Genomic DNA, 71,129 nt, shown 5'->3' on the forward strand with positions numbered 1-71,129 from the left:
AGACGATTGAAAATACAAAAAACAACCCCGTACAATTTCAAAAAGGACTTAGAATCAGGAACAAACCCAAGCCCCCCCCCCCCCCGCCCCTAGCTGATTAGAAATTTCACGGAAAAGAAGGTTTTTGCATGCTGCAAAACTCAACAATGTGAGTATCAAATGTTATTAGTTTGGCGCCGAATTTAACCATTTGACGGTGTTGAAAGCTCCAGGGTTTCTTCTTCTCTCCCTCTGCTGAGATGGCAGGACTTGTTTTGCTGCATTACCACAGGTCCACCATAGCTGTCTTAGAGAGACTTGCTGGTGAAGTATCTATATGCATGAGTCCTCAACACAAGCTCGCCTCTTCGCAATACGGAATCAAGTTTCGTTTTGATTATTATTCCGACATCCTGGAGATTCTGATAGGGGAAGGGATTTCATATTTTTTCAAAACCATCCTGGCTCTGACCAGATCAGACAGTCTTTCAGATTGACTTCTGCAAACTCAATAACTCCTTGGATTAGTTGTGATGAACATGTGTGGTTGGTGCGGATTGGGCATTTATATTGCCCTTGCAAGTGCATCCTGAAGCACCATCCCATATACTAATCATGTTCTAATCATGTTAAACTGTCAAAATCCGCACCAAGTCTTCTCCTTTTAAAATAGTTTGCTGACCTTTTCTCTAACCGAGCTTGCTATAATCCTAATAATATATGCCAACTCTTGGGAGTTCCTAGGATCAAGTCCTTCAGAATGTCATGAAATAGCTGGCAATTTTGTAAAGAACTCCTTCTGCAAATAGATGGGTAGTCTCTAAATGTACATCTTTTTGACCAAACACAGGTATCATCTACTTTCTCGCACATGGTGATCCCATGCAAATATTTACCAACATCATCAGAAAATCTAGTGCTCGAAAGCAGTTCAAAATCAAGTTGTTCTTGTGTCTCTGTTTTATCACTTTACAGAACCAAAAGGAGGTTTGTCCACAATACAAAGATTGAAGTGATATGTCCTCCACAAACTGTAAAGTTGTACCATCTTGAATCATTGTGTAAAGTAGCTGGAAGAATGTGATCTGGTTTTGTCCTAGAATTGAGTTGTCTTTGGAGGGCAATATAGTTTCATGAAAGATTTATTAGTTTTGACACCAAGAACAAACTCCGTGGATGGTGCTCGACCCAAGATTTATTGGTAAGCCGTAACCTCAATAAAAGTGAAAGTGGATACAACCAGAAAGGAATTTAGCTAAGATGTGCCTCAAAAAGCGTGATTATGATGATCTTCTAAATCCATCATAGTCATTTGACCCAAGGGGGTGCGAGTTTATCTTGATCAGCGAAAGCGTTGTTATACGAACCTCCCCGTGGCAGCGACAGTGAGAGAAAAGACAACAAACTAAACCAAGGAAGATGTCACTTGGTACTCAAAGGTGAAAATCCTGATCCTGAGAAAATCCTTAGAAATTGCTCCTCTCCTCCTCCCAATAAATAGGAGGCTCTTCCATTTATGTCGACACCCTGACGGTATCGAAAGTCACACGGGAATTGTCGTTTCTCGGTGACTAAGGCTTTCGAGCCAAGTGCTTCCGGTCCAGTCCGTGGTGAGGAGAAGGACAACATCTTTGAGAGCATAAATGATCACATTCATCACCGGCACACATAAAAACAACATGTTAAATCACCGACATGTGCCGAAGAAACACATACGTTCCGGGTATGCCCGCCCAAAGCGTGGGCTTTGTAACTAGTTCGATTTACTCCGATGCTCAGCTCCATGCAATGTCTTTGTTTTACTCATGAAATGGTATGCCATGCTGAATCATTGGATTCATTCATCCTCTGATGGAGCGGCTCCGGCAAGAACAAAAGTGGTCGGAGAATTTGAGAATAGTGACAATTGCAAGAACATGCACCGAAAGGCATTAGAGAAAAAAAGAAGGATCGGTTTCGATTGTACTTTTATCTCTTCGTGTTTTTTTTTGGCATTTTATTGGTCATATTTTACTCCATTATTTGTCACTTTTGGGTCCAATCATGTCATGATTTTCTTTGCCTTTCTCGTGTGCCGCCTGGTCCACGGATTTTGAAAATGAAAAGAGAACCAATCTACACATGCACTTTCCCCTTGCAACAACTCAATTCTCAATCACAATTAACATGGAGATTAAGCCAAAGCTAGCGATAATAGTTCGTTCGAACAAACGAGGCAATTATATGATACACATGTCACCCATTCAATAATTCGATAATTTGATTTCCATTTTCTCTTTGCACGAGAGAGGGGGGCACGGTCGCATCCCCTTTCCGGTGACCCTTTGCCGATACGCGTCCCCTACGATAGCGAGAGTGGCAGGCCTTCGTATGGCCGTTAGAGCGAGGGATTGCTTGCCTTCGCCCAGAACCCCCTCGTGCAGGGGCAAGCAGTCTCTCACCAACTCTCAGCGCTCGCCGACGAAGAGGGGCAGTATCACATGGGCACAACTTTTTTTTTTTTTGTACTTTTTGCTCTATTTGTTTCGTAAAAATTTGACGTTTCTGAAAAATGATTTCCAAAAAATAATTTTCCAGAAATATGACAATAATTTCCATTTTTTGGCTAAAGTATAAAAATGAATTGGAAATTATATTAGATGGTTTGGAAAGAAAAACCTTCTTTTATTTTCATAAATAGATATGCACTATGTGAGCACTGATTACTTGGGCACAAGCAGCTAAAGAATTAGGCACGGGCACCGGAGTCGCTGGCCCGGCCTCTATGGACTCGAGCTCGGCCTTGACGGACCCAATGTCGGGCACTGGAGAGTTGAGCCCCGGTTCATGGAGACCAGACCTGGGTCCATAAAAGTTGAGCTCGAGACCCTGGTGCCTATGCTCAGGTCACTACAGCCCGAGCCCACATTCATTGAGGCAGGGCCTAGGACCCTGATGCTTGTGCCTGAGTCCAATGAGGCCGGGCCTAGGACCTCAATGCTCTTGGTGCCCGGGCACAGGTAAATTGAGGGCAAGCAACTTTTTTACTTTATTTTGTTTTTTTTTTTTTTTGGTAAGGTAAGAAAACTTGTTTGTAGCTACTTTTTCGTAAGAAGTGGTAATCCTAATTTATTTTGAACTGTAAAGGAACTGAAAAATTTGTGGATTTGAGGCTATTGGACATCTCTTTAATGTATGGACAGAATGCAATAGTCGTTAACGAGTTTTTAGGATCGATTTGCGATAAGGTAAAGTCTTGTAACTGCTTCATGCCAATATTTTGACCTTTCATATATGTGGGTTACCTACCCTTAACGATCAAAGCGAATCGAGACTCTGACCAACCGATTCCTCTTGTGTTAATTCTATAATAGATTCCTCCAAATTCAAGCTCAAACGAGCCAATGAGAATTCAAGTTTTGAAGTCCTGTGGGTTCTTTACTGAAGCATACTGGTATTAGATAGGAATCAGGGCATTGTTTGAGTTCATCATCCTCTTTAACTTTGGGTTTTCTGTGGCTCTCGCTCTGCTTAACCGTATGTGTCTTCTGTTTTCCTTCTTATTGAGGTTTCTGTAAACAAGAGCTTGTCTACTCAAGCTTCATTTGATGATGCAGCCTTTGGCAATCCCCGACAGTAAAATCAGATGATCCTGAGGACAATGAGGACCTTAATAGAATGGGTGGATCAATTCAATTGCAATCTCATTGCTCTAGTCACAAAAATAGATCAGGTGCAAAATCTTGACAGGTAGTTTCTTTTGATTGTCCATCATTTTGCGACGGTTAAGACCTCATCTGGGTGAACAAAAGGCTTTATTCCTACAAGGACTCGTGTCACTTCTTTGTCTATCTTTTCTTTTGGGTCTTGCAGGGGGGTCATCCAGGTGTACACCTACGCTGCCTGAGATAGCCATTGCCGCCAATTGGAAAAAAAGGAATGGTGCTCTCACTTGAGCAGTACTCAATTAATTTGGATGAACAGTTGACATGCCACAGGTTGCTGTCTTAAGCTATGAAAAGTCTGAAGATAGTACTTTCTTGATATATCATCACAGTAGATCATAAGTGTTAAACCTCGAATGTTCATCCGAAGTATAATTAAGGCTCCGTTCGTTTGGCGGAAAATATTCTCTTTTGGAAAATATTTTTCGGAAATCATTTTCTGGAAAATATTTTCCCGGAACATAATTTTTCGGTATTCGGCGACTAATATGAAAAAGTTTCGGAAAATATTTTTCGCCGGCGAAGACGGGGCGGGCGGCGGCGGTGTCCGCGGCGGCGTCCGGCGTCCGGGCGACCGGCGGCCGGCGGCCAAGCGGCAACGACGGCGTCGCCCGCCGCCGGCCGCGCACGCGGCAGCGTCCGGCGTCCGCGGGCGGAGGCGGCCGGCGACCGACGCGCAACGCCGGCGTCCGGCGGCGGCGGACGGCGGCGCCAACGTCCGGCGTCCGACGCGGCGGCCGGCGACCTTAGTGAAGAAGAAGAAGAAGCTCCGGAAAATGATTTCCGTTTTTAAGAAGCGGAAGTCATTTTCCGTAGACTGTGCTATTTTGTGAGGGGAAGGAAAATATTTTCCCACGGAAAACGTTTTCCGCCCCGAACACCGGAAAATCCGAAAAATATTTTCCGGGAGAATATTTTCCGCCAAACGAACGGAACCTAAGTGTTTGTTGTTATCTTGGCAAGAAATGGAGAAACAAAGTATTCTCGAGGATAAATCGGTGCTATTGAAAGGTGTAAGTTGTGCTTTTAGGCCAGGTGTTCTCACGGCTCTTATGGGCGTTAGCAGTACTGGTGAAACTACTCTGATGGATGTCTTGGCTGAGAGAAAGACCGGAGGATACATCAAGGGGAATATAACAGTTAAAGAAATAATGAAGCTGAAGATAGGATTGAGTAATTTGTGTATATTTTGATGTATTATAATGAAGGTTACCTTTATGAGATGGATACCTAAGGCAATCGAATTAATTTTAAGCTCAATCAAGGGACAATAATATCATAATTGTCTCCAGCATAGTATGTATCCTATAGAAAATCTTGAGAATCTCTAATATAATATCGTTAACATTCTCCCTTAAATTCAAGTTTAGAGAAGTTAACTGGAGTTTGAATTAATGTCTCCAATGACGCTGCGTGGCATCGGACTTTGGATCCGAGGCGGGGAGGTGTGTGAGGCGATATATACCAGATCTGGCTCATCTGAAAGCGGCAAGTCTAGTGGTGATGTTGGCTTCTCGAGATGAGAAGTGAAAAGTTGAGAATTGAAGGCATTGGAGCTGAAGAGCATGCGTCCTTTTACGGTCAACTTTGTTGTGCGACCAATACAACTGGAGTGGCTACAACAAGCGTAATAAGCTAGGCTTCGTGGCATCGAAAAATACCTCAGTATAAAATAAAAGCTTGACTAGGCAATGCATCGCCGCCGACGTTGTAATACGACCACAGTGGCACACGAGCGACTGGGTGCACTTAGGTTTCTTTAGGAATAGTGGCTATGATATCAAGTTACGAAATAATGAAACGGGAGATAGGATTGAGGAATTTGTATATATTTTGATGTATTACAATGAAGAGTACATCAATATATTTATAGGCTTTATGAGATGCATATCTAATGCAATCAAATCAAGATATACACAATTAATGGAGATATACGTGCAATCCTGAGAGATACATATAATCGAAAGTAATATCTTAATTGTCTCCGACAACAAAGGTACTATCATGTAGAAAATCTTAAGAATTTATAACAACAACAATCTCTGGCCATTAATCAGAAGAACCAAGATACATTTCCCCGGATTTCCACATACTGTGCACAAAACAACATACATTCGCCTCACGTTACTGTGCACGGGTCGTTTCTTTACTCGGAATGGCTGCATTTGCCTCCTGGAGTGGACGACCAAACCAAGAAGGTTTGCATCTACCACCACAATCTGTTTCTACCGGGATTGCCTTCTTTAACTCAAATCAAATTGTGGAAGCGCTTGCTGCTTGACTGGTTGTGAAATCTAATTGAGGATCAATCTAATTCAAATCATTTCTAATAATTTTTTTTTTTTGAGGAAGTCATGGAGCTTGTGGAGCTAAATTAGGGGTGTGCAAAACAGATCGCCCAAATCAGGAACCGTCCGGACCAGACCAAACCGGCTTGTTGGGTCCGGTTCCCGGGAGTGTCGGTTCGGTTCCCAATTCCTAAAAGCGGAACTGGTATCCGGGCAGTCCGGTTCTCGGTTCCAAGGAGGAACTGGACCGACCAAACCAAACTGACCACATATATCTTTGGTATTTTTTTATTTCTTCAAAAAAGTTAGTAAAATGTGTACTAAACCCTAAGTGAACTTCATTTGCATAAATTCATGAATGTGAATTGAATTAAACCATAAGTGAACTTCTTTGACAAAAATTAGTAAAATGTAAATTAAATCGTAAGTGACCTGTTCCATGGGATTGGATCGGAACCAAATCGGACTGGGAACCGATCACTTCTAAGCTAAATGGCCTTGTTCAATTTGGCTGGTATGATGGTATATCCACTAAGCAACGCAAAAGGCTAACCATTGTGGTTGAATTAGTCGCAAACCTCTCCATCATTTTCATGAGCAAACCAACCTGAGGGCTTGATACAAAAGCTTCTGCTTTTGTCATGAAAACAGTTAGGAATACAGTGGACACAGGGAGATCGGTCGTATCCACAATTCACCATTAAGGCTTGGCCTGGGACCTCGAGAGCGTTCCACGCTCGGGCTCCATGGACCAAAATTGAAGTTCGAAGACCAAATTGAATATACGAAGAAGAATACAGCCATTACTTTTGATCTTCTCTCTTTTCCTTTTAAACATGCTCGATAATTTATCGAGATAAAGCCACAAAAAACCTCAAATTATACCCATTGTGACACATTACCCTGCACTTTTATTGTGACATCAAGTATACCTATTGTGACATAATTACCCTAAATTTTTTCTTGTGACATAAAACATCCCAAAACTTGTACGTATGGGACACATTTATCCTTCGTTAAGGCTCCGTTGGATGATTTTTCAGTCAAAATAATATCTTTTTTTTTTCACTTAAGCCACGTGGGCATCATATCAACACCGTTTGCTTTCCGGCGTCCGTGTAGGAAAATTTTTAACGGTCCTTATTAACAGAACTTTGACGGAAAGTAAATGTGCTGCGTGGATACAAGTCTGGAATTTTTGCTGCCACGAATGCGTCACATTGAACATAGTTATATAAGCAAATTTCACTTGGGTTTTAGTTTTTGGTTTTCTTTCTTGTTTAAAAAAGGGGATAATAACACAAATGGTCCATGAATTTCGACCCAATGTGCAATGCTGTACCTAAATCTTTAATTTGTTCAATGCAGTCCCTGACCTTTAGCCCAATGTGCGATGTGATCCCCGAACTTTTAATTTGTTCAATGTGGTCCATAGACTTTTGGTACTTATTCAATGTAATCCCTGACCTGTACGAAAACGTTCAATGTAATCCTTCCATTAATTCAAGATCGAGGACAATATTGAATATCTTCACATAATTCAAGGACTAACTTGAACATGTACCAAAAGTTCATGGATTACATTGAATAAATTAAATGTTCAGGGATCACATCGTATATTAGGCTAAAGGTCAGGAACCGTATTGCACGTCGAATGGAAGTTCATGGACTCCTTGTGCCATTTTACCTTTCAAAAAACAAAAAAGAAAAACGAAATCCTCGTAGCGTTTTGGCGCGGGAAGGGAAAGAACCACCTCCGGAGGAGTAAAAGGAGTTGGTGGGGTGGGGGCCCGGACCGATCCAGGAGAAGGCGCGTGGGTCCCCCGGAAAACCAAAAGAGACACTCCGTCGCTGCTATCGTTTTCGTCGCGACTAATAAAAAGATCGTATCGATGGATGGGGGGGGGTGGGGGCACCACCGTCCAAAGGCGACGACCGACATCGCTCTCAATTAAATCTGCATGGGGGTGACCCACGACTTCACGTGCCGCAATAATAACTCGCCCATCCGGTCCACATCCTTTGAACCCCTTCAATTAAGCTTTACTTTCACTTTGGCTTTTTTCTAATTCGTTTTTTGACCCCCCCACCCTTTTAGCATCAGATTAGTAAGTTTCTTTAGCTCGATCTGTGACCTGGTGCTAATTTTCGAATTTCGAATATTGTTTGAGAGCGAGGACTGGTACGTCGTTGATCTTGGAAATTCAAGATTCTCAATAGTAATCTCGATAGGGGTTACATGAATCTTCACTCGAGAGATAATTGTGGCAGTTTTTTGGGGGCTATGTAGGACTTTACATACATGAGTAGGGACCTCAAGTTTATAAGCAAGATAGGGAACGCACTGCCAAGTTTGAAAAGCCGGGCTTCATGTGATTTTCGTCAGATCCAAAGATATCGATGGTCCAAGAGGTGAAATTAGTTATATGATTGCGTTTCGTGGTGGCCAGAACTGTGGATGGTGCTTTCTTTCGACTGCTAATTGGGTTTCTTCGGCTTCCGTGTGCTCCATGGAGGGAATCGAGCTTCTGGGAATCACATCGACGTTCTTTTTAATGGAAGGTAGAATTTCTTGGAGGACCTAAAAGATAGTTGCCCGCATGGTCAAATCTATCATTTGGTAAAGTTAGATACGAAAATGCTCATGAATACATTGTGATCTCTTTGATCATGGGGATTGATCAATCAAACAGAATGTTCACAAAATTATGAACAATCACGAAACGCCAACAAACCACATTTATCAAGCGATGAAACTTTGTTACGCTATTTGGTTTAAAATTGAAAATTTGGGATGAATCTATTAAGCCGATAAGGTCGCCTCAAGTTATGTGGAAGCTGTTGTTCGATCAATAAGACATTATTCAACGTATTTCACAAGGATGGCTTGCTCTATTAAAGAGCTGTAATTGCGTCGAACGGATACACGACACAACCATACATGAAACATTTCTAATGTTTAAGATCACAAATCAACAATAAACCCACTAAACCGAAATTTCACATGCGAATAAGAGTGACTTTTACTATCGACATAATTCGACGTTTAACTTTCGTTTAATATTTAACAAGCGGAATTTCTACAAAATGCATTTTTTAGGAGAAACTTAAGGAGGCTATTGGAAATCGTTGCAAACTTTTTCCTAACTTTTTTAAACATAAAATATTTGTGCGTGATCCGACAAGGGTATCAACAAGAGCCATTGCAAACTTTTTCTTGGACTTTTCAAACCTCGTTAACATGTCCATCTCAGGTCGGTGAGACCGGAAAGGCAATTGACCACCGGCTGGACCGGTTTCCTCCCCGCCGTCGAGGTCAAAGTCCCGGCTGTAATGGGCTGGGCGCTGCTCAACTGCTCCTCCCTCTCTCTGCTGTCCTTGTTGCATTACAAAACAATTTGAAATTCAACAGTTCAGTTCTCATCAATCAGTCTGTAATCTAATAATTTATACGATGGTCCTCGCTCCGCACGACGCGCTTATTTTCCAATTTCATCTGAGCAACATATTCACATGAAGCGCTCAAGGTGGGTTAAATGGGTGGGTATGTACGGGTTTTTACAAATTGGGTTAACTATAAATGTTTGTTTAGTAATATAGATCGCATTGAATATGGGCTGGGTCGAATATGTGTTTTAGTAATATGATCGTGCTGGGCTAGGCGCTGCCAACTGCTCCTCCTCCATGCTGTCCCTGTTGCATTGTAAAACAAGTTGAAATTCAACAGTTCGGTTCTCATCAATCAGTCTATAATCTAATAATTTATATAATGGTCCACTCCTCAATGACACAACGCGGTTGTTTTTTTTTTTTTGTTTCATTTTTCATGCAAATAGATAAATATTTGACAATTCATGGGAACCCTAAAATACAAAGATGTCAACACACATAATCAAATGAGTGGGTCTAAGTAAAAGTGGGTCCAAATTGGTTTAACTTTGTACCCATATTTTAACTCATTTTAATAGGGCTGCGTATTGCTTTTTAGCCGTTGGGGCCCATTTGTCGACCCCGCTTCAATCATCTCGTGCCTTTTCAAATTTCTTCGACTGTTTTTTCTTTTCAAATTCATTTGCACACAATTTCACATTCACGGTTTCCTTTTCACTTTTGAGTTTTTGAGACTTTTATTATTATGGGATCATTTTTACTAAATTTGGTTTTTCTCATTTACTAAATTTGGTTTTTTTTTTCTAATTTCCATGCTATGAGGGTATTTTTCTTAGTGCGAAAAAATCGCATCACAAAGTGTATGTTTCATCACAACACATGCATATTTTTCTAGTTCTTTATAAATATTTTAATCTTTAGGTCTTTTCACTTTTTTTATTTTATCTATTAATTTGTTAAGTTACTTTTTTAATTTGATGTAAAATTTTATCTAAGTAACATATTTGCATGAAATGCTTAAAGTGAGTTAAATGGGTGGGTAAGAGTTTTTGTACATTGGGTTAAATACGAATGTGTTTTAGTATGGATCGAATCGAGTATAGGTTGTTGGGTCGGACATAGGCCGCTAAAATTGTATTACATAAAATTTGATCAGTATGAGTTAAATGGGTCAATTTGGGTTATGTCCAACCCACCCGTTTGACGGGTTTTCCCGTCCCTAAGTGCTCTCTCTCTCTCTCTCTCTCTCGTGGTGAATTTTGATTGAAACGTCGACGATGGAAATATTTTTATGTCATTTATTTTTATAAAATGATAAGAGTGATCATTTTTAAGAAAATATTTTATAAATTATTCGTTTTTCACAAAATAAATGGACCTTTATCGAGCCGCTAATTTCCATCTAAGACTACCGCTTTGCAATGTCAAGTCTAGATAGGACATAACAAAAAAGCAAAGAGCCATGTGGCATACATGCCTGTTGACAAGTCAACTAAATCATCAACATCTGTTCTTGTGTCACGTTATCTATTTTCTCCTCCCCCTTTTTTTTTTTTGTTTATGGATAATTTGGGTCAATGGGTGAATGACCTTCTTTTTTTTGCTCACAATTTGGGTAATGACGTGCAAATAAAGAGAAGATTGGTTTTTCTTTACGACCCCGGTCGTCTCAACACCGATGATCTCCAGAAAGAGCTCAACAAAAAAAGGAAACCGAATCACGACCTCTACAACGTAAGAAATTAACCGAAAAAAAACTAAGGCCTCTATAACAAAAGAATTCAACCCAAAAAAAAAAAAAAAACCGAATCACACCGATCTGCAGAAAGAAGGAAATTCAACCAAAAGAATCAAAGAACAAAATGGTGGTGGCATCGAGCTGTGTTTGAGCTGTCTTGTTAAGGAAAAGCATCATGCTATGTTCCCCTCCTTAACACCCCCCTCTTCCTCCTCCTCCTCCCAACATCCCTAGAAGAACAAAAAAAACACCAAACCCTCTCCCTCTCCCTCTCTCTCCTCAATTCAAATCGCCACCTTCTTCTTCTCTCTCTCCTCCAGACTTTCAGATCTCAAACTTTGAGACTCAAAGTTCCCATTTTTATCCCAAACACCCATCACACCACCTTCCTGGAGAGAGAAAGAGAGCCATTTCCATACCTCAGCCTCATATGCCGCGCATGAGATGACGACGACGACGACGGCGACCACCCATCTCCGCTCCCTCTCCGCTGCCATCTTCGTCTTCTTCTCTTCCTTCGCCGCCCTCTCCGCCGCCGCCCATGGGGCCGCCACCCCGACCCACGACCCCAAGCACCGCCACCTCCTCCACCACCTCGACGAGTTCGGCGACCGCGGCGGCGGGAGCGTCGCCGTCGACGTGTCCATCTCATTCGAGAACCCCCGCCTCCGCAACGCCTACGTCGCCCTCCAGGCCCTGAAGCAGGCCATCGTCTCCGACCCCAACAACTTCACCGCCAACTGGGTCGGCCCCTCCGTGTGCGACTACTCCAACGTGTTCTGCTCCCCCGCCCCCGACGACCCCAGCGTCCGCACCGTCGCCGGAGTCGACCTCAACCACGGCGACATCGCCGGTTACCTCCCGGAGGAGCTCGGCCTGCTCGCCGACCTCGCCCTCTTGCACCTCAACTCCAACCGGTTCTGCGGCGCCGTGCCGCGGAAGTTCCGGAACTTGAAGCGGCTCTTCGAGCTGGATCTGAGTAACAACCGGTTGGCCGGGAAGTTCCCGAGCGTCGTGCTGGAGCTCCCGGCGCTCAAGTTCTTGGACCTCCGGTTCAACGAGTTCGAAGGGTCGGTCCCGAGGGAGCTCTTCGACAAAGATCTGGACGCCATTTTCATCAACGACAACCGGTTCCGGTTCAGCCTGCCGGACAATCTCGGCCACTCGCCGGTGTCGGTCATCGTCCTGGCGAACAATGACTTCGGCGGGTGCCTCCCTCAGAGCATCGTCGAGATGAAGAACTTGAACGAGGTCATACTCGTGAACAACGGGTTCAAATCTTGCTTGCCGCCGCAGTTGGGGAGGCTCAAGAACGTGACGGTCTTCGACGTTAGCGTCAACCAGCTGGCGGGTCCGCTGCCGGAGAGCGTGGGCCAGATGGTGAGCTTGGAGCAGTTGAATGTGGCTCACAATAGGTTGTCCGGGAAGATTCCGGCGAGTGTTTGTGGTTTGCCGAAGTTGCAGAACTTCACGTTCTCGGACAACTTCTTCACCGGAGAGCCGCCGGCTTGCCTGCGACTGCCGGCGGTGGATGACCGGATGAACTGCTTGGCGGAGAGGCCGTCGCAGCGGTCGCCGGTTCAGTGTAGGGCGTTCTCGTCCAGACCGGTGGATTGCAGTGCTTTCGGATGCTCTCGTTCCTCTGCTCCTTCTCTTTCGCCGCCGTCCCCACCAGCCGTCTCTCCGCCGCGGCCGGTGGCGCAGCCTGTTCGCTCCCCTAGTGGCGCTCCATCGCCAATGCCAGTGGCTCCGACCCCGCCCGTTGGAGAGCCACCGCAGTCGGCGCCTGGTCCTTCCACTTCGCCATCTGGTAGCTCTCCATCACCAATGACAGCGGCTCCGACTTCCCCGCCCGTTAAAGATCCACCGCAGTCGGCACCTGTTCCTTCCACTTCGCCATCTGGTAGCTCTCCATCGCCGTCACCTCTGTCGTCGCCGCCGCGGCCGGTGGCCCCGCCTGGTAGCTGTTTAACGCCGTCACCCACTGCACCTTCCTCGTCCCCGAGGACACCGCCTGTCCACTCGCATCCACCACCGTCTGGATCTACATTGCCACCTCCCCCAGTTTCTTCACCACTCCTGCCACCTCTGCCATCGCCGCCCGTTTACTCGCCTCCCTCGCCCGTTTACTCAACGCCTCCTCCGCCGTTTTACTCACCATCTCCCCCGCCACCGGTTTACTCTCCATCTTCCCCACCTCCTCCGCCACCATACTCTCCACCCACCCATTACTTCCCTAACTCCCCACCACCACCACCTCCACCTCCACCGTCATCTCTACATTCTCCTCCACCACCGCCGGGCCATTCTCAACCTCCACCACCTCATGTAGAGAAGTCGCCACCATCGCCATCCACCCATTATTTGCCACCGCCACCCGCCCACTCATATACCCCGCCTCCTGCCCACCATCACGAGTCCCCGCCGCCGCCGCAAGCTCACGATCACTCGCCCCCTCCTCCCCAAATTCCATGCGAACAACTGCCGCCGCCTCCGCCATCCCCGCCGCCCCCGGCCCCTGCATACAAGGGGCCAATGCCACCAATTAAATCAGTCCCATACGCTTCTCCTCCGCCACCACCTTTCTATTAATTCTTTTTCGAGAATTTGCCTTTTTTCCCCCTCCCCAGCCTCTCCCAAATTTGCACCCAATCGGATTTCAGCAATATGGCATTTTCGGATCATGTGCAGAGTTGGCTTGTTCGTTGTAATTTCTTTGAAAAATCAGTCGACGACAAAACTGTGGTCAAAGCAAAGAGGGAAAGACGAGAGAGTCTCCACAATCTGCTTATTTTTAATTTATCTTGGGAATATTATTTCCGAGTTTGTGAAATAAATTTGAAGAAGAGTAGAGCGAATGTAAGGCTGTAGGATTGTATTATGTATATCGGTCATCGTTAATGGGATTGATCTCCAATCAGGGTCACAACCTGCTGTTTGAATCGGTACTGTCTTCTGGTTCTGCATCACAGCTCTGTAAATCTTTCTTTCTTCCCTTTTCCCTTTTTCTTCAAGCGTTCAACTTCATGGAACATTATTGCATTGATTCTCAGAATTCAGACCAGCCATTCATCTTGGTCTCGCCAGCATCAGGGTTGTTTTTGTTGTTTGCGATACGATCCAAACCAAATCTCTCTACCCTTTTTGCGTCCGTGACAGTGACCTCCTTCCTGCTTTACATGAAAACAACAGTTGCTCCACTCAGTCTCTGTTTTTCATTTTTGCACCGAAAGGGTCATATTTCCACTTTGATGTGTATGAATTGCAGAATCTTTAGCATTTCTAGATGTGAGCATGTGTGATAACAGTATGGCCCATGAGCTCAAATCATTATCGTCTTGCTAATCACGCCTTGAAGATTTGAACTTTGAATCTAAATCTTGATTTTGAGCCCGAGTTTATCGCATACCTATTTGCTTACAGCATCATCAGTCACTAAGAAATCTCAGCAGAGTAGAGTATGACAGTAAGTTCGGTTACCAAGGTTCTTGATCACATCGTTCGTATCCATCGAATGGATCCTCAATGTCGGTCGAGTGTCTAGATGAGAGCATTATCTGTATATTGTCTCTTCTTTTCGGAGTTTACGCTAGCAGCCTCTAAGGTTTAAGTTAAAAAATGACAGATTGGGTGGATTATCTTGCCTAAAGATTACCCAAATCCTCTGGCATTTGGAAATTGAGATATTGACCTCTCTTCTTGATCTGTGCTCTCTTTCTCATGTGCTTTCTCACCGAGTCAGGTTTCCACAGTTGTTGTCTGTTTAAATATCTTCCCTTTTGCACATTCAAGACTCTCTCTGTCTCAGCTCTCTGTGTTCATGTTCATGAGATCAGGATAAGATTGTGAGTGACGATGTGCATCAATCAAGCAATAAGATATGCCATCCTGTCTTCAACCAACGCGGAGTTACTCGATCAATTCAATTCCTCAACAACTCTCTACCATCTGCACATCACTAAAAGCCAGCGGTGCTCTTAACTGGGCACTGCTATTTCACACCCACCAATACTTACTAACTCAAAAACATATATTTTCAGCAGAAAAAAACTCAAAGACACATGTATTTAACACCCACCAATCTTCACATCGAATTCCTGCTGTGCAATATCGTAGCCAAGGCACCATTTAGACACCGTGGATCTGTTCCTCAACGATGAACCATGTTCTTTACAAAGATATTGTAAGGTCTATAGACAATGTAAATTAAGTTCATATCAACTATCTGTTCCACAACCAGGAACCGTGTTCTTTGAGAAGATATTGTAAGGTCTATAGACAACGTAAATTAAGTTCATATCAACTATCGTTCCCGTGAGCACCACGATGGACTCACATAGATAATAGTTGGGATGATATCGATCCACATAGATTATAGATCAAGTGATATCCGGTGATTAGTGTTATAAGCCCGTTAGTCACAAGAGTCAATAATGTAGAGCCAGTGGTCATAAAAGTATATTCATAATGAGTCCTTGTCAAATTATTGGTGACTTCCAAAACCGCCAATAATTAGCTATTTATTTTCCTTTATGCCCATATGAGGCAATGCTTGTAAAGTTTAAAGGAAAGATTTGGTCCCTAGAAAAGCCTTGAGTAATAAAAAAGTGTGTGAATTATGAATCCCTAAATTTTCACTTCTACCTTTTTGCTTGGTATGATTTTTTAAAACAAACGTATGAGTGCTGGTTAGTTCTTGTAGTATGTTCAGCACTTGATTTAACATGGAACCTGTGCAGCAGATCCAAGGCGCAAATCAAAATCCGAAGGGGGTTTGGTGGCTAAAAGGCAGTCGCTTCTATAGAGGCATGAAGAGCCGTTTGATACTTGCCACAAGCCTTGTTTTCGTTTTCTTGATTTGCATTTTAGTACCCATTACACAGTCTCTAAGCCTTGACATAATGTACAATGAAGTCCCTGAACTTTTAATTTGTTCAATATGATCCATGAATTATAACTCAATGTGCAATGTGATCCTAAACTTTTAAATTCTTCAATGTGGTCTATGAACTTTTGGTACATGTTCTATTTTAGTCTCCGAACTATATGAAAATGTTCAATGGAAAGTTAAGGACTAAATTGAACATGTATCGAAAGTTCAGAAATCATACTGAACAAATTAAAACTTCAAGGATGATATTACACATTGAAATAAAGTTCAAGAACAATTTGTGTCATCATCTCTCTTGATATCTAAGGAGCATTAGTGCGAGCAATGGTGATTCTTGGTTTCAACTGTCAATTTTACTCCGGGAACAAGCCATATCTGTGCCTTCACGTGCATCATCTGTTCCTGTCCAACATCCCAACAGTCGAGCCAATATTTTTTAGATTCAGAATACTGAAATGACCACAAAATTTTTCTTTTTAGCTATGAATAGTCTTTCCAGAAATCAACGCAAAGTCTTCTCCTTTGTTTATTTCTTTCTTCCATGAGGGAAACTCTTCCATTGGTAATTTTCTGCACACTTCATCAGATTCTCTTCTGGATTTCTGAAGAGCCTCTTCCCTTTTCATGTCGTCTGGTCACTGCCTCTGCAACAGAGCACATGCACATGGTTCATCTAAATTTAGAAATTAGGCATTGATTCTCGTGCTTGGTAGAGTAAAATTTTTATGCCAAGTCTTGCAGGCCCCTCTCTCTCTCTATATGCATATGAAGTTATCTTTTCTATTTATTTGACCATTTGAACTAAACGATATGGAAAAAAAATTCGACAGACCCCTTTTCCCTTTTTCTATTTGTCAGGTAATTCGTTAGAATAATGAGGTGACCATAAATATCCTAGACAAGGGTGTTGTGTACACACACATGTACAAATATATTATTGTATATATAATATGTTTGCATTTATTGTGATTCAATTGCATATTTCAATGTATTTTTTTTTCTGGAGGAGAAGGAAAAAAGAAAGAAAAATAAACAATGGGGTTGCCCAAGTTGATCTAATTGACCGTTATAGTGAAACGGTGTTTATGTTTCATGAAAAGGTGCAAAGAACATATGAGAATAATTATATTTCAAAGGATACTATCTTTAGAACAATATTATTTCAGAGGGAAAAAGTCACAAAAGCCCCAAATTACGTGACACATTTATTTTAAACTCTTTTTGTGACAATATAAATCCCAAACTTGTACTTTCGTGATATATTTACCTCAAACTTTTTTGTGACACGAAAAATCCAAAATTTATACCCATGTGACACATTTACTCTCTATCAAAATTCCGTTAACTAACGCCGCTAAAAAACTTATGAGGCTGCCTACAAGGACGACAAAAAGTAAATGATGCTGACATGACATGCATATGGCAAAAATATGTCAACTCATTGTATATTCTTTTTCTCATTTTCTTTTCCCTTTTTATTGACTTACCCCTTTGTTTTCATTATTGGTTTGGCAAAGGTGAGGACGTTGGTGATGGCGACAGTAAGGGCAGCGATGGCGGAAACGGCAACCGATAAGACAAAGGGGGAAGGAAAAAAAGAAAAAGGACAAAAAAATTTTGACGGAGTGTAAATGTGTGGTGCGGATCTAAGTTTGGGAATTTTGGTGTCATAAAATTTTTTTGGGGTAAATGTGTCACATATATACAAGTTTGGGGTTTCTTGTGTCATAAAAAAAGTTTGGGGTAAATCTGTCATATAAGTATAAGTTTAGGGTAAATATATCACACAGATACAAGCTTTAGATTTTTGATATCACAAAAAAAATTTAGGATAATTTGTCGTAATGAGCATGGTTTGGGGGTTTTAGTTTCTTTTATCCTATTTCAAAAGGTCTAGTATACCAAAGAGATTCAACTAATGAACTTTTGGGAGATGCAATATTTAAAGTTATACTTGACGAGTTACTAACTCTTCGAGATTAGTACAACCGTCCATTTTGTTGGGTTTTTAGATAAACCAAAAGAAGACTAATAAAATATAACGACAAATCGATATACACGACCTCGCCATACTATATTTCTCTTGAAATTAATGGTTTTGAGTTCATGGCTAAAGAACATTTCGAAGTGCATCAATATTGCGTTCTTGTATTTTAGGGTTGGCATTTCCAGTGAAGCCGTTTGCACCATAACGGAGAAATTACTATCTCAGAGAAAACTTCCTGAAAACGCCTGGTGTCAATCTACATTTCTCCGATTTCTTATTTTTGATTGGATGTTTCTCCATTTTCTGTTTTAATTTCGATGTACATTTCGAAATTTGCAACCTTATCAGACAACAAATAGTACTGATGCAATTGGAAAGGGTCCAAGGAAAAGAGAGTATAAACACCCACATGAGTTGTCTGGTTCGCCTCATGTATAGAATATATTTTACATTCATCTTGAGCGCATGCGATTCACTATGATGAACTAACCCTTCTCCATTCGGATGGAGGACAGAACGAAGCGACATCATCAATCGCCATCGATCACTTACTCGTGGCTATATCTGTGGTACGGTATGCACGAATCTAATAACAACACAGACACATGAACCATGATCATTCTGTCGATTGTCATGAGCAGAGAGGGAAGAAGCACTCGAAATGATAGGAAACGCAAGATCCCCAGCTGGATCGATCAATTGCATGCTATGGGAAGGTGCGAGTGTTACTTGAAGTTAGACCTGACCGACGAACAAGGCTCGAGTCGGGTTTATCATATAATGTAGAGCTTTGTTTCGCCCCGCTGATCACTCAAAATGCTGTCTAGGCCCTGCCGGAACGATGGCCGGGGCACGTTGTGTCGTCAGGCTCATGATCGGGTATGCTTGGACTGGTCCATTAATGTGGAAATGGAATTGAGACCAACAATTTCACAGAAGATTGGGCCTTGCTTGGGCTTTTTTCTCCTCCCAATCCGGTTCACTTGTGTTTGATACTGATTGGGCTATTAGTGCACTTGATAGGCAATCTGCATATTGGGCCCAACCTACCTATTTATCACTCCCGAACTAGGTAGGATATCGAGGCTTGAATACCCTTTGATTGCATTTGATTGTCCGGAATCGGATTTGGATAAGATAGGATAAAGGGGGATTTGAAATCCTCTATATATCCCCGGATTGTAAAAATATCATATCATATGTTTGGTACAATTTAAGATAGGATTTGGAATATTTGAAAATTATCAAGAATCCGCAATAGAAGATAAAGATTGAAAATCTTTGAAATATTTTCTCATTGAAAATTTTCAAAAATCTTTGAAAATCCCATCTCTTTGCTCCTACTCTTTATGTAAGACTCAAACTCTCTTGACCACCTCTCTGGGAAGTCGACCTCGGGAGCATGACATCTCTCAACCGACACAAGTTCACGTAATTTTGGGATAGCCTCGTGAAGAGCGAGAGACAGTTCCTGTGGGTTGTATGGCTGGATTCCACTGCCAAAGAAAGCTGCTAAGAGAGGCGACATCGGAGAAGGTGTGTGTCATCGGATAGGCTCGCGGGAGGAGGTTCCGCACCACGGTGCAGGTGGAACTCGATGCTCGAAAGCATGGTCGCCAAGAAGCTGATGATGTGCTGGCCGTTCGTCGTTGACCAGCAGGTAAACATCCGGCTCATGAGTCATGTGTGAAAGGTCGGCTCGACGTGAAGGACATATGTGACTGTGGTGGAAAGGATGATTTATGCAACTTGGCACAACGATCGTCTTTAGACCCCTTTTTGCCCTTACTCGTTGAAACACGATCGCCGACTAGCGTTGGTGACAACGATTGTGCGGTGGTCGGAAGTGATGATGATCGATAATTTTGGCTATGGTCCTCGAGCAGCGGTGCTGGTGAAACAATATGCGAAGCCCCACTTTATCAATTTGTAAAAAGATAAAATATGAATTTTTAGTTATTTTTAAATTTTATATCAAATCTGGTCTTATCCCATCCCCTAGGCCGGATTTCATATCCGGCATTTTATCCGGATGTATTCGGGGTTTATCCAGTTCGGAGAACATCACCAAACACCGGATATGATAATTTGTTATCCTATGTGGACTCAAATCTAGGCTACCAAACGTAGCCTTTCCTCTTTTTGGTTAGCCCATGCTCCACAACCTCTATGGGACATGTAATGTTTAGATGCCCCTATGTCAGGTTTTTTATTTAAGAACTCTTGAGTTTAAATAATATTGAGATTTCTTTCTAAAAAAAAAAGAACTAGGTAGGATAAGCATGCATTATATCCATGTACAAAGATCATAGATACATGTTGTTGAGGAAAACTCCTATTGATTTTGAAGTTGACAAAACCTTCCATGATATTGTAAATCTGATACTTATTCTGAACTAATTTATTCCAGGTATGTATATTCTGGAAGCTCAGAAGAAAGTTATTCAGACTTTACAAGCTGGCAAATACCTTATTGAAGACCCACATAATCTTAGTTCTGAAGACTCAGACGCTGAAATTATTCAGATGCAGACGAAGAAATTATTCAGACGCAGACGCAGAAGTTCTTCAGATGCAGACGCAGAATTTCTTCAGACGCAGAATTCAGAACGAGACATAACAGCTAGTGATCTGGTATGGATTTCACAGAAGGAAAGTTTTGATTGTTTCAATCTAAGGCTATAATTGATTGACAATCAAACACTACGACAAGCATGTATTACAACGGATAAAGCTCTACTTATGGAAACCAAGATTCTAATTGTATGGGCGACCAGAATCAGCGGGATTCAGAATCTGTCATCCAACGGCTACTCAATCCTTTCTATACAAATTTGTCCAAGGTGAAGATTGGAAGATGATCCTCTGAATGCTGTCCAACGGCTAGTTTGGAAGTAGAGGAGTATTTAAGGAGATCAACGAGCAGCAGAAGGAAGTATAGAATCAAGAATCATCAAGTCCAAAGTCTGAGCATATTCCGATCATTTTCTCTTGTCTTTCTAAGCCATACATTAAGATCTTGAGGGACACTTTGTAAGAGTGATTGTGTGAGATAGAGAGTCCTATCATACACAAGAGTGTTAACACTCAGAAGTTGTAATTCCTCTTGATTACATAGTGAAATCCACCCGGTAGGTGTTAGCGTGGGAGAGTGGACGTAGGCTTCCTATAAGTCGAACCACTATAAACTTGTGTCAGATTCTCTATTCTTTATTTCTTACTTTACATTCTGCACATCAAGAGCACCGTCTATACAATCTGTCTTGAATCTGAATTTTATTCAGACTCTTCTGTGATTTGTTTTGTTTCCGCATAAATTCTTAAAATTGTTTAAGATCACCTATTCACTAGGGGTGTGCAACCGGACCGGGTTTACGAGAACCGGACCGGCCCACCCGAAAAACAGGTTCGGGAACCAGGTTCTGTTTGAACCGGTCCGGAACCGGTTCTATTTTTTCGAACCGGTTGGAACTGTCCGGTTCCGGGTCTAAGTGAAAACCCCGGACCGGTTTAGAACCGGTTTTAAGTTATCGTAAAAAACCCTAGCATTGAGAGTGCAAGTCCCCTTTCTCAATCCGCTCGGTCGCTCCCTCCTCTTCGCGAGTCCCTTTCCAGTTTCCTTCCAGTGCCGCTGCTGCCGCCGTCGCCGTCGTCGCCAGCGGCCGCTGCCGCCGCGTCGCTGCTGGCCGCTCGTCGTCATGGCTGCTTGCCGGAGTTCGATTACCTGTTCAAATGCTCTTGATCGAGGACTCGGTCGGGAAGAGCTCGCTCCTCTTGAGCTTCACCTCCGACACCTTCGAGGATCTGTCTCCCACGATCGGTAACGATTTCCTTTTGGTTTTCCCGCCTTGCGGTTTTCGTAATGTGGAGATTGCGGTTCCCTGTTTTCGATTCGGATCCGCGTGGTTGATGCTTAGGGGAAAAAAAAGAGTTTTCTTTGAATCTGTTTGTGATCAAAAAGGAGTTTTTCGTGTGCGAATTGTATTGTTGAGCCGAATTTTGTCCGTTTATTACGCCTTCCGGATATGAAGTCGGGAATTCGGGTTTGACCAATAAACTAGATGTGCTTTGCGAGACTAATGATCTCGGTTTACTTCCCTCTCCCGTACATTCGGTAGCGGCATTGGCTACGCTTGCCATTTTGAGGGTTATATCCGCTTCCTCTTCATCAAAGGAACCGAAAAAGTTCCGGTCAAATGTGTAACATTCTCACCCCTGTTGGAAATGCCGCCTTAAGAGAGTATGTTGCGTAGTTCTTCTACCATGATTTAAGTTGATATTGGTTGTCACTTTTCCTTCACCTTTCCTTGTTCTTGCTTTTATTAATGATCAAAATTTTTGAATGTGCTCTGATTGATAATTCGGTAAACACCGTAGTTCATAATGTTTCTTAGAGCCTCGTTTTTTCTTCCTTTCGCTATGTCAATACAAAAGGGTGGCAGCAATTCTTCAAGAGTTACGTATTCCGAAGATTTGGTGCCCGTATTTTATCTCCTCGCTTATTTTCATCATTATAATTCTCAAGTGCCATTGACACTTGAAGTTGATCCCGAAGCTTCCTTAATCTAATGATGAAACGAGAGGGACCGAGAGAGAAATTAAAGAAAGGAAACGACGGTGAACAGTTGGTTCTAGGATTGGGCCCTGTACAAAAATCCTTCCGGAGACTTTCAAGACTTGTTCCCTTGGAAGGCATGAGAAGACAATTCAACAAGTTCGATGGAAAGCATGTTGATTCTTTAGAAACATCTACTAAGAGTTCTGCGGTGCCTGAAGATGAAGTAATCGAAGCACAATCTCTTGAGATCCAAGAGGGTTCGATGGTATTTCTTTAAACCATTCTCCGACACGAGATAAGGGGTCATCGGATATGACAATGTGCTGAACGATGATGGAAAATAATGGCAAGAAAGGTGGGGATAGCGGGCGTGGCGCGGGTGCCTTATTTACCATCATATGTACCATTTGGGCAGGTGTGTTCGGCGCTTAAGTTTTCATGTTTTGCTATCTCGAGATTTTTTTGGAAATCACCGCAAGGGTGCAGAGGATTTTTTTGATAATGGTAGAGGTACTAAGAAAGTATACTATAAGTTATTAACTAAGTAATGTGGTAAAGTCTGTTTATTTCCGCTGTGGGTGAATATTTGGTGAACTTTCTTTGCTTGGAACAAATGGACAGGATTATGCATTAGCTAATATAGTTTCATCATTTTCATTTTTATTACTTCGAGAAGTACAGAGCACTTGTGAACATGTCAAGGGGAGCATGTCAATTGCTGGACATGGTGCTTGTGAATTGTTTATTTTGCTCCAAATTTCTAAAACCGAAAAAAAAAAAAAAAAAAAAAAAAGGTTATCGGGTAGACCATGTAACCGGACCGAAAAACAGGGTAGGTTCCAAAACAGGGTCTAGGAAAAAGGGTAGGTTCCGGGTTCCAAAACTAGGAACCGGTTGTAACAGGTAGGTTCCGGGTTCCAGGTCTAGACCTACCCACCCCTGGAACCGATCACCCCTACTATTCACCCCCCCTCTAGGTGATCCTTGCTAGCTACATCACATGTCAGGTCCGGCCCAATGCTTTCACATATCACTATGCTTTCCTCACACAAAATCATTTTTCGTTAAGATATATGTACATATTCTGTAACACCTTGCATCTACACTATATAATATTATCCGCTTTGGGTCCTCTGACTCTTACGGCTTTAATACGCGTTAAACAAATATGGAACCCTAAGCTTTATAAGCCAGTCTAGGGGCTTATAAGTCAGTTCAAGACTCCCCCCTAGGCGATGTGGGACAAGAGAGGCTCCCCCTCCCTTCCCTGTGCACGTCCGAGGACTGAGGCGTAGATGCACTGCCATCCCTCCTCCCCGCGCACCGCCGCTTGGGCAGTCACATATTCTCAGTGCCTTTTCCAGTGTTTAACCCAATCTCATGGACCGGCTTTTTTTTTTCTTTTTGAAAAAGTTCGAAAAAATGGAATTCTTCGCATTTTATAGAATCTTATTGCGCAAAGACCCAGCATGGATCTCACGGTTTCTTGAAATGTAATTGGTTGGACATCATAGATTTAGGCTCCGTTCGTTTGGCGGAAAATATTCTCCTTTTGGAAAATATTTTCCGGAAGTCATTTTCCTCTGGAAAATGTTTTTCCGGAACATAATTTTCGGTGTTCGGTGACCAATATGAAAAAGTTTCGGAAAATATTTTTCGCAGGGACGGCGCGAGCGATGGTGGCGGCGGCGCGTCCGGCGGCGGCATCCGAGCGGCGGCGGCCGGCAGCGTCCGGCGGATCGGCAGCGGCGGCCCGGCATGGCCGGTGGCAGCGACCGGTGGCGGCAATCAGCAGCGCGCGGCGTGGCGCGACCGACTGGCCAACGCTTCAGCGTCTGCGGCCAGGGCGGTGGCGGTGGTTGGCAGACGGACAACGCAGCTCGGCGTCCATCAGGCGCACTTGTGGCGCAGCGGCGCCGACCTTAGTGAAGAAGAAGAAGAAGAAGCTCAGGAAAATGATTTAGATTTGAAAAAGCGGATTCATTTTCCATAACAAAGCTATTTTGTGAGGAGGGAAGGAAAATATTTTCTCACGAAAAACGTTTTCCGCCCCCGAACACCGAAAACCCGGAAAATATTTTCGGGAGAATATTTTCCGCCAAACGAACGGGCGCTTTAATATACGAAATACTTGCTCTGCGGCAAGCATGCCGTGGCCAATGTCTTTCAGTCACCAACAAGAGCAGAACCATGAGTTTCATGTTAGAAAGGCCTTTTGATCATCCCCGTCACGCCTCAGTGCCCACCAATTGCAACTTCATTGCCTCAGCGGACCAAAGTCATATTGTGTTAGTCCCTCTCAAACTCACCATGCACCTTCTGTGGATCAAATCATGCGGGAGGGATATTTTACACCTAGTGCGCCTGTCATTGCTTCGAGCATGTTACGCCCGATAAGTTTAAAGATATTAACAGGATGGTGCTTCGACTCGAGTAATATGCCACGGTGCATGAGAACTCACCGTTCGATCAGATGGGTCTTGCACGGAGTCCAGTTTATTCAACGGTACATGTGAGTAGGCCTCACATGCATTGAAAACACCCATATTCTTTTTCTGTTTTTTTCGTTAGGGCAACGATGCCACCCACCTACTAGAATCTGGTGTGCCACTCCCGGGAATGAATGCAGGGCATCATTCCATAGGAATCAAAAGCTTGAGGGCCGGCGTCTCGTCACTATTGCCTGGAGGGGATGGACCATTGGGGCATTATAGGCACGCCATTGGCATCTCCTTGCCATCTCGTGAAGGTCATGATTAAGGACCATCCTAACATAAAGTCTTGCCTGGGTCACTCTTAGTACACTATCGGCGCCTGCGCCTCCAGCTCCTTCTGAAAACAAGAATTTCAAAGATGCAACTTTTCTAAGTTCCTTTTAATGTCTCTTCTCTGAGTTGTCCACGGCTGCTAGTTAGTTATAGGTTTCCAATTTCCATATGTCTACGTCCCAGTCCAGCAATTAGTTAAATACAGGGTCACACTGTTCCTCATGAGACATGCCATGAGCGAACCTTTGACTAACTTGTGCCTTGAAGGTTTGTTACCTCGTAGGAAGAGACTTCTTGGCTTTTGACACGCCATTAGGGCTGTGATGACAAACTTGTACGCCTATGGGTATATTAATTAGTTTTAACTCAATTCCAACATGCTGTGACATATGTAAGACCCTCATGGTAACTCGTACCTCCTGATTGCCTCTCTCTTCATGTCTTTTACCGGTTAGGAAAAACTTGCATATGTTCCTTTTTGACCAAAAAAGGAGAGAGCTCCATATGATTCTCAAGTCAACAAAGTTCTCCTATGCACTGTCACATGTGATACTGCAAGCACTCGGATGTCTCCAACACACAAAAATTGACCAATCGAGCTGTAGAATTATTGAGATGTCGCGACTCAAAGTCTTAGGTTTTGGTTCCCACTTAAATGCAACTACTTGGTGTTATTTTCTAGCAAGAAAAAAACTACTTCGTGTTAGGAGACAAGAAAGTGATCCTTTACAAATCCCCTAATGCCGACGTTGGATGGTTTGCCTTTCACCAGATTAACGAAATGGGTCAATTTGTACAAGATAAGCTGATCAAGAATAGACTAGTACATAGAAAATGATATCTCTCTATATGAGAAGAGGGAATTGATATGGAAAGAATGGGAATAGATGTTTTTCCACAGTTTAGGAGGTCTGCGGGAATGGGGAAGTGAAAAGGACAGGAGAAAATTTTGCTCTGGGTCCACAAAACTTTGATCATTTGGATTGTGTGCAGAAAAGGTGTCAAGTCACACCAAGAACTTGAGAGATTGTTTGTTTGAAAAAATTATGAAAAATTTATGTGCAAATATGTATGTCAATATTTGTATTTCGTGAAAGTTTTAAGTATTTTGAATTTTAAGATAATTATAGTGTGTGTCACAAAATTATGATTAAGCAAAACACAAAAATAACAGACAGACAATCATCAAAATTGTCCTTTTGTCAAGGTTAATATGACAATCTCCAGATTTGATGAATTTCAATCTGTCCCTCCTTGCAAAATTGGCTTGCAGGATCCACAACAGCCACAATGCACTGTGGCCACAGATTTTAAAGGGTCCCTGCTTTCCTAAAAATGAATTCTTGGATGCAGAGGAAGGAGGTGGTGCTGTGTGGCAAATAGAGGACGGCAAGAGAGTGAGTTTGGAAGGATAGGTAGGTCTCTCTTTCATGGGAGTTCATGCCACAGAAAATTCGTTTGAAAAAGGATCCATTCTTCACCTAAATAGCGCATTTTGTGATGGTGGAGAAATCAGTGGAACACCTCATTCTGCTGCGTGAGTGGAGCAGAATAAGATGGTCTTGCAGCTTGGAGAGTGGTTGGAAAGTGGGTGGGATGCACTTGGTGCTGAAATGACTAGAGGCTGTGGCTGTTAAGGAAGCTCTGTTGTTGGATAAAACCAAGACTTGGCGGAGGATTCTTGTAAAGATGGATGCTGCTGTCATTTTGAAGAGCCCGGGTAATCATCCAGCACCAGCAGACCAGTAGTTGAAGGCATCCTTTCCCTCGTCTCCCTCGTCTGTTCTTTTAGAGGCTGATTTGCACAACATAGGACCTCCCTGATACATCTGGATGTTTTCGTCAAGTATCATTCTATGGGAATTCGGATAGAATGAAGGTAATTGCGCCATGGATTATGACACAGGAATCGATATCTCGAGGACTATAATGATGAAAATCTTGACTTTGGTCGTACGGCACTAAATCTAGATCCGGGATAAAAGGAATTAACTTTGTTAAACAATGACAACCCCAACATTTATCCCCGAAGAGGACGGGCAATCAAGATCACAAGAGATCGGCAATGGCTTAAGGTAATACTAATCAATAACCCCAAAATTCATACCTTAAGATGGAAACCAGAACTCATTTAAAAGATTGAAAGAAACATAAGATGGAATGCACCCACCCAACTTAAGGCGACATAAAGATGAAATGCTAAATAATACCTTTACATACTTGTTAAAAACATGATCCACGTAGTTTAGAGAAAGGTAAGGTAACTGGGGGAAGGTGTTAGTGGTTACTTTTAACCCCGTGGTTCATTGCCGCTTTGGGCCGTTGTAGACCAACCCTACTAGGAGCCGACCTACATCATACACGCCTTGTTTAACATCTTGACGGCTAGACAACCCAGAGCCCCTTGTTCCTCCTCGATCTTTTTCTTCCCGGAAGGAGGGAGTATCCCCTTGTAGTTTTTTATATTTCTTAAGACCCAAGTGAGAGATCTTAGAAGAATTGGGCCTTTTAAGAACTTGTTCGCGTTCATCGACAATTCCTACTCGATTTTTGCAGTTTTCATAAACTCTTACTATTCCTTAATTTGATTGATTAGCCCTTAAACAGTTCTCAACATCGACTTAATACAGAGATTCGATCCACGTTAGTGCAGGGTTACATAAATCTTTAAGCAAAAACAGATCGGAGATTATCACAGACGGAAACTAAATCTGGAAATGGAACCATCTTTCGGCGCAATTCCTGAGGGCCCGTCCCGTGCCGTGCACGTGATCCCAGTATCACTTTTCACTTATCACATATCACTACCGTTCCGAGGCGTGCCCATTCTCTTTTGCTCGAGAACCCAGAAGAGAAAACAGCTGAAAAGGGCGCGTAATAGTCAAAGTTTCAGACAAAAGAGAAAAGATTCCACCTAGAAACCAGAGCTGATGAAGAACGACAGACAGACAGACCATTATCGACTCTTTTTGTTAGGTTTTCTATCATCACTTCGTCCTCGCTCCTCAGATTTCTTTGTCTGTTTATGGAAAAGTGAGGGGGGAAATAGTTTTACACGCATTGAATTGGTCATCCTTACAAGCTTTGCCCTGCCAAAAAAAGGGGTGAAAGATGGGTTGCCTAATTTTTTGGAGTTCACATTCCTTGCACGACACATCCCATGAAAGAATTAATCTGGTCCTTTTATCGATTTGTCGGGATCCCAAAAAGTAATTAAGCTCAATTAGATGATTAGGAAAATTCTTTTGAAATTGAATTTATGCTATACATAAACAAAGATTCGAGTTTAAACTGTAATGACTAGAGAATACAGTAAATTAACAAATTACCGACATCATAAAAAAATCAGCGAAATGAGGTAATAGTGATTATTTTAACGTATTTATTTGTGGATACGTTATGGTTGGCCAAAGAAAAAGAGAACTTGCATTGCTCGGATATCTATGCATTATGTAATTGAATCGTGCTTTTTTTAAGGAGTCGATGTCACCTTAAAGAACATATTTTAGAGCTATAATGTAGGCCCGAAAATCACTGCATAAACTTATTTCCATATTTATTGTGGGGGAAGAGTGTAGAAATGGAAGAAATAGATAGATTTTTAATATAGGTGTATTATTTTTTTGACCATATACGTTCAGTTGCGGCGAAGCAACCAAAGAAAAAACAAAAAGAAAAAGAAAAAGAAAAAGAAAAGGCGATTGCCCAAGTTTTGAGGGCATGTGGAAAGTTCCCCCAAGTCATTATTGCCTCGTTCCTAGTAAATTATTGCTTATTGGAACATGCCAGACAAAAGATTACCGCGGGAGCAGTTTAATCATTGGAAATTATTAAATTTAGCGATATGATCAATTTCAGCACTCCACATTGATTTATTGGTATATTGAATTGGGCAGATTATTAGTGGAAAATAGAATTAATGAAAATAAAATCGACAAAGTATATTGGTTTAGCAATTCAATATGCTTTTTTTTGGGGTTAAATTTCAAGTGTTTCTCGTTAAATAGAAAGCAAGCCATGAGACACGGAAGATAGGGCATGAAGGAAGCAAACTAGAAGCCGTTGCAACATAGTAAGTTATAATAAATGCATCTGACTTCAAATGAATCTTTGTGCTAAATTTTATGTTATGTCGCCTCTGCTTACGACACCAACTCAATAGAAGATGAAATGGGCGAGCTCGACAGTTCGTAAAATCGAAATAATATGAAAATCGAGTGAGCACCCCCTGGATTGGAAAACAATCCTCGAAGCATCACTCGAACCAAAATCGCCATTATTAAGGCTACTGACCGCCAGGCATAATCATTTTGAGCATGAATTGTGGAGTCATGTTGGAGTTATACATTAATAAAAAAATTTCCCCAAGAAAAGAAACCCCCAGCCAGAAACATTGAGTGACTGATAATCTTTCGTCACTTTTTTGCCTTGGGTTCATCATCTTTTGTTGGGAAGGAGGCAAACAAGCAATTATTCTCTTGCTTCACAGCATCAGATTGGCATATTCATAAAAAACGGCAGAGTAATGAAATATACATACATCTATGCAGTTATTGGAGTCTCACTTAATCACTTTCGCAGTAACAATAGATTGTTTTCCTTTTTCTGTCAGCAATTTGTCTTGAAAGTAACCCATCTGAGATTCTGAAGCGGAAACAAGAAGCATACGGCGGGAAAAAAAGAAGAAGAAGGCAAAGTAGAGGAGAAAAAGAAGAAGAAGAAGCTACAAAAGCAATCTCTCTCTCGCTCTCTCTCTCTTTCTCTCTGCAATCATATATAAGGTAACATAAAGAATACAAAAGGGAAGTTGCAGAGAGCAGGGAAATGGGAAAAAATGTCTCTCTGTTCTTTCCCAGGGGGTGTTGAGTGAGAAAAGAGAGCTTCTTTGTCAAAAATTTCAACGCCCATTGTGGAGATCTCTCGAGCCTATCCAACTCTCTCATGGGTACTTTCAGTTCTTTGAATCTTGACATTGTTTTCTTTTCCTTTTGAGTCGACCCAAAACTCTTTGAGATGTGAATGCTGAGACTGCTCTGTTTCTTTTGCTTGCGATGAGGTTTTCCTGTGTATTCTCTTGGGTTGCTGGTTTCTTTAGGCGTGACTTTCACAATACGATGAACAATACATTGCACGAATATTTGAGACTTTGGGCGAGTGTGTTGGCATTATGCTGTTCATTTCAAACAAGTTGTTTTTTCAGGTTGATTTCTTCATCTGCCCATCTTGTCTCATTCTTTTGTCTGATTATAAACGTACCTGCGAATTCCATACGATGGTTATCCCTTGTCACATTGATACAACCAAAAGTAATGAATTTGTGATTTTCATCTTCTTGTTAACCAAACTACCTAAAAGTAATTGCTTGAGAATTTCCTTTCTTGCTTGTAACTTCATTGTATTAGTAGCCGATAGATGGGTGAATCCTACCTTTTCTTTTTTAATTTAAAGACATGAATTATTAAGTTGTTGGTGGAGACATCAAAGCTGATGATCTATTTTCCTAGGCAAGGATAAATGCTTGACTAAAGTTTGAAAATTGCCTAATAAACGCTCTCTACTTTGCACATGTAGCTGGTTTTAGGCATCAACCCTGCATTGGAGTGTATCATATCAGCCATATATTTAATAGTTCAGTTTGGGGGTTAGATCGATTTGTCCTTTTCTATTTTATTTTTTTTTGTGAATATGAAGCCTAAACTTGAAGAAGTTTCTTTTCAATGTCCATCTTTTAACGCATTGTAAGGTTTTAGCAAATTCTGCAAATTTAGGATTCTCTGTTGTTTGTTGATGTGAGTGCATTCGGTTCCGAAAATTTGGAACTTTCTTCCCAACTGAAACAAGAATGCCGCTGCCTTTGTCATATCCAAGAAGTTTGAAACAGCTGATCTAGTATTAGAGAAAAGGTCTTCTTTTGTACCATAAGTCTCTACCGTGTTCCAGTATTGTCTCATTGATTAGGTGGGGAAATTGAGTTATAGGAAGTGGTATGTTGGTCCATCCCTTTAGCTGTAACAGTAACTTTAAAGAGATGCAACTTCTTGGCTGCCCGGAATGCATGCATAAGTAGGCACTTATATCATGTAGTAGTCCACATTGGTAGAAGAACCCAGTGAGCCAACTCAAGCTCCCGTTTCGTCATCTTCTGTGTCCATTGTCGAGTCTCATCTATTGGTGCAGGTAAAAGAGTTTCTGTTTAATTAACACATCATAGACCAAATTCTGAGACTAGGCTGGTGTTTAAGTACCTTAAGAAGTCACTGTAGCAGAATGATGTCTGGGCGAATGGACAGGGCTTCATGTGATCGAGTCAATAGCAGATGTATTTGCAAGGAGAAATCATATTTCTAGTTCAAATATTCTGAGAAATCTACATTGATAGCAGAGTTTAATGCTGACTATTTTGTTCATGCGAAGTATGTATTTTGAATGATAAACACATCAAGTGCATATTCTCACTTTTTTCCATTGGTGACACTGCAATAACACAGCCTTTCTTTGCAGACATGTTGTCGCACCTGCCAGCAGATGCAGAGAGTCTTATGGGATAAGGGGCAGCAATTGTTGCTTGGTTGACCATTTGATATGAGCTAACCCATCAACTTGTTGCTTGGTCGTCCAATTATATGAACTATGACGAGTGGCGTTGAAGGAGATATGGAGAGTGGTGCAGGTGTCAGCAGTCTGAGGAACAGCGTGTTCAAGGACTGGTGCGGCCAATTTCGTAGCTCCAACCCTTGGATGGCCAGATATGTTTATGGCCTTTTGTTTCTGGTTGCCAATTTACTGGCTTGGGCTGCTCGGGATTATGGACATGGCCCCTTGACAGAGTTAGAACGTAAGGTTGCTCAACACCATATAGTGGCAAATTCTCAATTTTGAGTCTTGATTGCCACTATATGTTAGTTTTCGAAGAAATTTTCACAGCACAGGTCACCCTCATGCCGTGGCCATCATGTGTTTATAATTCCCATTTCTTGATAAAATGTGATTTCATAAATTTATTTCTCAATTCATCCTTATTATCTGATATTCAGACAAGATGGAAAGCCTGTTGCTAACCTAGGGTCTTGTTTTCCTTGTAAATCTTTTAGCAATGGTGCTTGAACCGATATTTTGTGACTGCAGGATTGAAAGGCTGTCATGGAACGAAAGATTGTTTTGGTACAGAAGGGGTTCTGCGTGTGAGCTTGGGATGCTTTGTATCCTTTGAGTATGGATATGGAATTTCAATACGTTTTTTCCCTTCAATCTTGACTTGTAAATGATTTTGATAAAAGTGAAAATTTAGGCTGTGTAGCTCTGGTGTCATGATATTTTGATGAAAAAACTAAAACTGCTGGATATGCATTCTTCATAATCTAGAAGGAAGGGAGATGATGTCATGGTGCAATTCTTTCCATCAGACTGGTAGATGACATTTTCACATAATACATATGGCACGAGCCCTCCATTATCCATTTCGGCTGCAGTCATGTGGTTCTGGCCAGGTCAGGATTATTCTTAACTTAAACAACATATCACAATCTAATCAACCAGACAATGGAGGAGCGACGTCTTAAGTCGAGAACTTTGAGTTATCCCTGATGATACATATACATCACTTTGTTGATTGTTATGAACTTTAATATGTTGTATTAGCAGTTTCTCGAACAAACTTGCATTACGGAGCTATCCTTAGTTTTTTTTTCTTTTCTCCTTCTTCTTCAGTGCACTGTTCAAATAGATTGTACTAGGCCTTGACATGCCAATAGACATTTTTCATCATTATGTTCCTATCAACCATGGGCACTAAGAAGCTGCATGTGGCTAGAGATCTGTGGCACTCTGGATGGTGGTCTGTCAAGATTATTCTCTTGATTTCCTTGACAGCTATTCCCTTTCTCGTCCCTACATCTTTCATCCTGCTTTATGGTTAGTCAATTCTTCATTCTCCCAGAAAACTACTCCTAGCACTCTTTAAAAGTAAATTTTTTTGTTGGCATAGGTTTTTCTTCTGAAAATTTACTTTGATGCCTTCTCCTTTGGCAGGGGAGATTGCACATTTCGGTGCCGGGTATTCATCTAACCTTTAGAATGTTTACTGTCTTTGAAATCTGTATGCTTTCTGCAGAAATTATCTTCAGGAATTTGTTGCTTCTTGTACTAGTCGGGTTAAGGTTTTACCAATGTGGAGAAATTGCGCTTTAACAACCCAAACTTCACCCCTCTCCCACTTAAAGCATGAAAAAGAAAACAGTAGCAGTTTCAAACAATAATGGGTAATGGAAAATTTCATAGCGAACACTTAAATCTAATATTGTATTTTGGTGCAAAAATTTGAAAAATCAGACTCGTAGAGTGCAACTTTTAAACTTTAGTGTGCTTTAGCTGTTGGGGTTTTGATGGGTTTCCTGGATTTAACTTGCTTCATATCATTTGCAGGGTCTTTCTCCTCATTCAGCTTATAAGTGTGATCAGTTTCATTAAATGGCTGAATGATTGCTGTGAGTCAGACAAATACTCAGAAAAATGGTGAGGCACTCATTCCCTCTGCACCCAGTAAAGCAAACTCACCAAGTTCATTAAATTTCCACGGAGGAGTTTCTTTAGTGCATACACTTTTGGGAGCATGTTGATATGATTTTTTTGGCGCAATTTGTGGCACAAATTTGTGCTGAAAGGAACCAACTAGCATCTTCGGGGCTTGAAGGATTTGGAATTCAACAAATTCCTTCTCATTAATGCCGTTGGAACATTTATGCAGCTAGAAAGCTCCTGATTCTCTTTCTCCAATTGGGATTCCGGATTGCGCTTTGCATGATTTCAATCAACTGCAGCTTAATAACTGTACTTCCCAGTAATTCCAAAAATCAATTACATGATTTCATTAAAAAGTTTAGGAAATACTCGGATCAAGAGGATGAGTAAAGCTCATGGATTGCATGAGCGGATTTCACATGGTACCTTCCAGAATAACTGACTTACACTAAAGAAAAATCGCCTAATCAATAAATTATGCATGCCTTTTATCACCAGCACAAACACAAAAGTAAGCATATATTTCTCCAAGTATACCTTACTTGACTGGCTGAACTGCATTCAATTGATAGACACCTTTTATATATGATCTGTCTATTAGACACACCCAATCATCGGCTCTACTTCATTCTGAAATGCATTTGCTACTCAAGTCAAGAAGCATTAATATTTTCCCTGTAAAGAAACCATTAACAACCTGGACTGGAATTGTTCAGCTTTTCCCCTTCTCCCTTATGGTCCAAATTTATTGACTTGGTTGTTTGTTGCTGAAATTAAAATGTGAGCTGAATGACCTTGTCAAAATTTTGTTGAACGTTCTTATTCAGTTGATTTCCTTGTTCTTGCTGGCAATGACCTTGTCGAAATTTTTGCTGCAGTCACATTCATGTAATGCTACTCGCGACGACTGCTTATCTTGTTTGCATTGTGGGGATCATTTTAATGTACATTTGGTATGTACCAGAGCCATCGTGCCTCCTCAACATCTTTTTCATCACTTGGACTCTAGTGCTCCTGCAACTGATGACCAGCGTCTCTCTTCACCCAAAAGTGAGTCTTAACTGTCTTTTTTCCCCTAATCTTTTAGTTGCCAATTTGAGTAGTAAAATCTAATCTGTCTGGTGGAAGTAGGTGAATGCTGGTTTCTTGACTCCGGGGCTCATGGGACTCTACGTTGTTTTCATTTGCTGGTGTGCAATCCGAAGGCATGGCTCCAGATAACTCTATTACGAATCTCTCATTATAAGAATAAGAATATAAGACGGGAATTCAGTAACATGCAATAATAGCTGGCCTTGTCAACTATATCAGCACTTAATTATGATAAAGTAATCTGCTGCCAGGATCTTGTTTTGCATGCTAAAAATTAAAGGTCGATACAAAGGCATCACTGAGAAAAGTTGGATAATTAATGAACGTCACTACCATGTTTACTTATGTCAGACTCAAATATAAGTTTAAAACTCATTCTGTATCTTCAGCAGACGAGAAGCTCCTTTTGTACATATGAATTATGTGTCATGTCTTCACTATTCACAACTTCGGTTTTATCTGATGTTTTGATTGACAGCGAACCAGCAGGGGACCGTTGCAACAGGAAAGCTGAAGCTTCCAACCATACAGACTTCCTTACGATCATCGTAATATTCTTATCTTTGTTTTCGATGATACTTGATTTTGATAATGAATTCAGACACTGATGCTCCAACAGAATACAACTTGAGAGCTGTCAGCTCTTGATAATTTCAGTTTACAATGTCATCCTATTATTCAACTTCTGTAGAAACTGAGCTTATTCCATATTTGTGAAATTTCTTTAGCTAAGAAACTTGAAAAATGCATATATTGCAGCCAATACCCAGGGTGAATTCATGTTAGAATTTGAATTGCTGAAATACCTTTCCAAACGTTCTTTTTGCCATACTCCATAACCATAACATGTGACGGATCATGAAAGTCCAAAAAATTTCCGGAATCTCAGCATAGTACAGAACACTGATTAACAACTCATGCTTTTCTGAGTGAACAATGTGGGAAAACTGAGTAAGGTCCCAAATTAGTGCCAGTTCTCAAAATCTGCAAAGGCTTGGTTAGATGAGATTTTTATAGCACAAATGAAAAAGCCTTGGGCTGAATATTGCCACTGCAGCTAGATCTCAGAAAGCGCTCTGCATGAATCTCTTTCACGACAATTTTCTTTTGGACAGACGAAGTTCACACATTCTCACTTGTGTGGATGCAGAGCTTCGTAATTGCCCTACTCGCAATGGTGATTGCAACCTTTTCAACAGGCATTGATTCTCAATGTTTTCAGGTATGTTCCTCAATCGGCGAAGCATCTCTTCACTGACTTTATCGAACTTCAAGAAGATTGATTTTTTTTTTTTAATGCAGTTTAGAAAAAACGACTCGAAGAGTGAAGATGACGTTCCATATGGCTACGGCTTCTTCCATATCGTTTTTGCCACGGGAGCCATGTACTTTGCTATGCTGCTGATTGGTTGGAATACTCATCATCCCATGAAAAAGTATGCTTCCCCTCTTGCAGATGTTTAACCGGCATTGACTATTTGCATTTCTATTTCTTAGGATAATCTTTTTTTTTCCCGTCCTAATGCCACATTTCCAGCATTGGATGTGGCTTTTATAGGAAAAACCCGTTCATCATTGTCATCAACATCTGCTTTGGTAGAGCTTTTATCAAGTTGTTTAATATGGTTCCTGCATTTGCTTATTTAGTACTTTAGTAATAGTAATGCTCTTCATTTGTGAAGAGTTACTGTAGCTTCTTCACTGGCTCATATGTTTCAAGTGAAAAGCCCGAGTACCCTTGACAAGAAAGAAATCCCTGACTAAAAAGGCAGTGATCTCATGCTCTTGCTAGCACCCTTTTGCAGGTGGACTATTGATGTGGGTTGGACAAGCACTTGGGTCAGAGTTGTGAATGAATGGCTAGCGGTTTGTGTTTACTGTGAGTACCCCCCAAAACAAAAACTAAGATAAATCTAGACTGTTAAAACCTCTGATCTCTCTTTTGAAGATACTTCATCCCAAGTGAAGACCGTTAAAAGTCAGATTTCTAACGAATGAGTGCAATCTTGATGCAGTGTGGATGCTTGTGGCTCCAATGCTATGGAAATGCAGAGAATTTGGTGGATTTTAATGAGAAGTTTGGAATGTCCATGAATTCTTTGGCTAGTGTCGGTCCCATTCAGTTGCTGTCCATGCAACATGAGTTCCAAGATGCGACTAGCACAGGGAGCTGTCCTCGGAGGCTCAACTCAACCAGAAAACTAACCGCGACCATGGACTGGAACGCGATCCATTTATGGGTAAAGTCTATCTGCAGAGGAAAAAAGGGAAAAGTAGAAAATAGAGAATGGTAGTAGTGGTTGACAAGGCAATGCATTTTGCCCCTGTAGATATACTCGCATAGGAATGCATTTGTTTGTACCATACGAGAGATTGACATTGCCAAAGGGTTTTTTGTGGTGTAAAAGTTTTAGCTGATTTCAGTACAAAGAGCATTTGTTTAGCTGTGTATGGAGGACACGGGAATTTTTGAAAGCAAGCAACATGAACCGTGACACTTTCTCAGGAATGATGGTAAGTCTGTAAAATGAAAAGGCTTCCACACAGACATGTTCAATAAATAAAACACTCTCCCAGCAGACAAAACCTTTGTTTACAAAGGCAAGAAACATGAACTGTCGGACTTTCTCGAGCAAAATCACGAACTGGTAATTTTCGGATACTCCCAACTGAAAATTGACCCATAATAATTGGGCGCAAGAGGGCATTTTCGTAATTTTGCACGGAACGTGCTTTCTTGGCCCTAGTCAGTTTAGCCACTATATTAAGGGAGTGTTTCTCTGATTAAATGCCGCAAATGATGTTTAGGGGGCAAAGATATACGCGGTTGACTTGTTTGGTTATATTAGTGCTTTAACCAGGTATGCTCTCTGTAACATTTACAGGCGTGGTTTCCGAGAGGAAAAATACTATATCATATCATGACCCGTGTTTTGAGAATGGATAAAATACAATTATCTTGAGGCATGTTATTTCATAAAGCTGGATTAGGCACTGGATGGATTCTCAACTTGGTGGTTGTTTTGGATATGCACTGAAAATGTATGAGGGTAAATTTAGTCAAATGATATGTGAGTATGTTGCATATGATATATGGATATTGGATTGGTACTCGTGGTCCACCTACGTATCGGAATATGATATACGTTCACTGACTAGTTATGTTATGTGACTTAATCATAACTGATGTGATTTTTGGGGTTTAACTGTAGTCGATGTAGATTTTGAGCCTTCTCACATGGTGAAGTGTGACCTTAGTGTTCCGACATGAGCTACGGATTTGATATCTATATGTTGAGATATTGAGGTGATATATAATATGTGATGATGCATTATATGATATAAATGTGAATATTTGTGTTAGTTTGATATTCTGCATAATCGATATAATATCTGCATCAGCCATTGCTTGATCCCATAGAAGTGGTGATTGTCACATACTGGTACGTGGTTTTTCTCACCTCCTTTTATTATCAGTTCAGGGCCGAACACGAGGAACATTAATCGAATGCACGTGGAGAGCGGTTTGGGGTGGTATATATGAGAGTTTACTTCAGAATATTGAATAAATTAAGTTTAGTGAATTGGGATTTGCGAATTTCTAATTTTGGTTAATTCATGATACAGTAGACCTTATTATAATATCCATTCACCGAAGGGGTTTATTCAGTCAATATATTTTCGTAAAAAGACTTATTTTGGTTAAAGGTTTTGTCCATTCTTTCGTAAAGGATGGCCGGGTCATTCCACAAGTCTTGGATATAGAATTTGGGATTGTGACAAAATTATAAGCAGAATGAATGCTCAAGATATTCGTTTTTCTCTTCAAGGATAAACTACACAGCAGTTATGGTGGGAGAAGAGGGTTATGAATATTATCATGAATATCTGATTCCTTTGGGACTTCTAATCTGGCAACAAAAGTAACAAATGATAGAGGCTCCATGACCCATGAGAAGGGAAAAGAAATCCTTAAAAATAACATGTAAATGAGTATACATGAGTAAAAAAAAATCATTATTTGCGTGAAATTTTCCTTGAAACGACGTGAAGCAAGCTCCACAAGCATGATGGAATCTTGCTCGATACAACACGAAATACAGAATCCGCAGCAACTATTGTACCTATATTTCTTATAGTTCGTACGATGTAACAGAGTAATTGTCAATGCGATCACTCCGGAAAGGTTTGCTGTCGATGTATAGTAGACTCTCTTATCCTGGAGATTGTTAAAGAAGATAAAAAATCAGCTATCACAATTTTCTGATTTTACAGAGAGAGATGTAATAGAAGACAAAACAAAATATTAACAAAAACTGTCAAGAACAAGCTTAATAGAAACCTGTTTTGAATTGCACACAAATGTGCAAAAAACTGACTTGTTCCACTTCCGAGAAAATAGCTAACAAACTAACTGCCTAACATATCAAACTTGACTGCAAAACAGAAAAGACTAAAACGACAAGAAAAACAACAACAGCACTGGGACACAGCTCCAACAAACTCCTCCTTGGATCAGTTGCTGCTGCAAACTCTAATTTTCTCCCTTAACAGCTCAAATCTTTCAACCTGAAGTGGCTCTGTGAACATGTCTGCAAGCTGATCTTTTGATCTATAATAAACCAACTTAACTTCATCACTTTGTTGCACTTCACGCAGAAAAGAAGAATTTGATCTTAAAATGTTTGGTTTTGCCATGGAAAACTGGATTCTGTAATATTGCTAAAGTAGCCTGATTGTCCATATAAACTTCAATGCAATCACCAGAACTCAACCACGGATCCTTCATTATCTTCTTGACCACAAAACTTCAATGCAAACAGACCTTGCTTCACCCTCTCTATCGGTTCCACATCATTCCCTGTCACCAACAAATCATCCACATAGAGTGACGAGAATTACAACGCCGTGATTCACCTTCTTGACATAAAGAGTGAACTCACTCAAGCTTCTTACAAAGCCAAAATCCTGCAAATATCTGTCTATCTTTCAATACCAAGCTCTTGGAGCCTGCTTCAGTCCATGTAGAGCTCTCCTCAATTTGTATACCTTCTCTTCTTGCCCTTTGGCACTGAAGCCTTTAGGTTGTTCAACAAAATCTCCTCCTCGAGCTCTCCATTCAGAAATGCAGACTTGACATCTAGCTGAAATATAGGCCACCCCTTCTCTGCTGCAACAGCTAATAGTAGCCTGATTGTATCAAGTCTTGTAACAGGCGCAAAAGTTTCGGAATAATCTACTCCCCATATCTGAGCATAGCCTTTCACAACTAGTCTAGCTTTGTGTTTATTGACAGAACCATCAGGATTAAGTTTTGTTCTGAACACCCACTTAACCCCAATCACATTCTTGTCAGATGGTCTGTCAACAAGCTCCCATGTGTGGTTTTTCTAAATCATTGTCAACTCCTCCTGCATTGCTGCAATCCACTTCTGATCCTCCTTAGCTTCCACAAAATTAGTTGGTTCAAGCACTGCCACATTGCTTCTTTCATAAACTTCAGTAAGTGACCTTGTGCCTCTTACTGGCATATCATCCATAGTATCTTCCAATCCATTCACAACTTCATCAACCTGTACAGTTGTTGCAGGTTGTTGTTCTGCAGATTTCTTCTGTCCTGCATTCTTTTCTTCCATCTAATTCCACTCATCTTCCTCTAGAAAAACATCTCTACTCACAGTCACCTTCCCCGTCATAGGCTAAAAAATCCTATAAGCCTTTGATTGGAGACTGTATCCAATGAAGACTCTAGGCTCAGCTCTTTGATCCAGCTTGTCCCTCTTGACCTGAGGAACATGCGTATAACACAAACACCCAAAAACTTTTAAGTTCTTTACATAAGGTTTAACACCATACCAAGCTTCAAAAGGTGTTGAGCTCTCTAAGGCCTTTGTGGGTAATCTGTTCAACAAGAACACTGCAGTACTAACTGCCTCAGCCCAGAACTTCTTAGGTAACATCTTCTGTTGCATCATACATCTGGCCATTTCCATAATGCTTCTGTTTTTCCTCTCACTGACCCCATTCTATTGAGGTGAATAGGGGGCAGTGAACTGCTGCATAATGCCTGCTTCCTCACAGTTTAACTTAAACTTGTGAGCAGTATACTCAGAACCATTATCAGACCTGAGCATTTGGATTTTCTTCCCACTCTGATTCTCAACTAAGGCTTTGAACTTCACAAACACATCAACAACTTTAGACTTGGCTTGTAGAAAGTAAATCCAGGTCATCCTAGTCATGTCATCTGTGAAAGTAATGAAATACCTGCTACCATTGAGAGATGACTCAGACATAGGTCCACATAAGTCTGTGTGGACTAATTGCAGCTTCTCACATGCTCTCCAGCCTCCTCCTTTGAAAGGAAATCTGGCTTGCTTGCCAAGAAGACAAGTTCTGCACTGTGGAAATTCCTCTTCCAAACTTGGCAAGTCATCTGCCAAGCTATTCCTTTGCATAAACAACATGTTCTTCCAGTGAACATGTCCAAGCCTTTTATGCCATAGCTCTGCATTTTCTTCTTTGCACTTCAAAGCCATTTGTTGCATTTCTTATGGCTTGAACAGGAAGCACTTGTCCTTCATTGTCATTCTCAACACTTCCTTGCTATCTGCATTATCAATAAGGCATTCCTTTCCTTCAAACTTCACCTTATAGCCCCTCTCAACTAATTGGCCAACACTCAACAGATTCTGGTCAATTTTTGGCACAAAGAGAACATCACTAATCAACTTCACCTCCTGATTTCCTTCAATAGCCACTGTACCCTTTCCAATATACTGTCCATTGCCAATTCTGACTTTGGACCTGACTGGCCTGTCTAGACTCCTAAACAGCTTCAAATTGCCAGTCATATGATTGGTACAGCCACTATCCACCAGCCATGCATCATTCTCAAGAGGAGAACCAGAATAGGAAGCCACAAACAAGCATTCTTCCTTAGTCTCATTCACTGCTATCTGTGCTTCTCCTGCTTGCTGGTGATTGTTCTCTTTGCAGATTGCTTCCATGTGACCCATCTTGTGACATCGTTTGCACTTAGCATCAGGCCTCCTCCAGCATCTAAAGGACTGATGAGTAGTTCCACCACAGTGTTGACAAGGCTTCTTGTTCTTCTTCCATTTGCCAGACCCACTAGAACTTCCTTCTTTCGCTGCAAACTTGGAGTCACCTGCATTTCCTTTGGACTGATTCCATTTCTTCCCTTTTCCTCCATCATTGAACTTCACTTTAGCTTGCAGTGCACCCTCTACAGGCTCTTCTCTTCTCATCAGTCTTGGCACTTAACAATTCTGCAAGCTTTATGTCAGCTAAATCTTTTGTATTTTCCAGAGAAGCTATGGTGGCTCTGATACCAATGTTAAAGAAGATGAAAAATCAGCTATCACAATTTTCTGATTTTACAGAGAGAGATGTAATAGAAGACAAAAAAAAAATTAACAAAAACTGTCAAGAACAAGCTTAATAGAAACCTGTTTTGAACTGCACACAAACGTGCAAAAAACTGACTTGTTCCACTTCCTAGAAAATAGCTAACAAACTAACTGCCTAACAAATCAAACTTGACTGCAAAACAGAAAAGAAAAACGACAAGAGAAACAATAGCACTGCGATACATCTCCAACAACAGAGATTGCTGTATCCTTGCTTGTGTCCTTTTGAACATCCTCGTGAATATTATTCCCAAGCAGCCATGGATTTCTAGTTCAGATGTGGAATTCTCTCCCAGTATTGCCCCCAGATCGTTAGAGATATACGACGTCGTAACCAACGTTTCGAGTTCTTCCACCGAGAAAGGACATTTGAAGCTCCCTGCTACTATCTCTAGTTCACAAGCTAGAACCTCCGAACCACACAAAGTCATTGAAAGCTCAAAAGAAAGCTCCGGCAGCTGTTCAAGCTCCTTGCGAATTTGCAAATCCTGTGGACTCGATGACAACAAGTTTTTCAACATCTGCAGACAATGGTCACATGATCTTGAACAGAATCGCTTGTTTGCAATACTGGCAATTTTGACCCTCAACCCCGGATTTGTTGGGGGCATGCAATAAACTAGTAAGCGGCTTACGAAACATAAATTCATTGCCCTCATTCTGTTCAACAGGGAAACAAGGCTGTAAATCTGATTTAGAACTTCTCCGATTGAGCTGGGTATTTGTATGATCCCCCGGCCATACAGGATGGCCAGAATCTTTGACGCAGGACGTCTTGTCTTTGGAGCGTTAAATATTGTCGAGACAGAAATCTGTTTGATGTAACTAGGCATACATTGGAGATCGACATCATATACTGTTTCAATCATCCCGCACTCTATAAGCAAGTCAATAGGATATTCGGAGAGTCTCAAAGAGGATCCCAGCTCCCCTCTGCTCATAATTTTGGCATACGATTTAGGTCTTTGAGCACTCCAATAGCTGGTGAATCTTTCTCTGCAGTTTTCCAGTTGGAATCTAATGGCGCTACTGTTAAGTTTTACCACTACATTCGCCAGGTTTTCGATCGATAGAGGTAGAGCTCTAATCAATGTGCCGGACAAATCCAACTCTACCAATGATTTCAACTGCCCTATCGTGTATGGAAGTGTCTGCAGCCCTGTACAGTTCATTAAAGACAAGTACTTGAGATCCACTAGCTCTGAGATTTCCTGAGGAAGTCTATCAAGTCCTAGATCTTCCATCACTAGCCTTGACAGACCTTTAAGATTACCAATCCAAGGTGGCAAATTACGAACATATTGGCACTGAATTAAGATAAGCTCTCTCAGGGAAGATAGACAACCAATTTCCTCGGGCAAATCTCTCAGACGAGGACACCATTTGATCTTCAAGCACTTCAGTTGCTCCAGTTTTTCAATTGAGCCATTAATTTCATCCAAGTTCTCACAATCTCTGATGATAAATCTCTCTAAATTCAAGCATCCAACGAAGTCTGGTGTTCTAGTTAGAAATTTACTACCTTTGAGATTTAATACCTTTAGTTTACTTCCCACCTGTAAAACGATCAAATTAGTATCATCAGAACACATTGGATCGAGGAATTATGGCATGTTATCATATGATGAGACTGAGTAAATGCACGGACTGAGATCATACCATGATTTGGACCCATCCGCTCCATTCATCTATGATAATATTGCCCGAAAGCTTGAGAATAACCAGGCTCTTTAGAACAAAATTGGTTACCTGAAGTTTTGAAGGACAGTGGTGCCAACAAAGCCATCTTAACTCTGGAAATAAATTCTCAAAATCTCCAGTGAAGTTTCCGCCGTCCAATTCAAGGAACCTTGTTTTTGAAAGATCTGCAAAGTCTTCACGGGTAAAATTGTGTCTAGATCTCATTAGTGCGAGCGCTACTACATTATCTGTTCCCTGATAGTATAAACCAGAAAATAGTTAGCACAGGCATCAGGTTATATGGTGAATTTTGAAACACGGTATATATATCCTCTTCAATTTTTTCCTGTAGAAGAAAAGGCTGATTTTGCATTGGTTCTTACCTTTCTTGCCCGTACTATGTCTAAGGCCATTTCATGTAACCACAATCTGCTCCGACCTTCAGGATTCCTAATATTCTCCTGACGAACAATTTCTCTTCCGAGATCTCTTAATTGAACATGCATCCATATTCTATCGTGGTCAACAATCTTGATCAATGACTTATCAATAAGAACCTCAAATTCAGCTTCTGCAAAAAAATTGCAAGATTCCCACATGTAAAATGCCTCAGTTTTTCTCTTCATCACAAAGAAGCATGCAATATCCAGAAAAATTTGTTTCCCCTCATACTCCAGTGCATCATAACTTATTATTAACTTTTCTCGAACTTTCTTGTGAGGCACTTCCTTCAACTTCTTCAAGGTATCATTCCACACTCCTTTGCTTTTGGTACGGAGAAAAGAGCCTATCACCTCAAGAGCCAAAGGGAGTCCTCCGGTTGTAGCTACAACTTCTCTTGAAAGATCATCATAATCATGCGGCGGTGAATCTGTGCTAAAGGCTCACTTGCTAAAAAGTTGTAGAGCATGATCAGAGTGTAACTCCTCCATTCCATAAGTATAAATCTTTATAGACTGCGTTAAGACATTTTCTTCTAGACCTTCCACCTTAGCTGTAGGTAACACACTAGCGTCTCTAGCCGTGATAATGATCCTACTTCCCGGACAAAACCAATCAGGTTTTGCTGCTAGTTGCATGAGTTGATCTCGATCATCCACATCATCGAGAACGATCATGACTCTTTTGTTAGGCAGTCTATGTTTCATCATATTTACTCCTTCGTCCACGTCAAAGGTCTCTGGAAATGTGACGATGAAAAGGTCCAACAGTAGTTTCTTTTGCAATTTTACAATGCCATCGCATCGAGATGACGATTCTCGGATATCAGGAAGAAAGCTCCAACCTTGAAATAGAGGAGAGAATTGATTGAAGACTACCTTGGCAAGAGTGGTCTTTCCGATGCCACCCATGCCGTAGATTACAACGAATCGGATATCAGCACAAGTTAAATCTAACGGCTTCTTAATGGCTTCTACCCTGTCAGTGATTCCAACCAAATCATCAGGCACAATTCTCTCTCTTGTCGTCATCCTACGAGAAACCTCTTGAATGATATCTTTAAGGACTTTGCCATGGCTGCCATATTCGTGAATTTATCGCTTTAGATGATAGATGATAACATTCGTTATAGACATAAAACATCCATTAGAAGCATGAATTAAACTGGCATATCTGCAATGTTAACGCATTAAAAAAAAACATACTGTGCCTAAACAGAGCATAGACTGGTAAAATAAGTAAACTAGATCAACATTACCGTTGACCTTTAACCTGCCATCCCTTGATTTCAGCAACCTTTCTTAAAGCCTCCTTCCAAGGGTTCACCACGTGACGGCCTCGCTCCCTCTCATGCTTCCTTAAAGCGTCTCTGTACAGTTTCGTTTCGAGCTTAAGATCCGAGGGTTCTGCATCGTAAAATATAGGAAGGATCTCATGCCCTGTTGGTCCTCCCGAAGAATCTGGATAAGCACGCTCCACCATGCCCGCGAGCTCGCGGAGGCACCATCTACTCGAAGCATATCCGATGGAGAAGATGGGTATGTAGATTTTGGTGTCCTGTATCGCTTGCAGAATCTGCCCACCGATCTCCTCGCCGTGCCGTATTTCTTCATCGTCCCTAAAAACGCGGATCCCTTCGCGGGTCATGAACTCGTAGAGGCAATCCGCAAATCCATCGCGGGTGTCGGGACCTCGAAAACTCAAGAACACATCGTAGTTCGCGCCTTTTGGACAATCACTTCTTCTACTACTTGCTGTTCCTGAGTCGGCCCCTTCATCCTTCATCGTTGGAGACATGAAAAAAATGCAGATTCTCTGTTTCCTCAACCTCTGGTTTTGTAATTGCTTCACGTTTACCCAGGATAGATTGCCTTTTGCTGTTCCCGACAGTCTAGTTGATCTATAAAAATTTACCTCCAAGAGGGAAAAGGGCAAAAGAAAAAAGAAAAACAGAGGGGCAGAAAAGAGTGGAAGACTTTAAGTCTTGGTCAATAAAGGAGGGGTCAGAACTTTAAATGACAGAAGAAGAAGAGAAGGAAGGTAGGGAGTGGTCGTTTTCGGGCATTTCTATATGAGTTTCGAGTCTGTAAACTCATATTAAGTGCCTGCGAGCATTTTTGCTTTGTATCGTGGGAAACGCGTGTCGTGTAACTGTAACTTTATTGTTCATCATCGATTTCTCTGGCTATTTCTTCTTCTCGCATTATATTTCAATTGCAAAATCCAATAGCTTCAGCACAAGGTATTTACTTATTGAACCAAAACATGATACAAACCTGAGCAAAAGCAACAAAACCATGACCAAGAATGTCATCAATTTATCAAAATTTGTGAAGAACATTTTTCCGGCTACGTGGCAATTACCATTCCATCCATCTGCGAGAGACTTGATACTTGACACCAAAAAAATAACCGGCTTTTATTATCGACGAGTAGTAAGCTCGATCAACAACAATCAAATTTGGTCAAAGAAGTCATCAAGGAACGAGACGGTAATGTTGAAGAGAATCGACAACACACTAGTAAATTATTTTGTTAATTATTTGAATTCATCAGTAAAGTTTATGACAACAAATTTGATAGAAGTTAATGGTGAGGTCGACGAAATTCACCGACAATCCGTTATTGCAGATTTCGCTAAATTTTGGAGTTTGAAGGCAAAGAAGATGTATCATCCAATACATGATTGACGGTTGGTTTTCTTCCAAATGAAAAAGGAAATAATATAAAAAAGTAACAGCAAAGGGAAGTGAGGTGGCCACCACCTAATGAGCCAGAGCCACATGTCCGCTCCGTAAGGCCTGAGCACCAGAATACTTTACTAGCATTAAGATTAGATTAGATTAGACATTACAAGTGGGCATAATGAAGATCTTAGTTCTTCTTTTAATGATAAATAATGAAAATCTTAGTTTTATTACTCTCAAAGATTGCGTATCATTTTTCTTTAAAACAACTTGGTTGCCGGGTTCTAGGTACGAAACCCGACGTTTGAGCTTTGGGGTTTGAAAACCGGACAGCGCCCGGCTGTTGTGGTTTTATGTGCAAAAGCTAGGGCCTTCAGTCCGGTCCAGGGACCTAGGTCCGATCACTGGGTCCCAGGTCCATGTGCTGGGGATAGAAAATTCTTCGAGAAAAAATCACACAATAAAATTAGGCTCCATAAGAGTAATCTAGCGTACTGTAGCCTTCTCATGGAAAGATAAGATAGAGAAAAAGAAGGATAATGCAAGCTATGAGATTCAAGGAGGGATATGTATTATGCATTGTCCCTATAAATATAACTGGACCGATCAGTTTCCATTAACGTGATGTTTTAGTGGAAATGACTCGATGCAATGAAAGAAAGGACTCTATTTTTCCATAAGCAAGACAGTTTTGTCAGTCTTTTCCCAACACCAATTCACGTATTTGCATCTGTTGTTTCTCACTTTTGTTTTCGATGGCTTTCCTACTTCCGGTCCAAACTTGTTCACCATATACGAGGTATTAAACAGATCATCTTTTGGATCGTTCATCTCAGAGCGTCTGGTTTCGCACGTTGCGTTTTCTGTCAAAAAGAATGTGAGTTCGCAGGCTAACATGAAGCATTTCTTGACAAGAGTGGGTGCCTGGTGTAGCTACAGGTGTGAGCTTGTGGCTGTGGAATTCTTTGAGATGAGGATAAACTGAAAAGTCATCTGAGCCAACTCAGACCCTTAATGTGTGATCATAAGGAAATACGGGAAGTTAAGACTTGGAAATTTTTCTGAAGACACCTACAATCTCGCCGTCCTAGTTTTTCTTTTCCCTTTTCCCGATTATTGCTGTATGTTGGAAATATAACGCGAAAACGACAGGATCTTGCAAATTAAGTCAATGCGAAAATACCAGAGAAATAAACGAGGAACGATAAAGGACACCAGAGATTTACGTGGTTCGGTCCGAATATCGGTACCTACATCCACGGGGAGAGCCAGCAACAAATAATCCACTATAATCGGAGAATCGGAGTTACAAATCGCTCAAACGCTCGAGTGTTTCCCACACCTAAATTTAAGCCCAAACCCAAAGTGTTTACGAATAAACAACTTAATTGGACAAAATAAACTCACTGCACAAATCACCGCGTGTTGAAGCCCAAAGCGAAACACTCTCGTATGATCGAAAACCAAGAACGACCGTACGTTCTTTTCTTTTGTTCTCGTGCGGCGCTTCTTCTCTGAGAACTTCGTGGGCGCTCGCGGCTAGTGCGGCTCTGTGCATGTGCGGCTTGAAACCCTCGCAGAAGATAACATGCCTTTTATACGTGTGCCCCTTCTTTCTCTTTTATTTTATTATTTAATTCCAAGAGTCAACAAAGAATAACTTTGACCAAGGCCCACCAGTTTTCCTTCTCTGTTGAAGACGTCCTTCGCTTTACGTGCCATCAGAAGGAATTCTTTAATAGGCAATTTTGAATATTTTCTCCAAAAGAAAATATATATCTTCACGATAAATATGAAATTTATCCAAGCGAGTCACATTCCGTAAACGATTCAAACTCGAGACATAAATTCAACAATTCTCCACCTTGGCTCGACGTTTGTAGCCAAGTTATAGTACTCATCATCCATGCTAGCTCTCCCAACGCCCCGACGGGCGCTCACTCTCCACAGACGCCAATTGTGCTCAAGCAGAGCTTGAGCTTCGCCAAAGGAACAGACTTGGTCATCATATCCGCTGGGTTTTCTGATGTCGCAATCTTTTTAACAACAACTACACCCTTCGCTAAGACATCTCGGATGAAGTGGTACCTGATGTCGATATGCTTCGTTCGCTCATGATAAACCGGATTATATGCCAGATATATCGCACCTTGGTTATCACAGTATAAATCAACACTATTCTGATCTAACCCAAAGTCCGAGAGTAAACCTTTTAGCCATATCGCCTCTTTCGCTATAAAGGTCAGTGCCATGTACTCTGCCTCAGTCGAAGACAAGGCAACGTGATCCTGTAAGGATGCCTTCCAACTAACTGCACCACCTGCTAGCGTAAATACGTACCCTGCTAAAGACCTGCGTTCATCCAAGTCACCTGCGTGATCCGAATCCACATAACCAGTGGCCTCACTGCCATTATTGTCCCTTCGGTACACAATTCCAACGTCTGTTGTCCCCTTTAAATATCTCGAGGATCCACTTCACATGCCTTCCCAATGAGCTTTACCAGGACGATTCATATAACGACTAACAACGCTCACTTGCTTGTGAAATATCAGGCCTAGTGCATACCATAGCATACATAATACTACCCACTGTACTAGAATAAGGAACACGGGACATATGCTCCTCCTACTCCTCAGTCTGCGGTGATAACTTATCTGAAAGTTTAAAGTGCATCGCCAAAGGTGTACTTACAGATTTCGCTGACTGTATATTAAATCGTGCAACAATCTTCTCAATATATTTCTTCTGAGAAAGACGTAAAATTCCTATAGTCCTGTCACGCAAAATCTCCATACCCAATATTTTCTTTGCAGCACCTAAATCTTTCATCTCAAATTCAGCACTCAATTGCCTCTTCAGCATAACAATATCAGACATATTCTTAGCTGCTATCAACATATCATCAACATATAGTAATAGATATATCAAAGACCCATCCTCCAATCTCCTATAGTAAACACAACTATCCATCTGGCTTTTGGAATAGTTCTGACTAGCCATAAAAGAATCAAAACGCTTATACCACTGCCTAGGAGACTGTTTCAGCCCATATAAAGATTTCTTCAATAAACAAACATGATCTTCCTTACCTGGAATAGCAAATCCCTCTGGCTGCCTCATATAAATCCGTTCCTCCAACTCACCGTGAAGAAACGCTGTTTTCACATCTAACTGCTCCAGCTCGAGATCCTGTGCAGCAACTAAGGCAAGTAAAACACGAATAGAAGTATGTCTTACCACAGGAGAGAACACCTCGTTGTAGTCAATGCCCTCCCGCTGTGTATACCCCTTCGCCACAAGTCTCGCCTTATATCTCGCTGCCTCGACACCGGGAATGCCGTCCTTCCGTTTAAAGACCCACTTGCTACCGACAATCTTCTGGCTCTTAGGTACTTTGACCAACTCCCATGTCTGATTCTGATAAAGTGATTCCATCTCTTCACTCATAGCCCCTATCCATTGCGACGACTCAGAACTCGCCATCGCCTCAGAGTAAGACGAAGGCTCATCTGTCTCCACCTCGTCACCTACAGTCAATGCATAAGCAATATCTGTATAACCATAACGTACCGGTGGTTTAATTTGCCTTCTCTGTCTACCCGCGGCTATAGTGTCTTTGCGGCTCTGCTCGATTATTCATTATCACCAACTTCAGGCTGCGGCCTCATCTCGCAATCTCGCCTTTCGTTACCTTCGAGGTCTCCAGAGTCTCCACATGAATCTCCACCTCACTACTGACACCACGATCTGTCTGCTCTACTGGTTGTCTCAAGACCCCTCCTTTGAAGCATTGCAGTCTCGTCGAAGATCACGTCTCTGCTGATTAGAAAACCGGGTGATGCGGGATCGGTGCACCACGGCCGTAGCCTTTCACCCCATGTGCATAACCCGGAAATATGCACTTCTTCGCCTCGGCTCAAGCTTACCATCACTCGCATGAGCATACGCGGGACATCCGAATACTCGTAATCCGGAGTAATCAATGGTTTCCCCGACCATACTTCCTCAGGAGTCTTCCACTCTATAGCAGATGATGGAGATCGATTAACCAAGTAACATGCCATGTTCACTGCTTCGGCCCAAAATTCCTTGCCTATTCCTGCATGTGAAAGCATGCTCCGAGCTCGCTCCAGTAAAGTTCTATTCTTCCGTTCTGCAACGCCATTCTGCTGTGGTGTCCCGGGCACTGTGCGGTGTCTCACAATCCCTTCTTTCTCGCAGAACTCGGTAAAATCTTTACCACAGAACTCCATGCCGTTATCGGTTCTCAGGCACTTGATCTGTTTATCTGACTGCTTCTCAATCAATGCCTTAAATTTCTTGAACCGATCAAACACATCAGATTTGTGCTTCAGAAAGTAAACCCATACCTTTCTGGAGTAGTCGTCGATAAATGTTAGCATATATCGGGCACCTCCTTTCGAAGGAACCGGAGACGGGCCCCAGACGTCTGAATGAATGTACTCAACCGGTCGCTTGGTCGAATGAACAGCTGTTGTAAACTTAATCCGACGCTGCTTCCCAAAGATGCAGTGCTCACATAAGTCCAGCTTCCCTGTCTTCTGACCCTTCAACAACCCCCTATCACTCAGCATCATCATACCTGCCTCACTCATGTGCCCCAAACGCATATGCCATAACTGAGTCAAGTCAGAATCTGACTCACCTGATGAAACTGCAGCAGCTCCTGTCACGGTCTCTCCCAGTAGATGATAGAGAGAACTCACTTTCTTCCCCTTCATCACTGTCATGGCACCTCGAGAGACCTTCAGCACTCCACCTTCAGCGGTGTACTTACACCCGATATCATCGAGTGTCCCCAAAGAAAGAAGGTTCTTCTTGAGCTCTGGTACATGTCTCACGTCTGTCAGTGTGCGCACCACCCCATCGTGCATTTGAATCCGAACTGTTCCTATCCCCACAACATTGCAGGTTGCATTATTCCCCATCAGAACTCTACCACCATCTGCAGTCTGGTAAGTAGTAAACCAGTTCTTATGAGGCGTCATATGATAAGAACACCCCGAATCTAGCACCCATTCGTCTCCTAACGAACCAGTAGTCACACACAAGACGGCCTCTGCATCACTAGTGCTCTCCTCAGCAACGTTTGCCACACTGCTTGTGGCATTCTGCTTGTCACCTCTATTTCTTCGCTTCGGACAATCTCTCCTGATGTGCCCCTCCACGTGACATTTAAAGCACTTCACGCGTCCTTTAGACTTTCTATTGCGTGACTTTGATCTGCTTTTACCTCTGTTGCTACTGGACCCTCGATGTTGTTCTCTACCTCGAATCACTAGTCCTCGCGCTACATCCTACGCTAGACTGTCATCTCGCAACTTCCTCTGCCACTCTTTAGAGAACAATGCTGACTTTACCTCTTCCGAGGTAATCGTAGTACGCCCTTGGAGTAGTGAATCAGTAAAGTGCTCCCATGATTCAGGTAAAGAAGCCAATAACATCATGCCCTGTTCCTCATCATCAAGTATCTTACCGACGTTCTTCAAATCCATCATGAGTTTATTAAATTCATCTAGGTGGGATCTGATCGACGTACCTTCAGTATATCGAAATTGAAACATCCTCTTCAACATGTACAAGCGATTGTTCAAACCCTTCGTTACATAGAGTGCCTGTAATTTTGCCCACAATGCTGCGGCATCCTTCTCCTCAACCACCTCTATTAACACTTCATCCGATAAATTCAGCAGGATTATACTCTTTGCTCTCTCCATTAGGTCTGCTTTATCAGCTGCTTTCATTATAATGGGTAATCCATCTTCGCCATCTAATGCTTTGGCCAAACCTTGGGTTGTCAATAGCGCACGCATCTTGACGCTCCATAACCCAAAGTTGTTCCTCCCGTTAAACTTCTCAATCTCAACTTTCGCTCCAGACATAATTGCAATAGCAGAATTTCCAAATAATAATCAGACAAGCAGAAGCCCCAAATCACAATCCAGAAAATCCAACCCTCAAGCTCTGATACCAATTGTTGGAAATATAACGCGGAAACGACAGGATCTTGCAAATTAAGTCAATGCGAAAATACCAGAGAAATAAACGAGAAACGATAAAGGACACCAGAGATTTACGTGGTTCGGTCCGAATATCGGTACCTACATCCACGGGGAGAGCCAGCAACAAATAATCCACTATAATCGGAGAATCAGAGTTACAAATCGCTCAAACGCTCGAGTGTTTCCCACACCTAAATTTAAGCCCAAACCCAAAGTGTTTACGAATAAACAACTTAATTGGACAAAATAAACTCACTGCACAAATCACCGCGTGTTGAAGCCCAAAGCGAAACACTCTCGTATGATCGAAAACCAAGAACGACCGTACGTTCTTTTCTTTTGTTCTCGTGCGGCGCTTCTTCTCTGAGAACTTCGTGGGCGCTCGCGGCTAGTGCGGCTCTGTGCATGTGCAGCTTGAAACCCTCGCAGAAGATAACATGCCTTTTATACGTGTGCCCCTTCTTTCTCTTTTATTTTATTATTTAATTCCAAGAGTCAACAAAGAATAACTTTGACCAAGGCCCACCAGTTTTCCTTCTCTGTTGAAGACGTCCTTCGCTTTACGTGCCATCAGAAGGAATTCTTTAATAGGCAATTTTGAATATTTTCTCCAAAAGAAAATATATATCTTCACGATAAATATGAAATTTATCCAAGCGAGTCACATTCCGTAAACGATTCAAACTCGAGACATAAATTCAACACTGTATAATGCCTTCATCACATGTAGCTGATAGCCGAAACACCCAATTTGGAAGATTCTCGTGACCATCCGCATTTGCCGCCAGAGCATCCGGGTGGGTTTTTGCTGAATCTATGCGTTTTAAAACGCCCTTAATGCCCAATTGAAGATATCTAACGATGTCCCAACTTGTTTGGTGCAGGGAATATGCAACTGCGGTTCTTATTAAAGAGAACAACTTGTGAAGAACTGGTTGTAGTTTTTGAGAGCGCCACTATGATCGTGCACTTAAGAGGTTTCAATGGAGCAACTAGGTCTGAATGTTCAATCGTGCAGGTTGGATGGGTTTCACATTTTTCTTTGCTCCTGTTATATTCTTTATGAACTGCTTCCCTTTCCTTCTGCCTTGAAAAACTCCAGAGAAAAATCCAATGAGGTGTTGTGTGTTGAACGTGCTTCCTATTGAATCAAACCATTGTGCTTCACCTAAAAAGTGAAAAGTCTTTCAAAAGATTAACTTGGACATTTTTTTTGGGTTAAAAGGGGTTCTTTGTCAATCTTGGACACGTATGTAGATGGCTTGCAATTAAAGGAATTAAAAGTTGTAATACTAGTATTTAAACTGCGGGAATGGTAATTTTGCAAAAGGTAAAGTGAAAAGGTAAATCTGAACAGAACTACCTTCTTATCATTAATTGTAAAGAGAGGTTCCAAAACATACACAGTGTATCTATTCACAGACAAACAGTTGTAAACTTTGAATAAATTGATCTCCCTAATTACAGTTACTAACATGCATCCTCGAGATTTTAGGCACGCTCCTCATGCTTTGATTATCGTTATCTAGAAGGAGTTACAACTTTTGAGACTATTAGAATTTTATATCGAGATATTAAATAAAAACCAATAATACAATCTACAAAGTAAATGTAATGATAGTATTATCTGATCCAAAAGACTAATGACAAACATACTTTGTGCATTAACATGCATTAATTTCATCTCATTACCTTCATGAAGTGATCGTACGGACAACATATTTCACACAAACTCCCCTAATTTATCATCTCCAAAATAATTTCTATTTACTTTCTCTACGTCATATATGATATTAAATATCTTTTTTATATTTTTTTTACGTCATATGATATTAAATTTGTATGTATTACAATCGAAAATTTTGTTTTTCTCCCATGCAAAGCACGGGCCATAAGTCTAGTGGTATGCAAAATTCCTTCTACCTCATCAAACAAAGAGTGAAAGAACACCATTATCAAATGTTTATTTTCCAGTTATCAATCCTTCAATCAGGACAGTGATTGAAGCCTTCACTGACCGATAATCAAAATTCTTCGATGAAAAACTCATCGGAAAGAAATTTAGAACTTGAAGTCATTACTGTTCATATGATTGATAAATGCAGTCTACTATGCATATAAGCTCCTGGAGGCACCACCCAATCCAGGAAAGTTTGGTAGTCTCATTAAATGGTTCACATAGCTAGTGGTACTCAAATGACATTGTAACGTAGGGATTAAGTTTGAAAGAACACAGGCATCGAAATTATGTAATAATCCTCTATCCCACCAACTCAGAAACCACAAAAAATATAAATACACTAGTTCTTGAAATAACTCGTAGATCTGCACCAACTCAGAAACCCTGGTTTCTTTTCTTTGAGCTCTTGCGGATTTTTCACAATCCGGAGGACAATCCTGAGGAACTGAACGGTGTGAAATAGAAAAGCACTCAATAAAACACAGAGCCAAACATACATGGTGTTGCCAACCACTGTTGTGATTGGTCTCATCTCTTTAGGATCCCGGTTCTGCAGATACAAGATGGCCTTCAAGGACTCAAGGTAAGTGAGTGCCATGAATGTGATGGTCACACACATTGTGGCCATCAGAATCCACATCAAGATCCTCTTCGTTATGGGCAAGCCACTTATGAGAAAGAAGATTGTGCTAAGAGATGCAAGAAGGGAGACCGTGTTGTATATCCAGAACTTTTCGTAACCCTCTGGATAGTTTGCGGCCAATATCGACGTTCCTGCCAAGTATGCGACGGGGTCCTCTTTGTCCTTGTAAGGGACATCTTCGTTCCACAGACCGCCGGGAGGGCTAAGGCTTGCTTGGTAAGCTACGGTCGCAATCACCGTCGCAGCTATCTGTCGTGATACGAAACAAAAGTTTAGATTGTGAAGTAACAAATACTTTGGCAATGTTATAATCTTGTATGGAGAATAAGAAAACTTTGAAGATTTTCACTTTGCTGAAGAGTCTGCAAGGAGAACCACAAATCCCAACGGATTTCCAAAACTTGATGATAAGTTTTCACGATAAAATTGGTGCTTTAAGAGCAACACGTCTCTTAAACTTTTTCCGTGAAAAAATAAGAGCAACACGTCTCCCCTTAATTTGTTTAAGAAGTAGTGCTTCTCTTAAATATGAAGATCATTGAGCCAAAATTAGTCATTCCAACAAATACACAATTCAATTGATGGCTTTTCATATGTTTATTTATATGCAAGAAAATCGTGGGGATCTCTCTTCTGAAATAATTGTTCTTTAATATATATCTATCTATATATACGCTAGCAAATGTGCACACGCGAGACAGAAAAACCACCTCATTATATATTTTAATTGGAAATAAATTATTTTTTAGTTAGACAAGAAAGGAGAAAATTTTACATACACACACATAAATAGAAAGATATTTTAGAATTTGAAATGTTTTTAAGAAGGTGGTTTAGAAAAAAAATACAATTTTTAATAATGAAACCTTTGAAATATAAAACGGAGTTACCGATTTACGTATTTGTCTAGAGATACAATATATGTAAAATAAGTAATTGATGATATTTGGGGAAGACAAAAGATTAAGATCATTTAAAAATATTTCTCTTCTAGATTTTCTATAATTACAATTTATTCTTAAATAACCATCCACATACTGTATCTCTTCTCATTATTAGATTTCTTAATTTACCTATACTTTCTCTATCTTATTCCACCTATTATACAAAATTGTTTATTTTCTTTCTATGCATGACCATGCATGCTTTCACCCTAGTATATGTGTAGACTCTAATTCCACTCACAGCTTCAATCAGTTGTGAGCCAACATGTTAACCGTAATAACGTGACTGATGTGATCTAAGACTTCAATCAATCATATAGTTCACACTTGCATCTTGACAAATTTTAGTTAAAATCTTTGCGAAAATTCCAACAATCATCAGCAAATGCTGCCCAAAAGGCATCTATCTAAAGCGTTACCATCAGAGAATTGCGCTTCTTCTTGATCCATTCCTCATGGTTGTCTTTCTCCTTCTTCTTCCTGATTTCACCCGAGAAAGACAGTGGCGGCACCGCCGTCACCGGATTAGTATTGGAGGATGGAGGTGGTGCAGATTCGAGGTCAACTACAATAGTTGAGTTGTTCTCATTTGTGTTATCAACATCTCCTTGGGGAGTTGTGGATGCAGGGAATCTTTTGGCTCTCAGAGCTCCAGCATGTACTAACAATTCTCTCAGTTCAATGACTTTGAAATCCATTGGAAAATTTTCCACTATATCCAGAGCAGCCAAGCCATTTCTATTCGGTGTGTTCACTTCCACTTCACTTCTTTGAAGAAGATATTTCATGGTCTGCCAAAAAGATGAGCTTTCTTATCAATTATAAAAGAAATAAGAGACAGATATTTCTTATGAGTCTCTTCAATCGGTATATCCACTGAAGTTAGAATGCACAAAGCTTGAATCCACAGAAAAATGAAAATGAGCCGAAGTTATCTTCACACCGCGTCACTTTGTGAACAAGTCGAAGCCAAAAAAAGTTACCTCTATTTGCTTGTTTGCCGCGGCCAAATGCAAAATTGTATTACCCTCGTCATCTTGAGCATTCACCAGATCACCATCTCTCACCACCTCCACCAGAATTTTCAGAGTCTCCAGACGATTATGGCTCACTCCCAGATGGAGAACGGTTTGGCCGTGGCTCAGCCTGCGTGTTGCTGCATCCGGTCTTGCCTTGAGCAGCTCTCTCACGACGTCACTTCGGCCCTTCATCACGGCTAGATGAAGTGGGGTCCTCCCATCTTCATCATGGACAAGGCATGCGTCGGGGTTTGACTGTGACAGTTCCCTCGCTATTTCCACGTACCCATTCGCGGATGCCAAGTGAAGAGGCGTACGTCCCTGCAAAAGTAAAATGTTTAGCTATGGAGCATTCTTATTGAAGGACACTTTGAATGGAGAATTTTCATGTTCAAATGATTTATAAATATCGCACTTTCGAATCGCATATACCCTGAGTGTCCTTAAGATTATTCAGGCTGAATTAACCAGGAAATCTATGGTTCGATTTCTGTCTGAATATTCTTAATTCCTTGCGATTTATGTTTGGATTGATTTCCCACAGATCATGAAAACTGGAAAACAAAATACTACGTTACAGGTACTCAATCTTATTCGACAAGCAAGAAATTATTTGTCTGATCTCTGTAGCGATAAGCCATCGAATCGAAGTATAGTTGACAGTTTACGTTAAACATGGCTAAAAGCCTAAAAGTTGTAAAACCCGAACCAAAACAGTTGTGATTCCGTTGATTATCTGGTTTGAGAGGATAACTGGGTTCAATTTGATCCGAGAAAAGGATATCAAACAAACACAACAAGGTCTTGGTTTAATTTACCTCCGAGTCCAGCGCCATAGTCAAGTCCTGTTTATGAGCCAAAAGAGCCTTGGCAAAGTGTACATGACCGAGCATGCAGGCCACATGCAATGGTGTCTCATCGAAGCAAGTGACCGAAGTCCGAGCCAGGATGAGTCGGTCTTCCTGCAGCAAATGAGCCAACGACTCGACACACCCGTCGAGCGATGCTTCACGGAGCCTTCTCTCTCGGTCTCTTCTTTCAGATGCCGGGGAAGCTTGTTGACTTGATGACTGCGATGACATCCTGCTTCTCGGGCTTGACATCGATTTCACAAGTCGCCGGCCGAGGACCCAAACAAGGCAGCTTCACTGGAGCATTTCGTCGAACACATGGCGTGCACAGATAAAAACATGAGATTTCGACCTGTTTCGAGGTTCCGACCTGCTCCGACCTCCACGGCTCCCTCCCGAAGGCGACTATGGATCGGGAGGAGGATCGGTATGGGCCCGGATTCGCGCCTAACGGTCGGCACGAGTCCCGGCCAAAGCGCACACAAAAAACAGGGGGTAGGCAGGGGAGCTCAGGACCGGGGGAAACTTACCGGTCAGGGGTGCTTCGGGGAGTCGCCGGCTGGTCTACGGGCACCGGCGATACGGGCTGCTTCCTCTTCAGCCCCTGCAAATCACTCAACTCGCCTTTTTTACTCTCGGTTCTCTCTCTATGCTCTGTTTTGAACCAAAAATCCGACCTCCCCTCTCCTCTCTCTTCTCCGGCCTTTATAGGCGACACCGGTCACCTGCCCCGCCCTAGAAGTCGTGGCTTTAATGGCCCTCAAATTTTCAAGCGGACTATCGGCACTTCCCAGGCGCCGGTCGTTGCAGGGCAGAGCAGAGGAGAGAAAGAGGAGAAGGGGGGACAGCCGGGCCGACTCCCGCGTGGGAGAAAGGGAAAGCTGGGCCGGGCTGGGCTGGGCCGGGCCAGGCCGGGCCCAATTCCTCGCGGAAGGGAGGAAGAGAAGAAGGTTGGGTCGGGCCGGCCTTGGCCCGGCCCGACCTGATTTTTTTAAATTTTTTTAATAATAATTTTTGAAAAATTAATTAAAAGATTGCTCTAATATGCCTTATTAATGCAAATGTGCCTAATGTCTATATGCAATGCAATTAGATAAAATATTTATATATTTTATTTGTTTTTTTTTGTTTTAGGAACTAAAAAATTTAATTCCGAATTTTTACATAATTAATTTTGGGCAATTTAAAAATAGGTGTCAACAATGAAAATTGTCTAACTGACTAAATCACTACAGGGTGGAATTACGACAAGCAAACCCTCACAAGAAGAATCTCTGGACACTTCTCCTTTGTGCAGTTTCTAACATGTAATAATATGCATGTCCTTTCAATTTATCGTGCAGGTCCTACACTTTGCCTAAGGAGCATTGTTGCTCATGAACTTTTAAATTAATGAGATTCCAAATTATTTTAAAATATTCAGTATCATCTTTAATTTGAAAAGGGTTTCAGATTAGGATAAACCTCTCGCTCAACTGAACAATGTGCCTTCTTCCTGATTCAGTGGAGATCATGTGAAATGGAGAATGAATTTGTTTGCTATGTTTTGAAAAGAATAGCAAAGTCTTCTGTACTTCTCATTAGCTGATATGATGAATGATAATGATTAAAGGGACCGAGCAAATTTATAGGGAAAATTCCAATTAAGGACCCCAAGTGGGGTCAAATTCTCAAATAAGGACCCAAAGTGAACATTGTGTCAAATAAGGACCTGAAGTGCACAATCAGTCTCAAATAAGGACCCGAAGTGCCCAAAAAGTCTCAAATAAGGACCTGGGTCCCCGGCAGGCCAAAATACCCTTCGGCCGGCGAGAAAGTTACTGTTCCGGCACCGGAACAGTAATTTTTTTCATTTTTTATTACTTTTTTCTGTTTTTTTTCTTTTCCTTTTCCTTTTCTTTTTTTTTTCTTCTCTTCCTCCGCCGGCCATAGCCGGGGCCGGCGGAGGTCGCCGGCCTCAGGCGAGGCCGCCCTCGCCGGCGTTGGGCGAGGGCCGCCGCCCTGGGCCGGGCGAGGCCGGCCTCGCCCCACGCCGGCGAGGGCGACCTTGCCCGACGCCGGCGGGCCGAGCCCTCGCCGGATCCGGCGAGGCTCGACCTCGCCTCGCACCGGCCCAGCGAGGCCGGCCTCGCCGGGCGCCGGCCGGGGCCGAGCCTCGCGGATCGGGCGAGGCTCGACTCGCCCCGCAACCGGGCGAGGCCGGCTCGCTCGACGCCGGCGGGGCCGAGGCCTCGCCCGACGCCGGCGGGGCCGAGGCCTCGCCCGACGCCGGCGGGCCGAGGCCTCGCCCGACGCCGGCGGGGCCGAGGCCTCGCCGGATCCGGCGAGGCTCGACTCGCCCGCACCGGCGAGGCCGGCCTCGCCGGACACCGGCGGGGCCGAGCCCTCGCCAGATCACGGCGAGGGCTCGGCCCCGCCGGCTCGCCCGACCCGGGCGAGGGCGGCCCTCGCCCGACGCCGGCAGGCGGCCTCGCTGAGGCAGGCGAGGCGACCTACTGCCCGCCGCTATTGCCGGCGGAGGAAGAGAAGAAAAAAAAGAAAAGGAAAAGGAAAGAAAAAAATAATAAAAAATGAAAAAAATCTTGATCCGGTCCGGAACAGTAACTTTCTCGCCGCCGGCGGGTATTTTGGCGGACCGTGTCCTTATTTGAGACTTTTTGAGCACTTCAGGCCCTTATTTGAGACTGATTGGGCACTTCAGGCCCTTATTTGACACAATGTTCACTTTGGGTCCTTATTTGAGAATTTGACCCCACTTGGGGTCCTTAATTGGAATTTTCCCAAATTTATATGTTTAAAATGAATTGCACATAAAAAGCGAATGTGTATCATTTCTCTATAACTTCGAACAAATATTACACATACGAAATCTATTTGTATAATTTTTTTTAAATTTATCAGCTTTTGTAGATTGTTGTCCATTTTAGCAATTTCCTTTAGGATAATCAACAGGCGTATGACTTATGAAACATACTAAAATAATTTCAAGAGAACAAACAGGAGTTCCAGAGATGAATCAATTACACATACTAAACAAAAATTTAGCAATTTAATTGAATCAATTGAAAATTCAGAAATCCATTGCACGTCATAACAAAGTTGTTGGACCTAAGTAAATCTATCTAAAGTTCAATTATGATAATGCACCTTAGGCGAGAATTTAGGTATCACTATCACATTGCTGTTCATTATTGAGTATTTCATGCAGTTTTAATAACAATTGTCGGGCATTTAGCGACACTAATCAATGATGTGGCAATGAACTCTGTTATTGATTGAATGGTCATGCCAAAAAGTGTAGTAGATAATGCAATGCACATTACACATTTAGATCAAGATGCTGCCATCTCAATTGCAAGTCGTAATATGACCAAAAAAAAAAAAATTTTGCAAGCCATAAGATCAAAATTCCTTCTTCAACTACTGAATAACGACTTGCAAAAAAACGGAGGGCGCGTCTGATTGCGACTCCCGAAAGGACATTTTTCATGTTTTCGAAGATATTTTCGGCGCGTTGGGGCGAAAAAAAGCAAAACTATACGAATGCACCCTCAATTTTATAGAAGAGAATTTTCGTTCAAATATTCCGGCCCTCCAAATTTGTCTTTTGCAATGAATAAAAGAAAATGCTGAAAGTGCTTCAATTTTGGCTAGAGTTGATAGCATTGTTTGCCTCGTGCTTCACAGAAATTTCCCATGTATTGCTGTGCTATGATGCGAGTCAAAAGGAGCGGGCATAGGTAGCCGTACAAGTAAGGGTAAAAGCAGTATGAAAGAGAGAAGAATAGAATAGAGAAAACCCTGTCAAAACGATCATTCTTGCACGAAATTAGCTTAAATTGTGAGATTTTTTCTTACACTTATAAACCGACCACTAGCCCCTTCTATAATCGATATGTGATAACCCCAATAATCCTGTATCACTCACGAACTTTTAGAGGCAATCTACAAATCCATGGGTGTGTCGTGTCCTCGGAAGCTCAAGAACACAGTCATGGTCAGCCCCCGTTGCACCATCACTACTTGTCGCTGCCCTGAGTTTGCCTCTTTGTCCATTGAAGCTTCTTGTGCAAAGCTAAATCTCGCATTAACTTATATTTCATTGTTTCCCAGGAGATTATATAAGCCACTTGTAAAAGTTGCGCTATCCTCAATAGCTCTATTACAAATATTTCTACACTCATTTTACGAGACTAAGCTAATTGCATTGCAATAAATAAAATATTTACACCAAGTCTAAGTACGTGTTCCATAAAAGATTATTGTAGGTTGATTTGTTCTGTTAATCGTGTTAAAGTATCTCATATTACTTATTTACGAAATTTTTATACATTTATATATATAGATAATATTGATGCAGTTCGCTAGAACGTTCAACTAGATATTTCTAGGAACTGCACGATTTGGTGCTTCCTTTATCATCTTTAGTCGTTTCCGCGTAGTTCGCTAACAATGTCCCAGAAATTAGGTAAGAAGTTCTTGTCACGTTGACGTATGACCACATACGGCCCTGCACCAACTTTTGAAATGGTTATACAATCAGAATTTACCTCCTTCGTTCTCTTTTAGGACGAGGATATCTTGTCGGTCCTAATTTAAAATATTCTGTCGGATCAATATCGACCTTGACGGGTTGATTGGTGCTCCCTTCATGATGGCGTGAAGGGGCGGCTCACCCAATATTTTCTCTTCGTCATCTTCATTCGTTTCCGCGTAAGTTTAGGTCTGGACAGAGGCACAAACAGCACTCGGAACGAGCCGCGACTTGCACCTAGTCCTCGTTGATGTTTCGCATCATTTCACACGATGGATAAGGGTTGCAATTAAATCAATATCATCCAAAAGGGACAAGTTATTGGGACAACCGAAACATACTGACGAGAAAATGATGAATCAAAACCAAACACAGAGAATTCTAATTCAGATTAAATTGTGCAACAAGTCATTCCATGTCCTCAATTTAGGTTGCAAATGCCACGTGGCAATGATACGTAGAGAAATAAGCCAACTTGAAATGAGGCAATTCAAAATGAAAACTCAAAATTGGCTGGAGTACATATCAGGTGATCACTTCAACCCTGTAATTGACCCAAAAAAATGCTTTCTCCTAGTGATGATGACGATCTACAGATTGGCCTATTAAGATGTTGGAACAAAGTTCTTGGACCTAAGTAAATCAACTAAAAGTTTGATTATGATAAAACACATAAGGCAAATATTATGATATCACTGTGACACTTCTACCAATTGAGTATTTTGTGCCGTTTTAATAACATTTGTCAGGCATTTAGCACGCTCATCAATAGTGTGGTAACAAGTGCTGTAACTGATTGAGTGATCTTGTGAAACACCTTATATATGTAGTAAATAATGCAATGCACATTACATATTTATAACAAGATGCAACACATGGATAAAATCCAAATAAATTGTCTATTATCTCAAACTTGTAAATAGTACAAGACCTCAGTGGACTATTACAATTTAACCGTTTTAGCCGCTTCTTTTCCCTAGGCACACATGAGCCAACTCTCTCTCTTTTCTATCAATTGGTGAAACTGAGGCGTAATCTCCGGTTTCATCAATGATGCTATTTACAGAGCATTAGTCTTAGACACTGCTCCAAAAATGGCTGCACTTGAATCAGGTGCTGCCACAAAACCTTGCGGGATTTTGAAAAAGCATTACTTCTATTGATGCTTTGACTTGGGTAGGTGTAGTTTTTGAAAACTTTTTCTGTCGCCACAAATCAACTCAGGTAAGTTCCGAGAGGAAACTGTGGAAAACGATGGCTCTCCGGAAACAGAGGCACGATGAACTGCAAATTGAGAACGGTGGTCCGAGGTAGAGAGAGAAAGCGCGTGCATTGATTATAGATGAAGAAGAATATCCCATTCCGTTCAAGGGACGCTCCACACCACTTTTCCAAGACGGGAATTTGGATAACACGGAAAGGATGGAAAGGTAGTTTCCCGTGTTTGCATTAAATGCTAAGTTTTTGAAAATTCGCACCAAACAAGTCTCAAAGAGTTTACATCTTCAAGCACAAGCAACCCACACGTTCGGATCTGTCAATTCAGCTTTTGGCTCCTATCTTAGCTGGACCACGAAGTAAGCAGGAAATTCCATGGACGCGTGCAAAAGCAATTGATCTTTGCACTCCTGTCGCTCTCAGTGAGCATGATCATATGGAGAAGAGAAAATTATATAAATAGTCTCAGAACTTTGGTTCGATGTGCAATGGGAGCATTGAACTTTACCTCAGTGTGTAATGTAGTCCATGGATTTTTAATTTGTTCAATGTGGTTGCTGAACTTTTATTACATGTTCAATTTAGGTTGCAAATGCATTTAGGGGTAAGTTCTCGGACCAAATCACGACAAACTGCTCATACAAATGAATTCAACCAAAGAGCGGCCCACTTTGTCGAGCAACTTCAAGAACTCCGATTGGCGACACACGCGGCAATGAAAGCTCGCCGGTTACTCACTCTGCCGCTCTATTTTTAGCTCTCTGGTTTCTCTTGGATTCCCTGAACCAGGGATAGATCGAGAAGAAGAAAATTCAAACTCTTTTGTTTTCTGTTTTTCTTTCTCTCCCTCTCTCTTTCCCCCCTGTCCTCTGTTTTCTCTCCTTTGGTTCCCCTTTCTTCTCCTTTTCCACTTTACCTTTTTCATGTCCTCTTCCGCTTACCATCCACGTGAGCCCGTACCTGGTCTCTGACTTCTTTCACATGCACCCTATTCCCCTTATCTTTTGCTTTTCCGCCGAATCCTCTGCTCTCCCTCTGTTTTTCCTTTTTTCTCTTTTTATTACGCAAATGATTCATAAATTCTATCTAAATGTGAAACGTAATTCATAAATTTTTAATTTATTCAATATGATTATATGAAAATATCTAATGTTAAGGACAAAGGATATTTTTATGAATTTTTAATAAATTTTTATCTAAATATTAGATATTTTCATATAGTTTAAAGATTAAATTGAACATGTACCAAAAGTTCAGAGATTGAACAAATGAAAAGTTCAATGACTACATATAATATTGGGCAAAAGTTAAAGTATCATATTGAATAAATTAAAATTTTAAAAATCACATTACACATTTTACCAAAGTTCAAAGGTTATTTATATCATTTTTTCCAAAAAAAGAATTACACACGTCGACAAAAAAGGTACAGACACACGGGTTTCATTTGCTTTTGGGGAATTTCTCGGACCTAAGAAAAACGGAGAAGGAATTGAACCCAAAGAAAGATCTTTTTACCCAGAGTACAAATTGCACTCAATGAGCAAAGAAAATACTGGGGCAAGTGGCCGACAAGAGGATTCACAGTTGTTTTCCTTTGGCTGACCTGTAACCATGAGAGTTTCAATGAGAGAGGGAGAAGAGGGGAGTTACGGTGCAGCTCCAAAATTTGGCCGGATCATAAAACATTCTGGGATCACCTCTGCGGCTTCATTTATTTCGCACAACATAATTAATTTAAAGAATATTTATTTTAAAATAATTACTTGTATCGAGTATAAAAAATAAATAAAAATATATTTTCAATGCCCATTAAAATATTTTAACATAAATTATTGTCGATAACAAAACGTTTTTCATTGACTAATTATATCAAGTGATACAAGCAATCATTTTTAGAAAAATGTTTTACAAACAATTTATTTTCCAACGAAACAAACTCAGCCTAAATCACTATTTGTCGTGGGCTTGCTGTCCTCGAACAAGAATCTTTCTAAATTCTAAATAGGGAAGAATGCTAAAAAAACTGGACATGTAGAAGTCTGTTGTCCAAATATTGTTGTTTATGGTTTAGATATTGATGAATTCGATCCTCGATTTTTGTGAAATGTGAGGAGATTTTTTGGCGAAAAATTTAGGTGTCAACTGGACTACATGCTAAGCAAACCTTCTATTATGCAAAATCAGCAAGATATTAGAGATATGTCAAGGCAACAAATTCCCGATATGTAGTTTTGCAAAAAATATATATACGAGTTTGATGAAAAGGATCTTTTGGTGCAGTTTTTGTCACGCCCCGAATCCCATCGAGCACGCGACATCCCTCTACTGGTCGATAAGTGCGATGTCCCAGGAAATCGCCAACCTCAGTACACGTTATCAGAGACTTTAAATCGCCAAGCGGAAACCACGAATTTACCCTGACAAATAAACTGGGGAGAATAGAGAGAATGTACATATACATTTCCATTACCAACTTACAAGATATTTACAGTTTACAACTTTCATAAGCATCATCACACTATAATTAAACCACCAGTACACAAAAAGATCATTGACCTGGTATTCTGACTTCAAAAATGGTACTCATCCAAAACACCTATTCTTAATCCCTACATTAGCCCCTACGCCACTTACTAGGCGTTCATTCCGAGTCTGACTCCTCGTCCCCTGAATCTGAACTCTCCTGATCGGTCTGTTCATCTGAAGATTCCGGTTCTGCCTCAATCTCAATCGGGTGATTGATGTCGCCCGACTCGGCTGGAACTGCATTTTGATTCTCCTCAGCTAGAAAATCAAAGAAATTGTACGCAGGTACGAAATTGGGATCCATGTACTGCTCAAAAGGGAGTATATATTCCGGGTCTCCTACAGGCTCTTCCGACTCCTCGGACTCATCAGGCACGTTCTCGGGTTCTGCCTCGGCCTCTACCCTCTCTGGTTCCTCCTCGGGAATTGGTTCTAGGTCTATATCCATCGGGTCGTCCTCAGCTTGAGATGCTTCAGGTTCTGGTTCATGCTCAGGCCCTGACGATACTTGCGCGGCCGACGCCGGATGCATTCCTGACTGGGCTAGACTAGTCTCTACGCTGGTCAACTCACCGTCAACATGGGGTATTGCAGACGGGTCCCAATCACCAACTAAATCAAACGGCACGTCAAAACCCCTGACGGGTCCGAACTCATCCCCGTTTGCATCCCGGAAGAACCAGGCCATATATACATGGGTTTCCCACAAAGGTAGTCCTATCTCTACAAATACGGTCGTAGTATACCTATTCCAGGTCACGTTATCTGGCATAGGGAATTCTGCAACATCGTTCTCGGTATGCACTGGTACCCCAAAACGCACTGGTGGCGGTGGCGGAGGATTCATGAGTCCTGTCGGGGTTCTGAAATTGTTGGTTGAAAGAACCGTGAGAACACTTCTCAGTTAGTTCACCCCTATACCCCACCTAAGCTATCACGTACCTCCAGACAACTACACAAGCACCAATCACACACAAACGCCAAATCATCACATAGCAGGCACATCAATTAGTTTACCTGGGCTTATCCTGCTTGCACCCTGCACGTTAGTCGCAATCACATTATAAGCAATCACATGCATGATTAATTCTCATTCTCGCGCGTTTCCGTTTGCCTCATCACATTCCTTTCCGTGCCACTCGCCAGTGACCCGCGTTATAGTACACGCCTCAGGTCCACTGCGACTATCTCATCACAACACTCCAGGCCCACGTTACAGTACACGCCTCAGGCCATGTTTCTTGCCCGCGTAAACGTACACGCCTCAGGTTCAACATCTACCACCTACTGCGCAACCCGCGTTGAAGTACACGCCTCAGGTTGGCAGTCTTCCGGTAATACCGGGCATCGTCCCGCGTTAAAGTACACGCCTCAGGACGGCATAATTCCCACGATCTCACATACCGTACCACGCACTATTTCTCGTTCTTTCACACGTGCAACAATCATTTGCCACTTAACTGGTCAATCACACGTGACCCGTGCACGCAACAATTATACACAAACCATGCTCACTCAGCAGTCGACACGGCCAATTTTAATAATTAAAATAATCTGGCCCAAGCGTACACCCAACAGACATAATTAAATCAACCAATTGCACAATCACACATTCAATTTCACCACCACAACCTAATTATATTTCAAACGCACGTAAAACACAGAAATCGTTATTTTTCTCTAACCAAATGGCCTCAAATCGATTCAGGTCCTTCACGAGACTTTCTCGCCATTAATTCTCGGTTCTAAAAATCCAACTTGCGTCCCGATCAGCCCATCACAGCCCCGTGAACAGTAGTCCACAGCTCACTGTCGTCCACTAATTTCCAATAAAAATTGTCCGAATTCAATCCTAAGGCCCGCCACATAATTCCACTCCTAAATCATGCAATTCCGCACTTAACTTATATCCGATTTCACCCAAAAATCGCCCGTCGATACCCGAAGTCCTAAGTTGGGTTTAGAGCGCGACTTACCCGCGTTCTAGACTATCGCGGCTAGAACGGAAAGCGGCGGCACTTAATCGGTAACGGCGGCGACGGTGTACGGCTCCCGGCGGGCGGCGATCGGCTTGGGCGGCGACGGCGCGGCTTGGGCGGTGGGGCTCACGGCCAAGGGGAGACCGAGAGGGAGAGGGGAGAGAAAAAGGGCGGCGGATCGGCGAGATGGTGGCCGGCGGGCGTACGGACGACGGAGTGGCGCGGCGGTGAGGGCGGTCCGGGCGGTGAGGCGGTCCGGCGAGAGGGAGAGAGAGTGATCGGAGGAGGGGGGAGGGGCTCACGGTGGGGGAAACCAAATGGGGGGGAGTGGAGAGAGAGAGAGAGAAGATAAGGCTTGGACCAAATAGTGAATTTTGACCCAATTTGGCTAATTACCAAAATACCCCTCTCTCACATTTTTGATCCGACGGTCCAGATTCGATCTAATCTTAAAACCGACGGCCCATATCGAATCTTACCAAAAATATCCAAGGGTAATCTTGTAATTTCTCAAAAAGTCCAAGGGCAAAATTGTCCAATAAAAAAGTTAGGGTAAAATTACCAAAATGCCCTTGCCCTTTAAAACTAACGCTTTAATAAATTCCGAGGGTAAAATGGTCAGTTTCTTCGTTTCTCATCGAAAATGAATTTTTCTGAAGGATTCAGGCGCATCCAAAATTGCACGTTACATCCGCAATGTCGTCCTAACGACCCGTTGTGACTTCCAAATTTTCCAGTGTCTGATTTAGGCTAAATTAAATAATCAAATTTTATTAAACTCAACTCGAGCGTTTCTCAAACTAACGGGCGGCTTGTTGGGGAAATTCGCATATTCGACTCGTGACTTATAATATGTCGAGTCACGTGCAAGTCCGTTCGGTTCGTGACGATTTCGATTGTCATTAAAATCGCGAGGATCAATCACTAGATCCGTGGGGTACGATCGTTCGGTATAAGTTCAGGATCATTCGTTAATTCGTTTCGTGGTCCGGCGGAATCACCCGCGACCCACTACTATGACAGTGGCGAACTGAACCCTGACTATCCTTGGATCGGCCAACAGTGGCTCAAAATATCACCTCGGCGATTTCATGGTCGAAAATAAATCACGATCGAATTTTCTATTAGTCGTACGAATTTAGTTCCCTAATTTAGCCTTCCCCCAATGGTTAGTATCCCAGAAATGATCAGTTCCGGGCGAGAATTAACCGCGAGTACATTTATAAAAGTCAGTATTTTATAAATCCCAAACGGACAAATTTTTGGGATGTCACAATTCTTCCCCCCTTACAGAAATTTCGTCCTCGAAATTTACAAATCCTACTATTACTCAAACAACTGGGGGTATTGACGTTGCATCACCTCTTCACTTTCCCAAGTTGCGCCTTCAGTCCCGTGGTGCTCCCAAATAACGTTGACCATCGGGATTGTTTTGTTCCTCAAAACTCGTTCCTTGCGATCTTCAATTCTTACCGGTCTCTCGACATAAGACACCTTGTCATCGACTTCGATCTCCTCATAATTCAGTACATGCGTCGGATCCGGTTCATATTTCCTCAACGTTGATACGTGGAACACATTATGCACTTGCGATAAATTCGGCGGAAGTGCAAGACGATATGCCAAATCTCCAATTCTTTCCAGTACTTCAAATGGTCCCACGTACCTCGGACTCAACTTTCCATTTTTACCAAATCTGGATAGCCCCCTCATGGGCGATACCTTAAGAAAAACATGATCCCCGACTTGAAACTCCAAAGGCCTTCGCCTTATGTCCGCATAACTCTTTTGACAACTCTGCGCTGTCCTCAGCCTTTCGCGTATAATCTTAACAGCCTCAATCGATTGCTCAACTAACTCTGGTCCGGTTATAGTCCTTTCTCCCACTTCGTCCCAACACACGGGAGTTCTACAAGCCCTACCATATAACGCTTTAAAAGGCGCCATTCCAATACTTTGCTGGAAACTATTGTTATAAGCAAACTCTACTAAGGGCAGTTGCTCTTCCCACTTACCATGAAAATTAAGCACACAAGCCCTGAGCATATCCTCTAGAGTCTGAATCGTCCTCTCAGACTAACCATCCATCTAAGGATGGTAAGCTGTACTGAATTGCAGCTTCGATCCCAATGCCATCTGCAGACTTTTCAAAAAATTGGCGGTAAACCTAGGATCACGATCTGAGGTTATCGACACTGGTACCCCATGTAGACGGACTATCTGCTGCACGTACAACTCAGCATACCGTTCTAATGCGAAATCCTTCCGCACGG

At 41.9% G+C, this 71,129-nt stretch overlaps 5 protein-coding genes across 8 annotated transcripts; 2 read left to right on the top strand and 3 right to left on the bottom strand.

Annotated features, from left to right (window-relative positions):
* The first annotated feature begins 11,528 nt into the window (after positions 1 to 11,528).
* Positions 11,529 to 14,068, top strand: LOC115690422 (leucine-rich repeat extensin-like protein 4). The gene has a single exon (XM_056306166.1). The coding sequence runs from the start codon at positions 11,544 to 11,546 to the stop codon at positions 13,689 to 13,691; it is 2,148 nt and encodes a 715-aa protein (XP_056162141.1). The 5' UTR covers positions 11,529 to 11,543; the 3' UTR covers positions 13,692 to 14,068.
* A 15,618-nt stretch (positions 14,069 to 29,686) lies between these two features.
* LOC115690424 (uncharacterized) lies at positions 29,687 to 37,421 on the top strand. Of its 4 annotated transcripts, XM_056306297.1 has the most exons (14): positions 29,687 to 29,825; positions 29,916 to 30,248; positions 31,805 to 32,138; positions 32,429 to 32,502; positions 33,055 to 33,214; positions 33,332 to 33,356; positions 33,725 to 33,814; positions 34,699 to 34,870; positions 34,952 to 35,025; positions 35,391 to 35,460; positions 36,063 to 36,134; positions 36,215 to 36,348; positions 36,718 to 36,791; positions 36,928 to 37,421. In XM_056306297.1, the coding sequence occupies exons 3-14, from the start codon at positions 31,934 to 31,936 to the stop codon at positions 36,981 to 36,983; spliced, it is 1,206 nt and encodes a 401-aa protein (XP_056162272.1). In that variant the 5' UTR covers positions 29,687 to 29,825; positions 29,916 to 30,248; positions 31,805 to 31,933; the 3' UTR covers positions 36,984 to 37,421. The 4 variants fall into 4 exon arrangements, with proteins under 4 accessions (XP_056162272.1, XP_056162275.1, XP_056162274.1 ...); XM_056306300.1 differs by lacking the exons at positions 29,687 to 29,825; positions 29,916 to 30,248 and adding an exon at positions 30,353 to 30,503; XM_056306299.1 differs by lacking the exons at positions 29,687 to 29,825; positions 29,916 to 30,248 and adding an exon at positions 31,349 to 31,480.
* Positions 37,422 to 38,807: 1,386 nt separating this feature from the next.
* Positions 38,808 to 44,664, bottom strand: LOC115690423 (disease resistance protein RPV1-like). The gene is made up of 4 exons (XM_030616756.2): positions 44,409 to 44,664; positions 44,005 to 44,280; positions 42,529 to 43,901; positions 38,808 to 39,121 (listed from the first exon to the last, which is right to left on the bottom strand). The coding sequence occupies exons 1-4, from the start codon at positions 44,649 to 44,651 to the stop codon at positions 39,046 to 39,048; spliced, it is 1,968 nt and encodes a 655-aa protein (XP_030472616.2). The 5' UTR covers positions 44,652 to 44,664; the 3' UTR covers positions 38,808 to 39,045.
* Positions 44,665 to 44,909: 245 nt separating this feature from the next.
* On the bottom strand, positions 44,910 to 46,251 carry LOC130136107 (disease resistance protein L6-like). Its single transcript, XM_056306189.1, has 2 exons — positions 45,725 to 46,251; positions 44,910 to 45,543 (listed from the first exon to the last, which is right to left on the bottom strand). The coding sequence occupies exons 1-2, from the start codon at positions 46,249 to 46,251 to the stop codon at positions 44,910 to 44,912; spliced, it is 1,161 nt and encodes a 386-aa protein (XP_056162164.1).
* Positions 46,252 to 55,321: 9,070 nt separating this feature from the next.
* Positions 55,322 to 59,349, bottom strand: LOC115666618 (ankyrin repeat-containing protein ITN1-like). The gene is made up of 5 exons (XM_056306178.1): positions 59,127 to 59,349; positions 58,564 to 58,893; positions 57,710 to 58,066; positions 57,146 to 57,517; positions 55,322 to 56,031 (listed from the first exon to the last, which is right to left on the bottom strand). The coding sequence occupies exons 2-5, from the start codon at positions 58,846 to 58,848 to the stop codon at positions 55,480 to 55,482; spliced, it is 1,566 nt and encodes a 521-aa protein (XP_056162153.1). The 5' UTR covers positions 58,849 to 58,893; positions 59,127 to 59,349; the 3' UTR covers positions 55,322 to 55,479.
* Positions 59,350 to 71,129: the final 11,780 nt, after the last annotated feature.

This window comes from Syzygium oleosum, unplaced genomic scaffold, assembly GCF_021117445.2.
Source record: "Syzygium oleosum isolate NSW1041296 unplaced genomic scaffold, Sole_v2.1 Sole_v2.42, whole genome shotgun sequence".
NCBI classification, from domain to species: Eukaryota; Viridiplantae; Streptophyta; class Magnoliopsida; order Myrtales; family Myrtaceae; genus Syzygium; species Syzygium oleosum.

Bases quoted from the DNA above. Each gene is read 5' to 3' on its own strand.
- LOC115690422 (XM_056306166.1), top strand. From the start codon at position 11,544: ATGACGACGACGACGACGGCGACCACCCATCTCCGCTCCCTCTCCGCT.
- LOC115690424 (XM_056306297.1), top strand. From the start codon at position 31,934: ATGACGAGTGGCGTTGAAGGAGATATGGAGAGTGGTGCAGGTGTCAGC. The intron at 33,357-33,724 runs GTATTCATCTAA...TATCATTTGCAG, and splicing joins ATTGCACATTTCGGTGCCGG to GGTCTTTCTCCTCATTCAGC. The intron at 34,871-34,951 runs GTGAGTCTTAAC...TGGTGGAAGTAG, and splicing joins GCGTCTCTCTTCACCCAAAA to GTGAATGCTGGTTTCTTGAC.
- LOC115690423 (XM_030616756.2), bottom strand. From the start codon at position 44,651: ATGAAGAGAAAAACTGAGGCATTTTACATGTGGGAATCTTGCAATTTT. The intron at 44,281-44,408 runs GTAAGAACCAAT...TTATACTATCAG, and splicing joins ACATAGTACGGGCAAGAAAG to GGAACAGATAATGTAGTAGC. The intron at 39,122-42,528 runs GTATCGCAGTGC...AGGATAAGAGAG, and splicing joins CAATCTCTGTTGTTGGAGAT to TCTACTATACATCGACAGCA.
- LOC130136107 (XM_056306189.1), bottom strand. From the start codon at position 46,251: ATGAAGGATGAAGGGGCCGACTCAGGAACAGCAAGTAGTAGAAGAAGT. The intron at 45,544-45,724 runs GTAATGTTGATC...CGAATATGGCAG, and splicing joins TGGCAGGTTAAAGGTCAACG to CCATGGCAAAGTCCTTAAAG.
- LOC115666618 (XM_056306178.1), bottom strand. From the start codon at position 58,848: ATGTCAAGCCCGAGAAGCAGGATGTCATCGCAGTCATCAAGTCAACAA. The intron at 58,067-58,563 runs GTAAATTAAACC...TTACTTTTGCAG, and splicing joins CTATGGCGCTGGACTCGGAG to GGACGTACGCCTCTTCACTT. The intron at 57,518-57,709 runs GTAACTTTTTTT...TCTTTTTGGCAG, and splicing joins CGGCAAACAAGCAAATAGAG to ACCATGAAATATCTTCTTCA.